A 56,110-nucleotide genomic window follows, 5' to 3' on the forward strand; every position below is an offset into this window, starting at 1 on the left:
TTAGGTCATTATTTTTTTTTGACAGGGAAGAACCAAGAAAATTGGGCTATAAATAAAAAAATATATTTTGAGTGAAAATGGTCAGATGAAAATTTATTTTTAATTTATAAAAAATATGTACAGATAATAAAATAGTTCAAACAATTGGGATCCAAAATATATTTTCAAAATGTTTGCTCTATACAAAATATTTATTCGTGATCAAAATATTTATTCGTGATCATAAATTTTTCCAGATCTTTCATATGAAAAAATGTCTTAACAAAAATTAATCCACACAATTTCCAACAGTTCATACTTTTAATAGATCACAAAAGATCTCAATATATTACTTAATAAACCACTCGAAATTTTATTAAATTGCTCAAATTTTAATAAAAAAAATCCTTGAATCTATTTTGACAGCTGTCTTTAATAATTCATAAAATGGGTTCAAAAATTTGTTTTATTAAAATTACTTTTTAAGATCTTAATATATCACTTAAGATCTTAATAGATCACTCTAATTTTGATAGAAATGTTTTGGAATGATTTCTGAATTTTAAAATTGGCTTTAGATTATTTTGCTTATTAAAATTCTCAAGATCTTGATATATCATTTAAGATCTTAATAGATCACTCTAATTTTGATAGAAATGTTTTTGGATTGGTTTTTGACTTTTAGAATTTGTTTAAGATTTTTTTCTAATAAATTAAATAAATTCTTCTTAAATCACTTCTCAAGAAATTAATAGATTACTAAAGATTTTACAAGATCTTTCAAGTTTTTATTAGTGGCGGAATTAGCTCATGTGTAGCGTTTCCGACTCACACGCCGAAGGTTCGAAGTTCGAATCCCCGGCAAAATATAGAAATTCTGTTAAAAAAAAAATAGTTTGAAATAGAAGTTAAAAATAGTTTGAAATAATGTTAAAAATAGTTTGAAATAGTATTAAAAATAGTTCAATCGTATATAAAAAAAAGGTTTGAGAATAAAAAAAAAAAAAAATTGAATTGAATAGAAGTAATGGAAGTAATGAAGATGTAAGAAGATAGAAGATATAATGATAGATAATAAAAGGAGAAAAAAAAAAGAAGAATGAAGTTATGTTGATGAGTACATAGAATAGGATAGGATATATAAAATAGGAAGAAGAATAGGATTTATATAAGAAAAATAGTATGAACATGAAGATTGTATTGAAATTGAAATATTGTAATGAAATTAAAATATGTTGTATAGGTGGCTAAATGCTCGAGTAAGCGAGGCCAATAAAAAAAAATAAAAAATAAAAAAAAAGTTTTTATTAAGCCTTCAAATTTTATTTAATGTTTTGATGTTTATTTTAATCGATGGTTCTGAATTTTTTAAAATAAGTTCAAAAACTTGTTTTATCAAAATTACTTCTTAAGATCCTATTAGATCATCCTAGATCTTAATAGATCACTCAAATTTTGATACAAATGTCTTTGCAATGGTTTCTGAAATTTTAAAATTGGCTTTAGATTATTTTTATAATTAAAATCACTACTCAAGATCTTATTAGATCACTCAAAATCTTAATATCTCACTCAAATTCTAATAAAAATGTTTTTGGAACCCTAATTGAAATTTGCTTAATATTTCTGTATTATTAAAATCACTACTGAAGATCTTAATAGATCAATTAAGATCTTAATAGATCACTCACTTTCATTAAGCTCGCAAATCTCAATGGTTTTTGAATTTTCAAAATAGGTTCAAAAATTTGTATTATCAAAATTACTTCTTAAAACCTTAATAGAACACTCAAGATCATAATAGATCAAAATTTTAATTGACATATTTTTGGAATGGTATCTGAATTTTTAAAATTGGTTTAAGATTATTTTTCTTATTAAAATTACTATTCAAGATATTAATAGATCACTCAAAATTGTCAAGAGCTTGTTTAATTTATTCAGATCTTAAATAATTTATTTAGATTTTCAATTATAAGAGAACTGTATAATCTACGGAAATTTTGAATGATCTATTCTAATCATGAGTAAATCGATCTAGAATTAATCTTTTTTGATCTTTGGAGATCTACATGGTTTTTGAGTATTTTATTTAGGTCTTGAATGCTTCATTTAGATCTTAAATAATTTATTTGGGTTTTAAGTGATTATTAAAAATTTTAAGTTCCTTAAAAAGATCTTGATCTTGAAGCTTTTCATGAAGTACTCAAAAATAATCTTTGTTAAATAATTGTTGATATAAAAATATTTTATTACACTTTTTATTTAGATTTTATTGATTTGTTTATTTTTCTTTAATGATCTACTTGAATTATAAATTGTCTATTCAATCTTGATGTATTATTAGTTGAGATCTTTATCTATCTATTCGATTAAAATATATATAAAAATGCTATTAGGGTAAGTTATTCTTTTTTTTTCATTTCTTCATGAACAAACAAAATTTAATAATATAATTTATGATCAGATAAACTCTGAAATATAATAAATTTATTTAACTTATTTATATTTAAAATAATATTTAAAGCAGTCAATGCTGGAAAATCACGTTAACATCTACGAAAATAATATGATTATATAATTTGTAAAAAAAATACCAAAACCCCTCAGTATACCCTAAAAAATTAAAATAATTCTTGTTTTAGTTCTAATTATTTTACACGTCGGTAGGTCAAGAAATTAGAAACAAAATAAATTATTCATGAAGATAAAATATATTTTCATATAATAAACGTAACACAAATGTTAATGTTTTCTTTTTTAGTTTTAAATTGTTCACAGATAATTATTTTTAAACGACATATAAAAAGTACTCTAGATATGTTTTGGAAATTATTTCGTCGGTGTCTCTTGTAAAGTGTGTCAGATAATTTTTTGAAAAAAGTTTTAGGAAAGGTATGAATAAATATAATATTTTTAATGTTTTAAATAATGTAACTATATTTTTTTATTCTATTTTTGAATAACTGAGGTTTTGAATTTTTAGACTAAAATAGAGCATTGATATGTAAAAATCAACTTAAAATTAAAACTAAAAAAGTTGCATTTTAAAGACAGACGATATAATTTTTTTAACAAAAAAATATAATATAGTAGAGTAACAAAAAACTTGTTGATAATTAGAAAAAATATGGTCTTACCAAACATTAACATTATTCTTATTATTATTATTAATTACTCAGAATTTTATCCATCTAATTATTATTTTTTAATCAATTTAGAATTTTCTGAGACAACGAGATAGATTTTGAAAAAATGAGACTAATAATTAAATATTAATAATTTATACAAAAATTCTTATATATGCATTATATTATTTTACACTCCTTAATAATTTTTGAAATTTGAGTAAATTAGCAAAAAAAAAACTAATTAAACTTAAATAAAAAAAATATTTCGTGCGATAAAATATTTAATTTTATTGTAATTTCTTTGAACATTTTATCAGTTTTAATTTGTTAATATACATATAGCAAGATCAAGGAAATTAATAAATTTAATTTATAAATTAAATAATAGTTTTTAATATATTTTATTAACTTCCGGAAGGAGAAGTTTATGTTTTCATCAAAAAATCCGATTCGCTAATTTTATGTTTTCTTGACGTTTCAAGCCATTCTGAATCGAATGAGACCAAATTTGGAAAAAGTATGTGTGTGTGCGTGTGCATCAACAGATTTTTGCTGTAAATCGACGTTTACTCAAAAACGCCTAAACCGATTTCAAAAATTTAAAAGCCATTCGATGTATCTCGATGAGGACTAGCGTTTCTCAGTTTTGTGCGACAATCGCCCAAGCCGTTTCTTCGTAAATAGCAGAAAAGTGAAAAGTTTTTCGTCCACGTTTTAGCCCGCAATTCTGAATCGATTTTGAAAATTCAAAAATCGTTCGAAAGATATTGGTTGGGAATCGACCTGATTAGTTTTTCGTAGAGATCGGCGGGGCCGTTTTCTTGTGATAAGGTGTTAAAAAAAATTGTTTTTGTCGATTTTCATTATTATTTTTTTGACGGTAGATACCATAGTCTTCTAGATCAGTCTAAAATATTACGGCCCTACGACAACTCGTTTAGCTTTAAAAATTCGTCAAAGTTTGCAAAAATTAGTATGGTCTTTTTGGCATTTGTCAAAATTAGAACTTTCATCGACGTTTGCTCAAAAACGCCTGAACCGATTTCAGAAATTTAAAAACCATTTGACATACGATAATCTCGATGAGGATTATCGTTTCTCAGTTTTGTGCGATGATCGGCCGAGCCGTTTCTTTGTAATTTAAAAAAAAGTGTTAAACCTTTCGTCCACATTTAAGCTCATACTGCCGAATCGATTTTCAAAAATGAAAAACTGTTCGAAAGATATTAGTTGGGAATGATACTGATTAGTTTTAGGTAAAAATCTACCGAGCCGTTTTCTTGTAATTAACTGTTGAAAAAAAATTTAAGCCGATTTTCATGGAACTTTTTTGGGCGATATATATTATGGTCTTATAAAACTTACTGAAATATTACAGCCTTACGACATGTAGTTTAATTTTAAAAAATCATCAAAGTTTGAGAAAATGAGTAGTTCTTTTGACATTTGTTAAAATTAAAATCAGACTATTACTATATACTTGGTATAACGATAGAGTAATTGGTCTCATTGAACATACTAAACAATTAAAGTCCTAGAAAAAACTGGCTCATAATAATGTATAATAAATCCACTTCGAATACTTTTAACTACTCATAAATTAATTTATCTATCATGAATTAAGTTGATTATTTATACAAATCGGGAAGTTTATGTAACTTGCCTCAAGGCAAAATACCAATACCAACTAGATTTTGGATAAAATTTATATGATTATGTTAATATAGAAAAGTTAAACCTGATTAATGTGAATAAGTGAAATTAGAACAAAATATACAAGTATCAAACATAATTTCAACAAAATCATAAATATATAGGGAAAAAAATTTTGGCACAGTATGTTTATCTGTTGAGTTCAAAAAATACTAAAACAGGGTAAAGCAGATTTATTTTAAAGTAAACCCATATGATAACAAAAAAAATCAAAAATTTCTATTATTTACACCTACAAGTAAGTAATCGTAAATAAATTCAGTAACTCCTTTATCGTATCGATTTCAATGACCACCAACATCTGTCTCGAATCAGTCAGTATAATTACTGATAACAAACACCAAATACAAAAAAAAATTCCTTTACATCTATATAAACCGATCTTTTCCTTTTCTTCGCCGATTATTTTATTATTTCACACACACGAATGATCACACACGTTTTGCTTCGAAGAAGAAACCCATCGAAGAATGGTCTTCATTCAGTCCGGTGCGAACCGTCGAACCGTGCGGTCGTATGGAAAAATATTCGAAAAAAATATTAAAAACGGTTTAAATCGGTTGTTTTGGGAAGGGGATTTTGGAAGGAGGTCTGGTGGTTAGAGCACACATGGGTAAGATTAAAAATTTTTTGTTTGGTTTAAGTAAAATTAGATTTTTAGACATGTACTGAGATGTAAAGTTGAAGCGTGCGGTTGGATGGAAAAATATTATTTTAAATTATAAAAATTTGTATAAGTTGTTAATTGTTGGACAGAAATATATGTCAAAGGTCTAGTGGTTAGAGTACATATGGGTAAGATGCGAAATGTTTAATTTGCTTTGAGTAAAATAACAATATTAGACTACATGTCTCATAACCTTGTTTATTGACTGGTATTGAAGCGTGCGGTTGAATAGGAAAATATTTTTAAATAATATAAAAAATAGTATAAATTGTTGGTTTTTGGGCAGGAATTATTTATAAAGGTCTAGTGGTTAGAGTACACATGGGTAAGGTGAAAAAAATCGATTCATCTAAGCTTAATTTAATATTTTTAGAAGCGGTTTGATTTTTTTGGTAGTTTCTTCTGTCTCTATTAAATTAGTTCTCTCTTAAATGATAGTAATGCAAATTTATATTATTTGTCCATTTTTTTATTTTTTAGTGATTTACTTTTATTTACTTAGTTGTTTAGTTGTATAGCTATATTGTATGTCATTTTCAATTTAGCACATTTTATTAATAACATAAAAATAACCTAAAGTAGTATATATTGATTTTGTTCTGAACTCTAAAGTAAGTAAAGTCAAATCGTGCGGTTGAATGGGAAAATATTTTTAAAAAATATAAAAATTGACATAAATTGTTAGTTTTTGGTCTAGAATTATTTGCGAAGGTTTGGTGGTTAAAGTACATATGGGTATGATACATTTTTATTCATTTGGTTTAAGTAAAATTAATTTTTTAGACAAGTATTGATTATGATTGGTAGGGACGTGCGGTTGAATGAAGAATTTTTTTTTAAAATATAAAAAAATTGTATAAATTGGTGGTTTTTGAACAGGAATGTTTAAAGAAGGTTTGGTGGTTAGAGTATACATGAGTATAATAAAATTTCTTTAATTTGATTTAAGTAAAATTAAATTTTTAGACATGTATTGTTAGACATGAGTTATGAAAATTAGGAACGTGCGGTCGTATGGAAAAATATTTTTAAAAAATATAAAAAACTGTATAAATTCGTAGTTATTGAACAAGAACAATTGAAAAAGGTCTGCTGATTAAAATGCATATATATAAGATTAACAGTTAATAAATTTATTTAATAAAAATTAATAAGTTTGGTATTTTTGGTACTCTCTGACTGTCTTAAATTAGTTATTACTAATTATTTTTATTTGTCTTTTTTTCACCCTTTAATATCTAAAATTATTTTAATAACATAATAAATATGTAGGTACCTTATATTTAAACTATTTACAAAAATTTTGGAATATGAGACAAACAACTCCAAATAAAATTTAATCAAAAAGTGTATGACGAGTACACACTTTCGAACAATTTGTGTAATATTTATTCATTTCTAAATAAATAACTCAAAAATGTTGATAAAAATTGCGAATAATATAAAAACCTAAATATTTTTATCAGAATTATTTAAACTTTTACAACTTGTAAATTATTCAATAACAATAACTAACTTGAATATATTCGATCTCATTTCTTCCATTTAATATTACTTGTTTTATTATTTACTATCAATATAAAAATAAATTCAAAAATCATATATATTGTGGTCTTAACTAGTACCTAGGATAAAAAACTTCTAAAATATCATAAATACACAATTCATTTAAAAAATTACCATAAAAATAATTGTTTCTGTTCATATTTTACTAAAATTTTTATGAGTACCTAAAGTTATGAACAAAGTCAATATTAAATTTTTAATTTAATAACAACAAACTTTATAAATTGAGCAAAACATGATAATCAGATTTTTTGCAATGAATTTTGTACCTTAAAATTTAATTCACTATATTTTCCCAATTTTATAACTTAATTTAATTTCTCTTAATCAATAATGTTTTTAAAAATTTTTTACCCTGCAAATGCTATACTAGTTTCCAAACAAAGATTTCCACACCGACACTATGCAGAAAGTCTGTGGAAAATTCAATTTTGTATTGAAACAAGTATAGTATACTAATTTCCATAACGAGATTTCATCACACGTACCATGTAAAATATCTGGAGGAATAAAGTATTTGTATGGAATTTGGTATAGTTCACACTTTTCAGAGTCAAGTGGAAAAAAGATAAATATAAATAAATCTCAATTAATATTGATTAATTATAAACAAGTATAGTATACTAAATTCCGTAACGAGATTTCATCACACGTACCATGTAAAATATCTGGAGGAATAAAGTTTTTGTATGGAATTTAGTATAGTTCACACTTTTTAGAGTCAAGTGGGAAAAAGACAAATATAAATAAATCTCGATTGTTATTGATTAAGTTAGTTATGTATACGTATCATGCAACTTAAATGCAACTTACAACTAGTTTCTTTAATTTATTTTAATTTTTTTTTTACTTTTTAGAACGAGAAATGAACAAAACGCTTCCAAATGCCCGAAGTTGCATCTCGTCTTCAGATCAGCACTTTTTCCAAATCAGCAGTGAAGAAATCAGCAAAAATTGTCCAAATTTGACTGAAATCATCTATCCTATAACATGGCTCTACATTTTAGGAGCAACTACTACATTTACAGCACTTTTGTATTTGGTATACAAAATCTTGAAACCAATCAATTGGAGAAAGGTAATTACAACAAATCAATCCTTATTATTTTAATTATTCGTGGGAAAATTAACATTTGGCACCAAAATGTAACTCATAACTTCTATATTAATAATTTATTGTTCTATTTATTTTTAGGATTTGACAGCGATTGGTTATGATCATTTAAGAGGTGGTTTGTACAAGGTTAAATATGCAAGAAGGGCGAGGAAAGTTGGAGAAACACTGCCTCCACCGTTTCCCAATGGGTGGTTCGGGATTTTGGAATCTAAAGAGTTAAAAGCTGGTGAAGTTAGGAGTGTCAATTGTTTGGGTAAGTTGAGGTATATTAAATTTTTTGACACCAACAAGTTTTTATAAAATCAACTAGAAATCAATAACGATATTTTTTCACCGGAAAGTCGGCTAATATAAAAATAATGAAATCTAAATCTTTAAAGGCATTATGAATTTTTAACAGATTTTTGTAGATTTTAGCAAAACCTTACAAATATTTGAAGACTTATACAATCTTCGAGGATCTTAATTTTCATTTTTGCATTTGCATTTGTAAATTTATTCTATAAAACTCCTTATAAGTTCTTACAGATCTTTAAAAGCTTTACTGAAATTCAAAAATTTTGCGCAACATTGATACTATTTCAAAATCTTAGGATATCAATAATTTAATATAATTACTTATAAATTTTGAAATTTTTTCCAGAAATTGTTCTTTGAGATCTTTGAGAACTTTGATGGCATTGACTATTTTTTAGAAGTTTTTACATTTTTTAAATTGCTAACAAATCTTGGAATATTATTATAACTTTATATACATTTTTCCAACAACTTATAGATCTTTATAAACATATAAATATATTTTCAAATGTTTAAAAATGTTTGCAAATATTAATGATTTGCTCTAAACATCTTCACAAAGATCTTATTAAATCTTTAAAGATCTGCACAAATTTTTAAAGATCTTAAATAATTTCTAAAAATTTGCACAATTCATTTAAGATATTTACAAATCTTAAAATATATTCATAAAGGATCAAAAAGCTTCACAAAGCTCTGAAGTTATTCACAAAAGTGTAAAAATCTTTACAAATCTCTACAGGTCTTTACATAAATCTAAAGATATTTACAGATCTTTAAATTTTTTAAGAAAGCATAAAAAAACTTTACAAATATGTGAAGTTATTCACAAACGTCTGAAAATTTTCATAAATTTCTAAAGATTTTCATAAATCTTTAAAGATCTTCACAAATCATTGAAAATATTTACAATTAAGCAAATTCTTAAAGGTTTAATGCAAATCTTGAAATAATTTCACAAAGTTCGAAAAAATGTATTGAATTTGTTTCCAGATACCTTCTAACATCTTAAAAGATTTTCACACATTTTTATATATTTAAATAATTATTTAAAAATCATTACAAATCTTTAAAAAATTTAAAAAAAGCTTCACAGAACTTTACAAATTTTAAAATAAATCAAACATTTGTAAAGATCACTACATAGATTTTTACGCAATTTTATGAATATTGAAATATCTTTACACATTAGCAAAGATCTAAAAAACCTTTTCATATTTTTAATAATCTTTAAAATTTTTAAATCATCAACAATTTCAAAACATCTCTAAAAATGTTATCTTAACAAACGTCTAAAAATCTTCACAAATCTCTAAAGACCTTCTCAAAAAATTAAAGATCTTTACAAATCTTTAAATAAAGCTTGTAAAAGCTTCACAAAACTTTGTACATATTCACAAATATCTAAAGATCATCACAAATCTTTATCGATCTTCAAAAATCTCTAATGAGCTTCACAAATATTAAAAGATCTTGACAAATTTTATAACTTTCCTTAGAAGTACTTCAAATATATTCACAAGTTTTAAAATATTATTATGAATCATCAAATATTATCACAAAATTTGATTATCTTGACTGATTTTAAGCAATTTTACAAATCTTTATAACTTTCTTCACAAATTTTTTCTCTAATATCCGAACAAAATTTCTAATATTTTTATAAAACTTGATTAGAAACAAATAATCTTCACAAAACTTTGAATTAGTTTATTAACAAATCTTCATAAAATTTACCAAGCTTCAAATATCTTCATGAATTGATTTTTCTCAAATCTTTTTAAAAAATGAAATTACGTATTCTCATTTTTTTTTCAAGCAATTTTATATACTTTTACAAATAATTTAAAATCTTTACAAACCTTCAAATATTTTTATTATTCTTGAAAGATCTGCACAGATCTTAAAGTGCTCACATTTTGTCCACAGATTTTTAGAAAATTGTATGAATATTTGTGCACGTTTAGAATTCTTTATAGATGCTTAAAATTTTTCGAAAATATTCACAATAATTTTAGGATTGAATGATTTTTTTAAGTTATCATAGAATGGTAATAAATCTTGAAAAAATTCTTAATATTTAAAAAAAAAAATAATCCAAATATTTAGAAACATAACTTTCTTCAATCTTTTATAATTTTTGCACACCTTTGAAAATTAAAAAAAAAAACGAAAAAAATATTTTCATAAGTTTGTAAGTTAGACTAACTTTTATTTTAGGTCAGAATTTTGCAGTAATGCGAACAGCCAAAGGCGAGGCCGCCGTTTTGGACGCCTATTGCCCTCATTTGGGCGCCAACATGGCAATTGGCGGCGTAGTTCGAGACAATTGCCTAGAATGCCCTTTTCATCAATGGCGATTCAGCAGCGAAACCGGAAAATGCTCCGGGGTCCCTTACAGCGTCAAGGGAACAGGTAACTAGTAGTGTATGGCATCGTGCCTTAAAGCAAATTGCTTGAACTTTCCGTATCGTGATAAATATTCGAGAAATTTTAAACATATTATTACAAATACTGTAACTTTCATTATTTTTGCCATCTTGTTATATCTGAGCAAATCAAATGTAAATCATAAATCATAAATCAATTTATCTCCAGAACATTTGACAATCGTCATTTCATTTCGAATTCAATTTCAAAAAAAAAATAGTTGCCTAATTTACACAAAATTGAAAAAGTGCTCCCGCATAGTCACAGTCTAAACGCATTTGCAAATAATTCTGTGCGACATTTTTACTTATACTGTGCTTAGCGTGGCGGCATTTTCACATTTTTCAATAGTTTTCACAAAATTGGAAAATCGCTCCAGTACATAAACAGTCTAAACGCACTTGGGTAAACATTTGTACCAGAGTGGCGCTTAGGCTGTGCTTAGCCTAGGTGATTTTTTGAATTTTTAATCCAAAATCACAAAAATATTTTAAGGCAAATGAAAAAAGATGTAATAATTTTTTATCCTCAAAAGCAATAGTTTTGTCAATACAAGCAGAAAGTTTTTTAGATCATTCAAATCGAACGCTTAGTTCACTCAAAAACTGTCATTTTTGCACATTTTGCTCCGTATCTCTGTAACGGCAGGACCTGCTTTTGCCGAAAACTGATCACCTCTTTTCCCTATAATTACAAATCGAATGTTTCTTAGATCATTCAAATTCGATACTCAGTTCTCTCAAAAACTCGATTTGTATTTTCTACACTCTTTGCTCCATATCTTCATAACGGCTGGACCTGCCTTTGCCAAAAACTAATCAGCACATCTCCCTATTAATAGCGATCGAATGTTTTTTAAACCATTCAAATCGATTGATACGTACGTTCGAAAACGTGAACAAACAATTGTATCAATACATGCACACAGTCACACACACATCCATTTTTTCTAAGGTATGCCTAAATGTTCAGAAACTTCTGAAACGTGAAGATATGCGATAAATTTCAATTTCGATTTTTGGACCATTACAATGACAAACCAAGGGAATTCAATAAAAAAATGTTGTTCCTATGTTTTTTTTCAATAAATATCTTTGTAATTTTGGATTAAAAATTTAAAAAATTACCCAGGCTAAGCACAGTCTAAGCGCCACTCTGGTACAAATGTTTACCCAAGTGCGTTTAGACTGTTTATGTATTGGAGAACTTTTCCAATTCGAATTTTGTGAGAACTATTGAAAAATGTGAAAATGCCGCCAAGCTAAGCACAGTATAAGTAAAAATGTCGCACAGAATTATTTGCAAATGCGTTTAGACTGTGACTATGCGGGAGCACTTTTTCAATTTTGTGTAAATTAGGCAACTATTTTTTTTTTGAAATTGAATTCGAAATGAAATGACGATTGTCAAATGTTCTGGAGATAAATTGATTTATGATTTACATTTGATTTGCTCAGATATAACGAGATAGCAAAAATAATGGAAGATACAGTATTTGTAACAATATATTTGAAAACGTTTAAAATTGCTCGAACATTTCGTTACGGTACGGGAAGTTCCAGCAAAATGCCTTAAGGCACGATGCCATACACCCCTAGTTTTTTGTTCTCGTTGTTCTGGTTCTTGTTTTTCTTTCTTTCTTTTTCTCTTGGTCTTTTGGATCTTGCTCTTGTTTTTTTAGTTCTTGCTTTTGCTTTTCTTGTGTTTGTCTATTTTCTTTCTCTTCTACTTATTATTTATATTTTTATTTTTTTTTCAGTGCCAAAAGCATCAGTAAGGAAATGGGAATGTCGCGAAGTCAACGGAAGTATTTTTGTATGGCATCATGTAGACCCGGAAGTTACTCCGTGGGAAATTCCATCTGTTCCGGAGGTGGAATCCGGAAGTTGGATGTACCGGGGAAGGAACGAGTTTTATATCAATTGTCACATACAGGTAAAAGAGGATAAAAATTATACACGAGTGTAAATTTAGTTTGAAAATTTGCTTCATTTGACTTAAATACATACATTGATTTTTACATAAAGATACAAATTGTATACATCTATACTATTTATATTATACCATTTATTATACTGTACTATACTATTACATCATATTATACTATATACGACTGAATTTCAAGCTTTCGAGAAAGAAATTTGAGGTAAAAATGTTTTATTAGATCTTTTTGAGCAAAATGTGTCAATTCAAATTAATTAGAAAAAAACGGCTCGGCTGATTTATGTACAATCTGAAAAACATGGCACTATCGTATGTTTTTTCTTCAAAAAGTTCAGGATATAAATAATTTTTAAAAATGATTTTAAATTTTTATTAAATTATATCTTTTCTACTTATACACGTGTTAATTTTTGGTGTCAATCGACTCAGAATGACTAGAAAAATTTAGCTAGAACATCAACCTATCTTTTTGAACATACAACTGAATACAACCTACATAGTTTAGTTAAAAGTGAACCTACAGATCTTGCCTGGAATGATACCGCCATACATGCACCTGAACGGTGTATACAGCTTCCTGGGTTTTTAATATATATTTGTATATATATATATATATATATATATATATATATATATATATAAATATGTATGATTCTGAATTTGATGTTGACATATGTATTATAGTCTAGTAATCGGGCATAACTGCAATAAAAACCTGAATTTCTTTCAAAAATTTATTTTAAATTTATACGTTTCGGCTATAATCCTAGCCTTCATTAAGTGGAAACTAAAAATAAAATTCCAAACTAAAACAATTGAATTGGAGTGAAAAGAAAAAAATAAAATAGTAAATAGTACTTACAATTAGTTAATCTTAGTGTTAAATTGGAAAATTTTAATAATCCATGGTATCAGGATATCGTAATGCACTACACTATGTATTATAAACATTAAACTTGTAATTACACAATATTTTTACAAAATACTAATTTAAAAAATCACAATTTGATAGTGTGTTATTCGTAGACTGGTTGAAGACATAATGGAGAAAGGACATTTTAAAAAATATTTTTTTACCAAGATTCTACACATGTGTGGAACGAATTGCGAATCCTTTGCACGTCGTTTTTATTGTTTTGTGAGAAATTTGGAAATACTATCTAAATAAAAGAGATTTGTGTCGCACAGCGTGTTAAGTTCATTCCGTTTATTTGTTGTTTTATTGCTATAAATAGTCAAAAAAGATCCTTCTATAATTCTTTGTTCGAATTGTAGTACAGTCGGGTTAGAAAAGTCCATATTGTGTTTTGAAGTATAAATATGCACCGCAATCATAGTTTTAAATTGTCTCGGATTTTTTAAATTGTTTTTATGTTGTTGTAAACGTTTTATCAAGTTCTGTTGTTTCTCCTATGTAAAATAAATTACAATCTAGACAATTAATTTGATAGACGAGGTTTCTAAGTCGTTCGATATTGAAAGGGGTTTTTGTTCTGGTAAAAATAGTACTAGTCGTTGTACTAAAATTGTTTACAAGTCGGAGTCCAGATTTGTAACAAAGTTTTTTCCAAGGAACATACAATTTTTTAATGTATGGCAAACATATTACACCAGAATGAGTTTCTGAGTCAGGTAAATCATTTTGTACTGTGGAATTGTTGATTTTATTCAAAAGGTATGTTCGTCTGTTACTGGTTACGGAGTTTATAAGTTTTAAGAGATATGAGTTATCTGTTAGAATTTTTGTAATTAAATTGATGTTGTTGTCTCAAAATGTTTTGTCCGATAGAAGTATTGCGTGGTCAGTTAGATTTATTATAGTATCTATATTTTCATTTTGAGTGGATGATAAGAAAAATAATTAAGGTAACGTCCATAGTTGGTTGGTTTTTGGTATATATATATATATATATATATATATATACATATACATATACATCTAATTATCTATCTATTACCTTTTTAGGAGATTCCAGAAAACGGTGCAGACATAGCCCATCTAAATAGCGTCCACGGCCAAAATCTATTCGCCTCCAACGGCCAAACTTCCACCTCAAACTTTTCCCTAATATCAGAAATTTTAAGTAACTTTATTCACACATGGAATGCAGTTTGGGAACCACGTGAAGACGAAGACAAAACCCACAGGGCTGTCATGAACCTTCAACACGCCTTAGGAATAAAGGGTTCCAAATTTAGGATGTTTCAGATGGATGTGAGGGCTGAACAGGTAATAGAAATAATAATAACTAGTGGTGTATGGCATCGTGCCTTAAGGCGAATTGCTGGAACTTCCCGTTCCGTAATGAAATATTCGATAAATTTTAAACGTTTTCCAATATATTATTACAAATACTGTGACTTTCATTATTTTTGCTATCTTGTTTGTTATATCTGAGCAAATCAAATGTAAATCATAAATCAATCAATTTATCTCCAGAATATTAACAATCGACATTTCATTTCGAATTCAATTTCAAAAAAAAAGTTGCCTCATTTGCACAAAATTGAAAAAGTGCTCCCGTATAGTCACAGTCTGAACGCATTTGCAAATAATTCTGTGCGACATTTTTACTTACACTGTGCTTAGCATGGCGGCATTTTCACATTTTTCAATAGTTTTCACAAAATTGAAAAAGCGCTCCTATTCATAAACAGTCTAAACGCACTCGGGTAAACATTTGTACCAGAGTGGCGCTTAGACTGTGCTTAGCCTGGGTAATTTTTTGAATTTTTAACTTCCCGTAGGGTAAGTTATAGTAATCGCAAAAGAATCGAAAATGAAAATTTTTATATATCTTTGCGATTCAGAGGTTTCTGAATATTTTGGCACACCTTAGAAAAAATGGATGTATGTGTGTGTTTATGTGTGTGTGTGCGTGTATGTATGTGTGTGCGGATACAAATTTTCGTCGACGATTTCGGGAACACGAATGAAGCAATTTGAATAATTCAAAAAACATTCTATTCGTATTGATAAGGAGACGTGTTGATTAGTTTTTGGCGGAGGCAGGTCTAGTCGTTCCAAAGATATGGGGCAAAAAGTGCCAAAAACGGTATCTCAGTTTTTAAGAGAACGGAGCGTCCGATTTTAATAATTTAAAACACATTTTACTTGTATTGACAAGATGTAGAATTGATCAAATTTTCATAAGAGCAGGTCTAGCGGTTTCGGAGATCTAACGAAAAAAGTAAAAAAAAATGCCATTTGGCGGTCAAAAATGATCATTAGACATATGCACATCAAATTATCAGATATTTTATAGAAATTTTAACAATAAGTATGAATTTTGTTTACATTCCTATGGGTTCCGTACCAATGTTTATCTGTTAGACAGCGACGCGGCGCTTACGCGCTTTATATTTTGTCTCTATGCATTTAAAGCAGTACGATTGCTTTGAAAAAAAGTTCAGATTTTCCAAAATATGTCAAAATAAGTAAGTAATAAGTAAGTACGTAATAAGTAATCATTTTTGGTACGGGAAGTTCCAGCAATTTGCCTTAAGGCACGATGCCTTAATAGCCTTAAGACAAAATTCCACTTACAGCTAGTTTCATTCCAAAATTACAAAAATATTTTATGGAAAATAGAAAAAGATGCAATAATTTTTTATCCTCAAAAGCAATTGTTTTGTCACGGGAAGTTAATAATAAGAATTTTCATACTATTGACAAAATCCATGCGGTTGCTGTGCAGTCAGGCGTATTTCTTAGGTTGCCATATGGAAAATTGAACCAAGAAACCGCACAAATGTCTAAAAAAACGATGTTAGATAACAGGGTCTTTCTGACCCAGCTTCATAACATACGCGTAACGTTGCAGTTTATGTGTAAAACGCCTGAATGCACAGCAAATACACGACATTTTGACAGTATTCAGTATGATTCAGTAGCATAATGTATGCAATTAAGCTAAACATAAACATGGCCTTTCCATAACATTTGTCTGTTTCTGAGTTGTTATTGACTTGGCTGGTTGTTTTTTTTTGCAGATTGGTCCAGGATACGTCCAACTAAATATAAGTACATCAATTGGACGAATGGTGATTTTGCAAACTGTCACTCCTGTGGAACCTTTGGTGCAAAAAGTGGTGCACAGGATATATTGTCCTTGGTACCTAATTCCTTATGCATCGTTTGTTATGCTTGGAGAATGCATAATGGTAAAAAATTATAATATTTATATATATATATATATATATATATATATTTATATGATTTAGTAGTTAATTTTGATGTTGAAATATGAGTGAGTTCTTGATGTATCGCCCTCAAGAACTCACTCATATTTATATATATATATATATATTTATATATATATATATATATGTTGGTTCGCGATGGACGCCCAAACTACTGAACCGATTTTAAATTTTATTGTCTCATCGTGTGCATATATATCCAACCTAGGTTATAGGAAATTTTGAAAAGTAAATTTAAAATATAAATATATAATTTTTATAAATTTTTAAAAAATTTGACAAAAAATGACCAAAAAAAACACTAAAATGACAAATGTCAAAATTTAAGGAAATTTCGATATATAATTTTTGAAAAAAAAAATTGACATTTCAAAAAATAAAATTCAAAAACATGTACATATATAGAAATATTCAACATTTAAATCCAAATTTGATGAAATGCTATATTCAAAATCACTGTTTATAGTTTTAAATCTAATTAAAAATCAATGCTTAAAAATTTAAATAAATGTTGACATGTAAAAAAATTAAATGTCATTTGTCAATATTTATGAAAATAATTATATAAATAGATTTACGATTTAGATTTAATTGATTAGCTTACCAAATTATTTCGGAAACCAAAACTTCGTCAAAACATTATAGATCAGAGATCACAATAAAAAAGCGGCATATTGAATTTAAAATTAATCATAAACAAAATTTTGACATTTCACAACAAAAATATTAAACGACTTACTTCAATATGAAGCAAATAAATTAATTATTCCAAGTTATGTTATAGGCAATATTGCCTTAAAAAATTATAGATACAAAATATTATTATAAAATAAATATTATCATATTATATTAATTTTCGACCAAGAAGGAAATATTTTGACATTTATAAATTTAGTGCATATTGGATATATGAAATTGACATTCACTATTTTTCAATTAAATGCGAATGTAAAAAATCAAATATTTATATAAAAACATATATTTTAGATAAAGATACTGCGTTGATTTAGACTAAAATTTAATTTATTCTTTAATTAAAAAAAATGACATAAACAAAATTAAAATAAACAAAATTATATCATATTATATTAAATTTTGACCGAAAAAAAAAAATTTTGACAATATAATTAATTTGAAATAAGATGCAAATGTCAAAAATCAGATCTTTATGTAAAAAAATATTCATTCCCACAATATTCCTGTGTTGATTTAGCCAAACTTATGAATTTAACAATTATATAATTATTCATTGATGACTTAAAATAATTATTAATTTATTAACAAATAAATAATATTTGAAAGAAAATTTTATTGACATATATGACATGACAAAATTATAATAAACAAAAAAACTATGATGCGAGTGAATTAATTTTTGAAGTATGAAATGTCAGATAATTTTAAAAAATTTAAAAAGTTTTTAACTATTTGTCAAAGAATCAGAGTCCAAATCTAATAAATATTTGATTTTTGGCATTTTTATTAATTTTTTATCATTTTAGGCAAATTTTTTATGGCAAAACAACGTTTGCCGGGTTAGCTAGTATATCTATTTATTTATATATATATATATATATATATATATATATATATATATAAGATTATATTCGTGCTTAAGGTGACAAAGCCAATCAAACACAATTGAGTTTCTCTGTTAGAAAAGTTATATTTTATTGTTAGTTCTACATTAGACAAAGTTTTAAATACAAAACCTTATATGCCAGTTAGAAAAGAAACGACATTTAATGATATTAATCACAATGTCAGTTCCTAAACACATTTACACTAATATTTACTATTTTAGAGATTATTTTACTTTCACAAAATTTTATTATTTTGTAACATATATTAGATTATCACTTGTTTTGCTATCCTAATATCATAGGAGCTGTATCTATGACAATCATAACGCGCAAATTTTAAACTAAAGAAAATTAGGCATTTTTCTTTACATATATATATTAGGGTGGTCCTAAATATGAACATTTTAAATTTTTCTTTGCTCCCAAGGGCTCAAACGCTTCCAAAATAATAAACAAATATTGTCTAAAAATTTAGGCTCTTAATATTAACATTTAGATAGTCCGCAATTTAATTAAAAGTTTAGTTAACAATTCAATTAAAAATTAGTGCACATATTAAGAAATAACATACTAAAATTTTGTAACTCTAGTATAACGTTTTATATTTTTAAATATTTTCCAAAATACTCATCAAACCGTGGACTTTCAACTATTGCAAGAGTGCATTTTTTACAGAATTGCACATTTATAGCTTTATTTGTTAGAAACATGTGTGATTTAATATTTTTATAATTGAGTACACATACTAGGTAATAACATACTTAAATTTCATAGCTCTAGTATAATATTGTATATTTTTAAAACATTTTTCAAAAGTACTTCTCAAATCATATCCAACGGTCGATTCACAACTAATAAAAATAGAGTATGCAGTTTAGTTATTAAGTAAGTTCTTGCGCCATCTGTGATAGCAGACTTGTAATTTTGATGGACATTTTTTACTGATAATTTGAGCGTCAAAATCATCGATTAAATAAATATTTTTCTGCAAAATTAATTTTGACGCCATGATGAATAAATATTTTGTTAAACAGTCCACATGGATTTAATTAGAGGTTAAGTGTTTTAAAAAAAAAATTAAGTGAGTTCACAAATGCTATCACAGATGGCGCAAGGATATATGGTAATAATAATATACGAAACTTTTAATTGACTTGCGGACTATCTAAATGTTAATATTAAGATCTAAAACTTTCACAGAATTTTATTTTATTACTTTGGAAGCGTTTAAGCTCTTGGGAGCAAAGACATTGGTAAATGTCCATATTAAGGACCACTTTAATATGTACATAATTTATTTATTTATTTATTTTTCTAGTTTGAGCGAGACATAGCAATTTGGAACCACAAAAAATACATGAACAACCCTCACTTTCTAAGGGAAGAAAAATCGATAAAAAGGTACCGTACATGGTATCAACAGTTTTACTCGGACCAGAGCAAAACTTTCAGGGAAGCCACTGAAGAGACACTAGATTGGTAATTAATATATACAATAATTATTTTAAAAATAATTATTGGTATAAGATTAGATTTAAGGCATAGATTTAGGGACCGATTCTGAGATAAAATAGACCAAGATATGGCTAGGACATGCTTCTATACATTATGCTACTGAATCATACTGAATACTGTCAAAATGTCTTGTATTTGCTGTGCATTCAGGTGTTTTACGCATAAACTGCAACGTCATTCGTATGTTATGAAGCTGAGTCAGAAAGACCCTGTTATCTAACATCGTTTTGTGCGGTTTCTGGGTTAGCTTTTCTCTCTAACAACTTAAGAAATACTCCTGACTGCACAGCAACCGCATGGCTTTTGACAATATTAAGTATAGAATTTTTTTTAATAACATGGCCTTGCCATAACATTGGTCTATTGTGCAGAAAAATTGGATTCTTAGACTAAATACAAATTAGTTTAAAATTTTATTTAATAGCCAAGTGCTGAGTGATAAATGTTGAGCATTTATATGACGTACTTATAAATATTTATAAGAATATTTATTTATAATAATATAGTAGTAAGTAACCTTACACCAATTTATTTTTAAGTGTTCCTATCCTTGACAATCTCCATAGATAAATGAATATGAATCAACTATTCAGAAAACGCAGTCATTTTAAAATTACATCAATTTTAATTCTTTCAGCATATCATAGATGTCGCCACCGACCGTAGCACGTAAATTTACCCTTAGGTTCAATTCTCCGATAAGATTTATATAAATGTAAAATATAGAAAAAATAAACCTGATTAATTTGACTGAATGAAATGATAACAAAATATACGCGTGTAAAATATATTTTCAACAAAATCACAAATATGTTGTAAGAAAAAATTAAATTAAATTTTTCATTCAAAAAAGATATTTTTCAATATATAAAATTGGTACTTGAGCGTTTAAAGTACGTGTACTGTATCCAGAGAAATTGTGTTTTAAGATGAATTTGAAGCACACTAACACCATCTGTGATTTGCTGTAATAATTTATACAGAGTAAAGCGTATTTGTTCTAAATTTTACACCTTCATGACAATCTTTTTATCGGCTTTAAAAACTTTTGAAGCTACAAAATTATACAAGAAACGAACGTAGAAATTTAGATTTAAGATTTTAGACTTTTTTATATAATAGTCGTATGAATACGTACTTAAATTGATTTAATCAAATTTTTGTCTTTGCTATTTAAAAAACATCTAATAAAAATGGATATAAAAATACAATACACTACGAAATTTAGTAATTTTTATTTTGGGTATATTAAACATTTTTTAAAGGTTATTTTGACATATTTTTTATCGATTTAACCAATTGGAAAAAACGTTTTATTTTTTCGGTAAAATACTAATGATTGATTAAGAAATGAGTAAACTATTAGAAATAATAATAAATCAATGATAAAATATAAATATAAATTACCTTACTAGTAAATTAAAATACTAAGTATCCTTGTCACCAAAATTTGTTGAAAATTAATAAGAATATCGACAGAAATTTAAACAAAAAATAAAAAATATAGATTTTTCATGCATAAGGTTTGTCTATTATCTTCTTACTCTGACTAAATGTTAGATATTATAATAAAAATAAAAATTTTGTTGGGTATTCAATTTTATCCGATTTTCATTAAAATAAGAGTAAGATTATAATTTGTTATAAAAATGAAAGATGAACTAATTTTTCTTTCATTTTTCATTTTTGAATATCTTTAAAAAATTATATAAAGTGATACAAAGGGTTTTAAATCCAAGAATTCGCATATTTTAAATTTAATCTTTCGAATTTAATTTAAAAGAAAATCTATAATATTTAAAAATAATTACAAAATAAATAAAGCAATAAACAAACACAATGGCAATCATGTTAGTAAAATAACATATTATATTTCTCGGTTACTTTAAATAATCAACTAAATAAATAAATTTTAAAAAAATTGTATTAAGTACACATATTCTAATATAGTCAAATTTTATAAAAAAAAATCTATAATACTTTTAGAAAAAATCTAACAAATAAATTAAACTTAAATACAAAAAACAAGTAAGTATATAGATAAATCTAAATATTTATTTTTAATCCTAATTTTTGCTTAGTTAGTTTGAAAATAATTTAATTTTAGCGAATTACGTCACTAAATAGCATTTAACTATTTAGAAAATAATTTTAAAGGTACAATTGATAATATTTGTGATTAGTAACTATTTAATAAATTAGTTAGTTAGTATAACTATATATTTATTAGTAGGTACTAGTAAAAATCTAATCAAGTTGGAATAATACGACCTATATTTAAGTTCGATAATGTCCATATTAAGGACCACCTTAATATATACATATGTATGAGTGTATGTATGTGTGTATATAATATTTATTTATAAACAGTTTTTATAGAATGTACATATTCTAGTCTGTACTTTTAACATAAGTTTATTTTATTTTAAAAAAACTTACAATTAGGCATTGCTCACGTACAATATATTATATAAGCATTCATAAAATTAATAAAATAAAAATATAAATATAAAAAATAAATTAATAAGTATTATATGTGACAAAAAATGACATACATCAAATTTTCAGGCATCTGTCAAAAGTTACAAAATTTTAAATTTTTCATACAAAATTTAGTGTTTTTCATTGTAGTTTAATAGTTTTGTAAAATTTTCAGTACTTTAATTTAATTTTTTATTTGTTTAATTTTTTTAAATAGTTCTTTAAAGTTTTTAGTTTTTCCAAAATGTGAATATTATTTTTATCAAAAATGGAAACGACAGAAATTTTAGAAAAATTACGAAATACGTTTAAGGAGTCGAAATATGTAGGTGAACCTATACAAGCGTATTTTGTACCCGATGGAGACCCTCATCAAGTAATTAAAAAAAAAATACTAGCAATAAATAAATATTTATGTATTTATCAAATATGAATTTTACACAAATGCCGGGTTTAGTAAAAAATTTATAAAGCAACATAACTTTTTTTTAACTTGAAAAAACGATTTTTTTGAATATTATTTTAAGGGTTTAACGTACAAATCGTCGGACTTGATTTTATCGGAAACATAATGAATTTAATTATGATATTTTTTAATAATAATTTTTATTAGTGTAAAAACTCTTTTATGAAGTATGTATAATTACAAAACCTAGGTAATTATGTGTACATATTTTTTTTTTCTGAAAAACTAATATTTGTAACTATTTACTACCTTTTTGCAAGGTAAGTCAATAATAATTTCAAAACTGATATAAGTACTTTAATTTTTTATCATTTTACATTTCACAAGTAATTAATAATTTCTATATCGATTTTGATCTATTTAAACATTATTATTTGTTGAACTATAAATTTAAAAAAAAATGTTTTTTTGCGAGTTGGCATTCAACTAATACATTAGCCATATACTAAATTACATAATATCTAGCCAATAAATCATAAATAAATAAAAAAAAACTGAAATAATGGCACGATTCAAGTTGACGAACAAAATTTTACGCGCACACTTTAAAGCTCTAAACTAAAAATGATTTAGTAATAATTATGAACTTTTTATGAAATATTTATAGAAATAGAACGTATATAATTACGTGTACCTATTTTTTAAAATTAAAGTGCAAATATTTGTAGCTATTTGTTACCTTTTTGCAAGGTAAGTCAATGATACATCCAAAATTGATTTTTTAGTATTTTTGTTTTTTTTTTACGTTTAAATACTGATTTTTGCATATTTAGTAATATGCATATAGTGTTTAAGAATGTATATTAAATGGGCACTAATGTTCTGAATGTGTATTAAATTTGCACTAATATTTTCACTATTATTATTGAGTCGAGCACAATTTTTCCCTTGACTGGCGTTTAACCGGAATCGCCGGACTCGATTTTATGGGAAAACCAAATAAAGCTAAATTTTGTAAAAATAATATAAATTTTATACTAATAATATAAATCTTTATTTATAGCATTTGAATAGTATAAAAATATTATATTATGAATAAAATCAAATCAAATAATTTGATGTAAATACGTGATTATAACATTTGCGAATTTATATGAATTTAACAGTTTCAATTGCTTTTTTTAAAGTATACTCAGTTAGTGTAGAGCTTTATGATCTAAGAAAATGATTTTAATTATTTATTTTTTCACAAATTTGCTAATATTTGATGTAAATGATTTTATACAATTACATAAAATTGTTACAAAAATTTTGTCTCTAGTTTTTTAATAAATTTTAAAGTTTATCGAGTTTCTGTAGGGCATCATGATGTTAGAAAATAATTTTAATTATTTAGTTTTTTATATATTTGCTACATATTTAATTTAAATTAAACAAACCGTATTAAAGTTACTAGAGTTGCATTAAATATATGCGGAAGCAAGTTTTATATCAAGAAACGATTTTCATGAATAGGTGTATTTATAAATCCGTTTTGAAGTACAACGATTATTGTAAAGCACTAATATCTTAGAAAAACTTTTATATTATTCAATTTTATGCAAATTTTCTGAATATTTCATTCAATTCAGACAAACCATTTGAAGTTACAAACGATTTAATAAATAGATGTAGAGACGAGTTTCATATCAAGGAGAAAATTGTTTAAGTTTTAATAAGGCGTTTTTATAAATCTATTTTAGAGTAAATCAACTTGCTATAGAGCATTATAATGTTAGAAAATTGTATTCTTTATTTAATGCTATATAAATTTGCTAAATATTTCATTTACATTAGAAAAACAGTTTAAGAGTTACAAACTATTAATTAAATAAATGTAGAGATGAGGTTCATATCAAGGAATTTTTTATTAATTTAATCAGATGTACTTATAAATAAATTTTAAGTGTAATAAGTTTTTATATGGCAAATAAATATCAGCAAATAATATAGACAATTTAATTTTGTATAAATTTGTCGAATATTTAATTTATTTTAGACGAACTGTTTGAAATTCACAAGGAATACTGTAAATAAATTTGGTTTCCAGTTTACAATTTTAGTCACTCATAGTATTTTATTAAATCAATGCTGTAGAACATTATAATGTTAGAAAAAGTGTTTTTTATTTAATTTTGTATGAACTCTTCTAAATATTCGATTTATTTTAGATAAATTGTTCAAAAGTTACAAGAGATATAATAAGTACGTTCAGATACCAGTAACCATCAAATGAACGATTTTTGTCAAATAATTGCGTAGGAGTACATTGAAAAATTCAAATTAAAATATATCGAGTTGCTGTAGAGCATCATAACCTTAGACAATATAATACTTTATTCAATTTTGTACAAATTTGCCACATAGTCCAATTAAATCAGACAAATGGTTCAAAAGTTGCAAGAGATATATCAAATAAATGTCGAAGCAAGTTGCATTAACGACATCAATAAATTTTCATAAGGTGTCGAGATAAATCTATTTTGAAGTATACCAAGTTGTCGTAGAGTACTAACTTCTTAGAAAGAGTTATTCATTATACAATTTTAAACAAATTTGCCAAATATTACATTCAAATTAGACAAAGCTTTTGGAAGTTACAAGAGATACAAAGTCGAAGCAAGTTGCATTAACGACATAACATTAATTATAAAAATAAATTAATAAAATACTAGAATAAATTAATTTTAAAGTATACCGAGTTGCTGTAGAGCGTTATAAACTTAAACAATATTATACACAAATCAATTCTCTACAAATTCCTCAAACAATTTGTTACAATCAGACAAACCTTGTAGAAGTTACAACAAATACAATAAATAAATACACAAAACAAGCTACCACTTTTACCCAAGTTTTTCTTAGCCTAATTTCTCACCAAATTCATCTTTTTTCTCAGACCGAATACCCTAGTAAAATGTACGAACGTCGTCACTTTTTGACCAAATTTACCGGATCAGCAGGCCAAGCTGTCGTGACGGAAAAAGACGCACTTTTGTGGACTGATGGAAGGTACCATTTGGCGGCCGAGAAGGCTTTGGACGCCAATTGGACGCTCATGAAAGCAGGTGAAAAAATGAAAAAAAAACATCTAGGGAATGCTATACCGGTACACCGGTATACCGAATTACCAGTAAACCGCTCGATTTTTCTACGGTATTTTTACCGGTTTTTATCTCAAAAATACCGGTATTTTCGGTATTTTCACATAAGCGCTTTTTGATACATAATACACTAAAGTCTAAATTTCTCGGAACAAATTTATCTTTAAATTCCATAATCGCATAAACAGCTATATCTTCAAGTGATTCTATAGGATAAACAAATGTCAGATATTATCTCAACTCGTCATTAAACTGAATATTTATTGCTTTCCAAAGGGCTTCATATCGTGTTACAATAAATAGAATTGGACTGATAGATAATGATGTTTGTTTCATCTTTTGTAAAAATGTAACAGTTTTTTAAGTGACATTTGCCCCAAAATATTTTATATCATACAGATTACCCCTGCGTAATCTTTATTTTTTTCTAACTTTATACATAATAATTATGATAATTACTAAATATTTTTGCTTTTACTACAATTATAAAATATTATTTTTCGAAAACGTTTCGAAGTTTGAAATACTATAGAAGATCACATTGTTTTAAATAACTCAATTATAGTAACTTATTATTATCTCGACAAAGAATCCGATCTTAAATTAGTGTAGAAAAATTATTTTTTTAAAATATTTGAGATTATGCTAATTTAACACATCGGATACAGACAATACAGTTTATTATAATAATGTAATATGATATTTTATGAGTTTTTGGTCTTTCTTACTCATGAGTTTGTTTTTGGTGAAAAGCACTCAATATACTCGATAGTGATAATGAATTAATTAAATTGGATATACTTTTGTTAAATTATTATTTAAAAAAATAAACTTAATGTTTTATTTTATTGTTTTTATCGATTAGTTGAATATACATTTTTTTTATATTTGTACTAGTAACTTTCAATTTGGTTTACGTTTGTTTAAGATAATAAAAATACCGGTAATTTACACCGGTTTTAAAATGAAAAATCACCGAAATACCGGTATTGAAATTTTCCATCGGTATTGCATTCCCTAGGCACAACTAGTGTGAAATTTTCAAAAAATCGAATTTTCAATTTTTCCATATTTCGATAGGTTATACCTTTAAAAATAACATACCAAAATTTTAAATCGATGTGTTAAATAGTTTTTGAGTAACAGCCATTTAAAGAGTATATGTATAGTATATAGTATAACGATTATATAATCTTTAAACGCGTTCTTCTCGAAACAGCATTTTCCGAATTTGCTGCAGCTATTACTCAAAAACAAATGATCCGATCACTATCATTTTTTTTTACATGTTCTATATATAGTTCTCCGTAAAATGAACCATCGATTTTTTGATCGGATCAAAAATCGAATTTTGGCAGTCCAAAACGACCAAAATTTGGGTAAAATTCGACTTTTTTTTAAAAAAAACGCCGTCATTTTGTCATTTTTTGTTTTTTTTCTTTATTGTAGTTCATTTTACAGACAATATTATCTAGTTTAACGAGATTTTTTTTTTAAATTTCATCCACGTAGAAGGCCGGAATCACTGCAGCAGTGAAGGGCATTTTTTTTGTTGCGCCGTTGGAGATCGACGATAACTCAAAAAATATTTAATTTTTTTCTTCAAAAATTTTACTATGTATTCTTAAAACATGTATAAATATATGCCTAAAATTTTGTAATGATTGATAAAGTATGTTTTTTAATATAAATTCCCAAAAATCACCTATTATTTAGGCGGTTACACTAGTTGTGCCTCTTAAATCTTTCACCCTTTTACCCTTTTACACAGGTTTACCAGAAACTCCAAAAATATCCGACTGGTTGTCCAAAAACCTACCAAAAGGATCTAGAGTTGGATTCGATCCAATGATTCTGCGATATCGTGAAGCAGACTTCATCAAACAAAAATTGGCGACTTTTGGTATCCAATTTGTGCCAGTCGATATTAATTTGGTAGACGTCGTCTGGGCCAGTGATAGGCCAGGGGACAACCAAGACAAAATTTGGCCTTTGGAAATGGAATTTGCAGGAAAAAGCAGCAGTGATAAAATTGCAGACATCAGGTGCAAGATGAAGGAGAATGGTGTGGATTTGCTGGTGGTGACTTTGTTGGATGATATAGCATGTAAGTGGTTAAAAAAGGTTAAGTAAAACTTCTTTAGGCCCGACTAGGGTGTAAATCCGTACAAATGGAACGCCCGAACTGTTTGTCATTCGCTCTCGATGATATCATTTCTATACGAGTCGATTGTGATTAGTGGTCGTGTATGTAAATAGAGATCTGTCGTTGTATGCGTACCGGGTATCAACAAGGAAATCGACATAGATAAATAAAAAATTCAAAGTTACATCATAGTACAAATCTTGATTTAATGATAAATACTTGAATCAGAAGAATATTTTACCCTGTTCCTTGAAAATAATAAAACAAATTAAGCATTTGTGCCGTGTACTAAACGTAAGTTTATTGATTAGAAATTATTTCTACATTATTCGTAGTTTCTATGAATCTTTGAAGTTATTGAAATGAAAATTTTTTTTTAGGCAAGACAGATATTACAGATGTTCAAAGAATGAGATTATATTGCCAGGGAAAAAGTAAAAAAATACAAGCAATCAATGAATGTATGTTAATTTTAATTGCATGAAGTTCTTCAAACACAATTGTTACAGGATGAGTTAATTTGCAAAAACAATATTTTTTTAGGCGTTGTTTAACATAATCCACTGTGTGAACGAATATTATAGAATTTATTAATCAGCAATTTCTCTAATGAAAGTTCATTTCTAAATGCTAATTACAATGACAAACCGATCATGTCATATTTGAAGTATGACTTTAATTTCATTATTAACTTCCCGTAGGGTAGTTATAGTAATGGGCCGAAAATCGAAAATGAAAATTTTGCATTTGTCGACGTTTTGAAGGTTTCTGAACATTATGGCATACCTCAGATAAAATGGATGTGTGTGTATGCTTGTGTGTGTGTTTTGTATGTCCGCATTTTTTCGTCCACGTTTTCGGGCGCACCGATCAACCGATTTTAATGGTTTAAAAAACATTCGATCCTTATTAATAGGGAGATGTGCAAATTAGTTTTTGGCAAAGTCAGGCCCGGTCGTTACGGAGATACGGAGCAAAGAGTGCAGAAAATACAAATCGAGTTTTTGAGAGAACGGAGTATCGGATTTGAATGATCTAAAAAACAATCAATTTGTAATGATTGGGGGAAGAGATGATTAGTTTTTGGCAAAGGCAGGTTTCGTCATTTCGAAGATACAGAGCTAAATGTGCAAAAAATTGCAGTTTTTGACTGAACTAAGCGTCCGATTTGAATGATGAAAACTTTCTGCTTGTATTGACAAAACAATTGCTTTTAATATAATATAATATAATAAAAAAATTATTACATCTTTTTTTAATTTTCATATAATTTTTGTAATTATGGATTAAAAAATAAAAAAATTACCCAGGCTAAGCACAGTCTAAGTGCCACTCTGGTACAAATGTTTACCGTTTGTGCGTTTAGACTTTTTAAGTACTGGTGCACTTTTCCAATTTTGTGAAAACTGTTGAAAAATGTGAAAATGCCGCCAAGCCAAGCACAGTATAAGTGAAAATATCGCACAGAATTATTTGCAAATGCGTTTAGACTGTACGGACGCACTTTTTCAATTTTATGTGAATTAGGCAACTATTTTTGTTTGAAATTGAATTCGAAATGAAATGACTAATGTTAATGTTCTGGAGATTGAACTGAATTAAGTTATGATTTACATTTGATTATCTCAGATATTACAAAAGATAGCAAAAATAAGGAATGTTGCAGTATTTGTAATAATATATTTGAAAAAAATTCTTTAGTTTAAAATTTCATCACGATATTTGCCCTAAGGCACGATGCATACACCACTAGTTTTAATAAATATTTCAGTTGTAGTACATGAGTGTTTCTTATAAGAATGTTGTGTATGATATAGCATGTAAGTGGTATTTTTTTACATATTTTTTTTATCCAGGGTTGCTCAACCTTCGAGGTTACGACATCTCCTGTTCGACAGTTTTCTACAGTTTTCTGTTTTTGGCAATGGACAACCTCATTTTGTTCATCAATAAAAAGAAGTTGGATTGCAAAGTCTTAAGTCACTTCAATTGCGAAAATCTCAAAGTCGATATTCGACATTATGAGTGTGCCAAACAGAATTTAGAAGAAATGGTAAGTACAAAAAAATTTTTCTTTAAGTAAAACTTCTTTAGGAACGTTACAGGAGATAAATTAAAATCATCCCGTTGAATTCTGGGACACCTTGTACACATATACCTATTTCTATTATAGATTCCGTGCATTTCTGGTAAAATTTGGATATCCCCAAATTCGAGTTATGGACTTTTTGCAGCAGTTCCAGCAGAAAAAAGATTCACTATGCCAAATCCCATCACTCAAGCGAAATGCATCAAAAACGATGTCGAGGTCGAAGTAAGATTAATAGGCAAAGTGCCACTTACAACTAATTCCCACTAATCTCTAACTTAATTCACTACAATACACTATTACATGCTATACTAGTTTCCAAACAAAGATTTCCACACCGACACTATGCAGAACGTCTGTGGAAAATTCAATTTTGTATTGAAACAAGTATAGTATACTAATTTCCATAACGAGATTTTATCACACGTACCATATAAAATATCTGAAAAAATATGGTTTTTGGTATGGAATTTAGTATAGTTCACACTTTTTAGAGTCAAGTAGGAAAAAAGATAAATATAAATAAATTTATCAATTCTTATTGATTAAGTTGATTATATGTATATACATATCACTTACAACTAGTTTACAATTTTTTTATGAATTTTTAGGGGATGATCAACGCTCACGTCAAGGACGGAGTGGCAGTTTGCAAATTTTTTGCATGGTTATATGAAGAGATGCCAAAAGGATGTTGTACTGAGTATAGTGTTTTATCAAAATTGGATCAGTTCAGAACGTAAGTATATATATATATATATATATATATATATATATATATATATATATATATATATATTATAACTATTCATAATATACGTTTTGACGTTGTATTATGTCAAAATTTAGCACTTGTTTATAAAATTTTTTACACAATTTTACAAAAATAAATACAAGACAACTAGAAGATATAACATAGAAATATCAATATATACCAAAACAACTAAAATTGTTTACAAAATTAATTGAGATGATTGCAATTGTTGTTATATTAGCTTATAGTTTACAATATATATACAAGAGAATAATTCTTCATAGTTCAAAGTCAAAAAATCCAAATCAATACAAAACTATGTATTCGGAACACATTATTAACTCAAATCTTCTTTTAATACTAATAATCATAATGTGCTGCATAAAGTAAAAATATGTGATTCTTGGAAATTTTCTGAATTTGCTTTTGACAGTTAATTTTTTTTTTGTCTAAATAAACGCAACTTTTTATTGCTTATCAATAAATACAAATAAGTTAGATAAAATACAAGAACCACATATAATTATTATTAAACTAAAACATATGTTTATAATATTATTCTTCCATTTTTTGTAGATGTATCTCTAACCTATTTTTTTCTTATCTCATTATATAAGCAAGGGTGAAAGGGGAGTGATGTGGCAAAACGAGTTGTTCATGTTTTGGAGAAACGAATCATAAAACAATATTTCGTCATGAAGTGTTGATTTTTTTTTTGAAAGTACAGATTTTAAAATGGTTTTTTAATTTTTTTACAAAACTAATTTTTAATTAATTGCACATTTATTATACTATATATATAATTTAGATTTTTTTATGTATCGCCCTAAAACAATCTCAAATTAATATATTTCATATTAAAAAGAGGACTGTACTGACTAACAAATTAAACCTAATTATAAGATAAAAAAGTAATAAATAAAGAACTCTACCGACGAGCAAATTAAATATTGACCTAGAAGATGATAAAAAAACTCTACTGACGAGCAAACTAAATAATGACTTCAAAAATAAATATGGAAGTCTACTGACGAGTAGTCTTAATCTTAAATGTCAAATTAAATATAAATTTTGATATTAAGAAGAGGACTCTACTGACGAGCAAACTAAATATTTAATTCAAAAATGAAGATGAGACTTTACTGTGTAAATAAATGCAACTTTGCCTTTTGAGTCATCATCATATTATCAATTATTTCAATAAACAATCTTTCATCTTTTGATGGTAAATTTTTGTTGATTTTGATTAATTTTTTAACTTATTTATTTTATTATGTTTCATTATTATTATTTATATATTTATACCCTTCGTTTTGAATTTTATTGTTTTTGATACTGTGTTTCTGTATGAAGTAATTTTCCATTTCGTTTAATATATAAATTGAAACTTTAAAATTTTAATCGACACTGTTTTAAATTTGTGTTTTATTTTATTTCTTGGTTTTTATAGATTCTTTGAAAATCAGTTAAATAAATAATGCTATTAATCTAGGTGCTATTACTTTGAAATATATGCATACTTTTATATGATATTATTAAAGTTCTCTTTAATTTTCATAAAAACTTTGTTTATATTTTTTTAGGGAGCAAGAAGATTTTATTAGTCTAAGTTTTCCAACGATTAGTGCAAGTGGCCCGAATGCGGCGGTCATCCACTATCAGCCCACTCTCGAAGAAAGCAGACCCTTATCATTCTGTGAAATTTATCTTTGCGATTCTGGAGGACAATATAAGTAATAAACAATAATCTATTATCATAAATAATAATAATAATTTATAATATCCAAAAATTAAACAAAGAACACACTGAACTTGCATGCACATATCCATAACTAAAATAATAGTGTGAAGGATGATATTTTGCTTTAAATATTGTTTATGTAAATTTAGATTTTAAAGTATACTAATTGTTGTATAGTTTTGGTGCTAATTAATTATTTGAAGTTGATTTTTTTGTGACCCACATATATTTCTCTAGTTCGATAATACTGAAGAAACGAATCTTGGTCGCCCACAAAACGCTTTCGGATGCCCGCATTTAAGATTTTTGTTTATTTATTAAAATTTATTAAAAAATTATATCAAACTATTAGAAAATATTATGCAATACTCAATTTTGCACAAATTCTTGATACACATCATTTATATAAAACAAACAGTTCAAAAGTTGTAGACAATACTTTAGAGTGACGTACTACCCCAGCAAGTTATGAGCCATTGAGATTGTAATATTCAATATCGCTTTTTAGGTATACGAAGTTGATGTAGGGCATTATCGTGTTAGACAATTTTATGCAGTATTAAATTTTAAACAAATTTCCCATATACGTTATTCATATTAAACAAATGGTTCAAAAGTTGCAGCCATAAGTTAGAGTGACGTATTGCCTTAGCAAGAAGTGAACCATTAGGATTGTACTATTGAATATCGTTTTTTAGGTATACCGAGTTGCAGTAGGGCATTATGGTGTGAGACAATTTTATGCATTATTTAATTTTGCACAAATTTGCCATGCACATCATATAAATTAAGCAAATAGTTCAAAAGTTGCAGATAATTATTCATATTGATGTACTAACCTGGCAAAATATGAAGCATCAGAATTGTAATATTTGATACCAATTTTTAGGAATACAGAGTTGCTGTAGGGCTTTGTGATGTGTTACAATATTAAACTATGTTTAATTCCGCACAAATTTCTCATACAGCTCATCCATATCAATCGAATGGTTCAAAAGTTACAGACGATGAATAAAATCGATGTAGTACAATTATAACACACTAGGTTTCATTTAGCTTTATTATTGTTCTTTGTAATTAAAATTGGGATTTGTTCTTAACTAAAAAGATTCTAACACTTTTTCAAAAAATAATTATAAAAATTCAAATACTTTAAATAATTTACTACATTTCCTTAGGGAAGCTTATGTTGTTTTTACGATGTTCCAAGTCATTCTGAATCGTTGACCAATGAAATTTAGAAAAGAATTGTTCTCATTTTTGCGAAAAATCCAGAACCAATTTAATGCATAGATCGTAAAAAACATTATTTAGCAATCAAATTTTGGAAAAAAGCAAACTAAACATTTTAAACAAACAAACAAAAAAATTAAACATTTTATCACCACAATTTGAAAAGCTAGAACTTTTGTTTAAATCTTGTCTGTAAAAATAACTATTTACTATATATTTAGAATAATATGTCATATAATTAATTATTATCAAAATGCCACTTACACTAAGTTTATTATTTTTATTTTCAGAGACGGTACAACCGATATAACAAGAACAATACATTTTGGAAATCCGACTCCGGAACAAAAAGAAATGTTTACAAGAGTCCTTAAGGGTCAAATTGCCATCAGGACCTTGGTCCTGCCTAAGGGATGCCCAGTAAGTAATAAATAAATAAAATAACAATCTTAAAATACCTAATCATAAATAAAACTAGTATAAATAGATTGCAAACACTGTTGCTTCACCATTACTTTAATTTTAGTTGTCTCCAATATCCACAGATGGCGCCACCAAATTTAGCACGTAAATTTACCTTTAGGATTAATTCTAAGATAAAAGATCTCTCGTCTCTTCAATTTCTTATTTGATATGACAAAAGTTTTTTTTTCTAGGGTGCTAGATTTGAAGGGTTGTCCCGTCGATATCTCTGGGACGTCGGCCAGGATTTTCTGCACGGCCTTAGTCACGGAATAGGAAGTTGTTTGCAAGTTCACGAATATCCTGGAGGAATTTACAGGACACAAATGGACGACGATCCTGGGATGCTGCCTAATATGTTCTTGACAAATGGTAAGCGATAGTACAGTTATTTAACGCATTTGCTGCTGCGCACGCACATGCTGCGTGAGGTAATAGAAATAGACTTATTTCATATATTTTGGTACAGTTTTCAGATAATAAGACCTGAAATAGGTTTTTGACAAATGGTAAGCGATAGTGAAGTTATTTAACGCATTTGCTGCTGCGCACGCACATGCTGCGTGAGGTAATAGAAATAGACTTATTTCATATATTTTGGTAATGTTTTCAGGTAACTTGTCTAGAAATGATTTTAATTGGTTTTAAACCTATAATTGAAAGTTAGTTACAGGCGTAGGTTTAAGCAATGCAAAGTTGGCAGTGAATGTGTTAAAAATTCAAAATTGTAAATTAATATTAGATTGGTGGGACAATTGGAATTTAAATTACGTAAAATATTGCGGTTTGATCTTCAATTAATATTGGTAGAAGGTTTGATAAAAATTTGGTGTTTTTCAGTAGAAAGTCTCTTGGTATAATTTTCTCGATCAAAAATATTAGGATAATTTGCTGCTGCGCACGCACATGCTGCGTGAGATAATAGAAATGGCAATTGAAACAAGTTTAGAAATAATTTTAGTTAGATTTAAATGTATAAGAATGTTGGGCACAGGGGTAGGTATGGCAGTGAATGTGTCGAAAATTCAAAAAATTTGAATAAAGATTGGATGTGATAGACAACTTGAATGCAATGCTTTTAGGAGTGTTGATAAAAATGCAGAGATTTTCAGCAAAAACTTTCTTGGTATAGATTTCTCGATAAAAAATATTAGGATAATAATTTTCCAATATTTTTTTTATAATTTTAGTTTATTTTTTTTATCTTTTTAGAGCCTGGGTTTTATATGGCAGACGAGTATGGTATGCGAATCGAAGACGTGATGCAAGTAGTGTCTGCCGAAGTTCCAGGCGACTTTTTTGGAGTCGGTGCCATCAAATTCGAAACTATAACCATGGTACCAGTCGATAGGAAGTTGATCGATTTAAAACTGATGACACGAGAAGAGGTAGGAAATTTTTATTATTATAATGATGGAGCAAAATTGTGAAGTTATCTCGAAAACGGTTGCATCAAATTTAAAAATGTTAAAAAACACGTTGAGGAGCAAAGTACAAAACTCGTCGTAGCTAAAAATCTTGAACCAATTTTGGAAACTTATTCGTAGATATCATTTGGGAATCGTGCTAGATACTAAAAGAGCAAAATTGTAAAGCTATTTCGAAAACGGTTACTAAAAATCTTGAACCAATTCTGAAAACTGATTGGCAGATATGATTTGGGAATCATGCTAGGTACTGCCACTTGCCCCTAGTAGTCTTACAGTTTTCTCTTAAATTTGACATAAGGCACATTATTTCCTTATTCCTTATCCTGAATCCTTTCTATCCTATTTTTTTCCTTAGATCGACTGCATAGACAATTACCATCGAGAAGTGAGATTGTCAGTTGGTACAGTTTTGGAAAAATTAAAAGACAGAAAAACTTTCGAGTGGCTCATGAAGGCTACTGATCCTTTGGAATGTGAATGCGAATGAACAAAAAAAAAATAGGAAACTGACAGTAAAAGGAAAAGTCACATGATAATGTAAAAACTGAGTTTAGTGCCAATTAAAAAAAGTTACAGAAAAATAGGCAAAATTGGAAAAATGGGAAAAAATCACAAAACGTGAACGAACAGGATGTCAATGAACAAAAATTAAGAAAAGTGCCAAATAATGGGAAGAAATGGAAAAAAATATGTTACGTATAATAGCTTATATATGTCTTATTTTTGCACGTTTTTTTATTTTTAGTAGCAATACAATTTTGTTTTAAATTTTACATTTTAGTAATAAATATCAATAAGGGACATTTATGGTTTTATTTATTTTTATTAGTGAAAATCTTAACAGTTTGCTAAAATAATGCAAACTACAATAAATAAAATAAATACACAATAAGTATAAAATAAGTTTACATGTTTCAAAAAACAAACAAAAATACAATATCATAATAATTAATCAAATTTAGATAAAAAAAACATTTGTATAATTTGTACATTTGTAATATTTAGTATCTCTTAAATATAAACTAAAATATATATTAAATAAACTAAATAATTTGAATTACCATTTTTCCAAAGTCAATATCATTATTTGATCAACATTTATATAAGAAAAAATTTGTAAGACTTGACTGTTCTCATACAAAATAAATTATCTAGATATAAAAATACCAAAACTCTGAAAACATAAAAGAATACTACGATTACAAAAATATCTCTTGTTTTATTCAATTGACAACTCCGATTACAAAACAAAATCACCATACAAAATCTTAGTCGGTCAAAAAATCCAAAAACAAAAACCAAACCATTCAAAATTCAAGCGAAAAATTCAGAAAGTCGAAAAGATCCCAAAAAAATTCTTAAACAAATTTAAATCAATGGCAAATTCGACGGAACACCAGACACCAATTACAAACAAAAATTAAATATAAATATAAATATAAAAAAAAAGAAAATTTAACACAAAATTTCACATAAAATTCAACATAAAAGCCGACGCTCAATCCAACCAAAAATTATTTGAAAAAATTTAGACAAAAATTGACAAGAGCATCATCAAAAGAAGAAAAATTATTCGTCCAAGACTTTGATCAAAGTGGAACAAGTCAAGGTAAATAAATCGCAATAATCTGCTCCAATGATAAATTTACCAAGATACTTTGTACTTTTCTGGGAATTCTTCCAAAAGTCCTACTTTTTGGCAAACTAACACTGAGGCAACATATATCTTAGTTTGAACAACTTGTGTTAATTAAAATCCACAAAACATCAATGATTATTTCGGATTCTCGTCATTTGAAGGTGCCATCAGGTTTCATCAAATATCATCCTTAAGAAAACTCTGTCTAAGAAACTTCAGTTTTGTCCAAATTTTGGAATCATTTCACACAAGATCTTAGATTCCGATGTAAAATTATAAAGGATTCACCTGCAAATCTTGATGCACATCTAAAAGATCATTTCCCAAATGTTGCCACCATTTGGTTGATGTCTTCTAATGTAACCAAGATATAATAGGAGCCTTTGATGCCGCAAAAGGTGTTGAAGTTTTCCCAGGACTATCGGTTCTACAAACAAATTTGGAGTTCCAGGCATTTTCACAACTCGGTGCATATTCAGAAGATTCTTTTCCATAACTACCGGCTTTTGGTAAAAGTCTTCTGAATTGAAGGAACATAAAAATTGCTGCTTTCGGACAAGTACAAGACTATTTTGATGGTACCCAAGAATTCATTTCAGGGAGCTTCTAAAACTTTACTAGCTCTTGGTGCACGTTCTTCATAATTGATTCTTTCCTGCTGAAAGACCTTGAATGATACCAACAATTAAATTGGTGCTTCAGGACGAGTATTTTAGTTCAAAGCCGAAAGCGCCAAAGATCCTCGAGAACAAGCTTCATCAGCAAAAAAAATTAAAGTTTCTATTACCACCTGCCACAAATATCTGGGAATCTGGAGGGTCTCGAAGGCTTGCAGTTTCTGATCCATTTTGAGAAGCTCTCTCAAAACTTGCTACACATGTAAAAGATTCATTTACCTCGATCTGCAGCTACTGCTAGATGTCTTCAGATGGAACCAAAAACTTAAATACTGGTTTTGAACTAGTGTTTTGGCTCTCTGCAACAGATGCTTTTAATACTTTCTAGAGACTCTTGTTAATTCGATGGAGAATACGGACCAGTATTGGTATCTTACCAGGATCACTTGGTTTTGTATCATGTTTATAGCACCAGAAGATTTCAAGACTTCCAGTACACATATAGAAGATTTTTGTCCTTGGTCTTCGACTTCTGGTAATAATTATCCGATTTGGCCCACGATCAAATTGCTGTTTCTGGACAAAAGCAAGTGTACCAGTGGCTAAAGTCTTTTAGTATTTCCAATGGCTTATCTGGATCTTTGCTGATCAAATGAGAAAAAAACAGGAAACATCGATGTATTTACTGCTACCAGTTGGTGTCTGAATCAATTTTTCTACAATTGATGATGGATGGATGAGTAAAGGATACTGGATGATACTAGGTTTTGCACTATTTTTTTGCTAAAGTTTGTCCTAAAATTTAACAGAGAATAAATATTTGGTTTTTGTATTTTCAGTTTTTAGTAAAACATCTTGTCAAACTGTATTTTATAATTGACAACTTTCAGAATTTATTCAAATAAATTTATTACGATTTTTTAGTAAATTTAAATAATTCAAACAAAACAAATGTATCTATTTAATTTTCTTACCTTGGATAAAATAATTTTGAAACTTAATAAATTTTTTACGTCATGATGTGAAATTAAATTTATACTTGATAATTTTGTATTGATTTTCTAAAATTTTGTCGTTTGTTTAAAACCAAAACAGATTGCTTAAATGGTGCCAAAAATTCTGGAAAAATAAAAGCAATGCATTTTGTTTTACAAATATCTAGTAGGTCCAAAAACAAACGACTAAATTGCATCCAAAATTATATTTTTCTAAATTATCAAATGATTCTTTCGAAAATTTTCCTAATAATCAAAATTTGATAAAATAAAAACATAAAATAATTTATTCAGACATAAAGTGACTCAGAATTTATTAATACTAGATTTTTTTTGGATTTGGGTGTTTTTTTTTGTTGAGTTTCTAACTCGAATATTTTTGTAACTTGACTGTTCATGTGTTATAATGTAATGTTAAAAAGTCGATAAATTTATCATACAAATTACAAAAAAAATGATTTATTACCAAAATAGTGCTCTAAAACTATTAATTCCAATATCAAAATTATCGATCAAGATATCTATCAACAATTAGAACAAAATTCAGATATTTTTGGCACTTGACTGTCATCGAGTAAAACCTTTTGGTAAATTATGAATAAATATATTACGTACATGATAAAAATATAAAATTGGTAAAAATTAGCTTTGAAATATTTTAATTTAAAATTTCCTCGAACATTAAGTAGATCAATTCAATCAATCAATCAATTTATCAATTCTTTATTTTTTGGATTGATAAAAAATATACGGAACTTGACTGTTTTTAACGTTAATATTATGACAAATCATAAATAAATATATATACTAAATAATAATATAAAATTTTCAAAAATTTTCTTTAAAATATTTTTAATTTTAAATTTTTTCGGGCATGATAATATTTCTTAAGTAGATATCCATATATCCATATATAAATTTCCTATTTTTTAAATTTGATAATAAAAACTTTTTGGTATTGACGTTAATATTATGACAAAGCATAGATAAATATATAAATTAAATATTAAAAATATAAAACATATCAAAATTCCTCTTAAGATATTTTCAATTTTAATTTTCTTGAACATCATATTTCATAAGTAGATGTAATTACCCATATATCAATTCTTTATTTTGGATTAATAATAAAAAAAATTTGGTATTGTTTTGAAGTAAGATATTTTGCTAAGATGAAACTAGATATATTATCTGAATGCAAAAAATATAAATACAGTCAAAATTTACTTTGAAATATTTTTAATTCTAAATTTCCTAGGACACCAATATATTTCATAAGTAGATATCATCGCACATATTTTAATTCTTCATTTTTTTATGGATAATAAAAATGTTTTGGTCTTGTTTTGAAGTAAGATATTTTGCAAAGAGGAAGCTAGATGTATTATCTGAATGTGAAAAATATAAATATTACCAAAATAGTACTAAAAATATTTTTAAATTTAAATTTCCTTGAGTAATAACATATTTCTAATCTTAGACAGAAATCGATCAAAAATAAAATACTTGAAGAACTTGACTGTTTTATAAAAGATATTGATAAATCAAAAATAGATTATAAGAATATAAAAAATGCAAATTACTTCAATACTCATCGTAAAATATTTTTAATTTTAAATTTCATTGAATTGTAACATATTTTCTAATATATATTGATATCGACCTATCAATAATCAAATTTTTGTGGAACTTGACTGTTTTTGTATAAGATATTTTGACAAATCATAAAGAAATATATTATATAAATGCAAAAAATATAAATAATGTCAAAATAGTACTAAAAATATTTTTAAATTTAAATTTCCTTGCGTAATAACAAATTTTTTATAATCGTCGACCAATTCAACAAATGATCTAAAATAAAATACTTAGAGAACTTGACTGTTTTTGTATTAGGTATTTTGACAAATCATAAATAATATATTATTCAAATATAAAAAATACAAATTACTTCAAAACTCATCATAAAAAATATTTAATTTTAATTTTTCATAAAAATCAATCAATCAAATGATTATTATTTAAAACTTAGTGACTTGACTATTTTTGTTTAAAATAATTTGATAAATCATAACTAAATGTGTATAATAATAATAGAATTTCTTAAAATAATTTTGATTTCATTGTATTTTAGACTCAAAATTATTTTACTTTTATTTTTTAGACAGATTTTGGTGAATTTTAGAAATTTTCAAAGATTTTAAATTTTTTTTTCTTAATTTTAAACTGGAATTTTAAATACGTGGTCTGTTCAAAAAGTACCCGGAATTACTAATAATTAAATTTCGCGGGTCTGGAGTGTCTGATTGTCAAAATTTTTTTTTTATTGTGTTGGTATACATGCCCCTAAAGTATGATGAAATTTTCAGCTATATTCACTGTTTACTTTGTCTGTGGTAGTCGCTAAGGTTCGACGTGTTTTTCTGAGCTCGGCGATTTTTACAATGGAAGAATTGAAAAGTCAAAGAATTTGTATTAAATTTTGCGTAAAAAATGAAATAAAGTGTTGCAAAGTGCAAAAATTCACCAGATATGGCTCCGTGTGACTTTTTCCTATTCCCAAAGTTGAAGAGACCCATGAAAGGACGGCGGTTTTCCTCGATTGAAGAAATAAAGGCCGAATCGCTGAGAGTGCTCAAGGACATATCAAAAAGTGAATATCAAGGGTGCTTCGAAAATTGGAAAAAACGCTGGCATAAGTGTATTATATCTGGGGGGGACTACTTTGAAGGGGACCACATTAATGTAGACGAATAAATAAATATTTTTTTGAAAAAACGAAAATTCCGGGTACTTTTTGAACAGACCACGTACATAAAAAATATTATTATCGTGACTTTTAAAAAAATTGCATCGGTTTTATTAAAAAAAATGAAATAAATTATAGAAAATTAAGAAATTTATAAACTAAGAATGAAATCAACTTGTTTATAAAATTAAAAGATTGATATTTTTAGTACATTCTTATTATATATTTTATATCTATTTTATAATTAAATTATTAATTTTTATTAAAAATTTAGAAAAATTTGATAAAACTTCAGTTTTTTTTTGTTTAAAGATTTAAAGTTTTATAAATATTTTTAAAGATTTAAAAATATGAGTAATTTCAAAATATGCTACCGAATTTTACATATAATTAACCAACTCAATTATTTCTAGAACTTGACTGTTCTCAAGCAGAATTTTTAAATTTACCCTAAACGTTAAACTTTCAGAAACCTTTAGAACTTGAATTTATGCAAAAAATTTCAAGTTCGATTTTTAGACGATTTTAATAACTTACCTTACTGCAAATTTATCAGGTGTAAGTGGCATTTTGCCTTAAGGTTTTTGAAACTTGACTGTTCTCTTGTATGACATTTTGTCAATACAATATCCAAAATAAAAAAAAGTCCGAATAGCGTTCAAAAAAAATTGGTAAATTGTCAAAAAATGCCACGATTTACTGATTATTTGTCCAATTTTTTTTGGCACTTGACTGTCATTGTGTGAAAATTTTGCTATTATATGATAGATAAATATATTACATAAATATTAAAAATATGAAATTTACTCACAAAACTCTCTTCACAATTATATAAATTTTAACTTTTCTTGAACTTGAATAATTAATAAACAAATATATTAAATATTTATTTTGCAAAAGATAAATGTAATAAAATAATATTAAATTAATAGTCTGAATAGTTTTAATTACATTTTTTCTTAAGTGATAACATTATCATTTAATCAATATTTATTTATAACAAGAAAAATTTTGTAAGACTTGACTGTTCTCATACAAAATAAATTATCTAGATATAAAACATCCAAAACTCTGGAAACATAAAAGAATACTACGATTACAAAAATATATTTTGTTTTATTCAATTGACAACTCCGATTACAAAACAAAATCACAATACAAATCTTAGTCGGTCAAAAAATCCAAAAACAAAAACCAAACCATTCAAAATTCAAGCGAAAAATTCAGAAAGTCGAAAAGATCCCAAAAAAATTCTTAAACAAATTTAAATCAATGGTAAATTCGACAGAACACCAGACACCAATTACAAACAAAAATTAAATATAAATATAAATATAAAAAAAAAGAAAATTTAACACAAAATTTCACATAAAATTCAACATAAAAGCCGACGCTGAATCCAACCGAAAATCATTTGAACAAATTTAGATAAAAATTGACAAGTCCATCATCAGAGAAGAAAAATTATTCGTCCAAGACATTGATCAAAGTGGAACAAGTCAAGGTAAATAAATCGAACCTTTGCAATAATCTGCTCCAATGATAAATTTTCCAAGATACTTTGTACTTTTCCGGGAATCCTTCCAAAAGTCCTACTTTTAGGCAAACTAGCACTGAGCCAACATATATCTTAGTTTGAACAACTTGTGTTTGTTAAAATCCACAAAACGTCAATGATTATTTCGGATTCTCGTCATTTGAAGGTGCCATCAGATTCCATCAAACATCATCCTTTTGGAAACTCTGTCTCAGGAACTTCAGTTTTGCCCAAATTTTGGAATCATTTCACACTAGATCTTAGATACCGATGTGAAATTATAAAGGATTTACCTGCAGATCTTGGTGCACATTTAAAAGATCATTTGCCAAATGTGCCAGCATCTGGTTGATGTCTTCTAATGTAACCAAGATATAATGGGAGCCTTTGATGCCGCAAAAGGTGAGGTGTTGAAGTTTTTCCAGGACTATCAGTTCTACAAACAAATTTGGAGTTCCATGCATTTTCACAACTTGGTGCATATTCAGAAGATTCTTTTCCATGACTAGCGGCTTTTGGTTAAAGTCTTCTGAATTGAAGGAACATAAAAATTGCTGCTTTCGGACATGTACAAGACTATTTTGATGGTACCCAAGAATTCATTTCAGGAAGCTTCCAAAACTTTACTAGCTCTTGGTGCACGTTCTTCATCCTTGATTCTTTCCTGCTGAAAGACCTTGAATGATACCAACAATTAAATTGGTGCTTCAGGACGAGTATTTTAGTTCAAAGCCGAAAGCGCCAAAGATCCTCGAGAACAAGCTTCATCAGCAAAAAAAATTAAAGTTTCTATTACCACCTGCCACAAATATCTGGGAATCTGGAGGGTCTCGAAGGCTTGCAGTTTCTGATCCTTTTTAAGGAACTTCCAACACTTTACCAAAACTTGAGGAACATCTATAAAACCATTTCCGCGGTCTGCAGTTCCTGGTAAAAGCCTTTGGATGAAAATGCTGTTTTAGGAGAAGCCCTATCGACAAAACAAACAAAGCTTCTATTTCCATCTACACGTACTTCACCAAAATGTGGATTTTTTTATTTCGAACTATGCAGTTTCTGATCCATTTTGAGAAGCTCTCTCAAAATTTGCAGCACATGTAAAAGATTCATTTACCTCGGTCTTGCAGCTACTGCTAGATGTCTTCAGATAGAATAGAAAATTTAAATACTGGTTTTGAACAAGTGTTTTGGCTCTCTGCAACAGATGCTTTTAATATTTTCCAGAGACTCTTGCTAATTCGATGGAGAATACTGATCAATATTGGTATCTTACCAGGTACAATTGATTTTGTATCAAGTTTACAGCACCGAAAGATTCCAATACAGAAGATTAACTTCCTTGGTCTTCGACTTCTGGTAATAATTATCCGATTTGGTTCACAATCAAATTGCTGTTTCTGGACAAAAGCAAGTGTACCAGTGGCTAAAGGCTTTTAATATTTCCAATGGCTTATCTGGATTTTTGCTGATCAAATGAGAAAAAAACAGGAAACATCGATGTAATTACTGCTACCAGTTGGTGTCTGAATCAACTTTTGGACAATTGATGATGGATGGATGAGTAAAGGATGCTGGATGACACTAGGTTTTGCACTATTTTTGCTAAAGTTTGTCCTAAAATGTAACAGAGAATAAATATTTGGTTTTTGTATTTGCAGTTTTTAGTAAATCATCTTGTCAAACTGTATTTTATAATTGCAAACTTTCAGAAATTATTTAAATAAATTTATTACGATTTTTTAGTAAATTTAAATAATTTGAACAAAATAAATATATCTATTTAACTTTCTTACCTTGGTTAAAATAATTTTAAAACTTAATAAATTTTTTACGTCGTGATGTGAAATTAAATTTATACTTGATAATTTTGTATTGATTTTCTATAATTTTGTCGTTTGTTTAAAACCAAACCAGATTGCTTAAATGGTGTCAAAATTTCTGGAAAAATAAAAACAATGCGTTTTGTTTTACAAATATCCAGTAGGTCCTAAAACAAATGAATAAATTGCATCCAAAATTAGATTTTGACAAGTTACCAAATTTTTTTTTTCAAAAAATTTCCTAAAAATTCGAATTTTGTTGAAGTAAATTTATAAAATTGTTTAGTGTGTCAGAATTTTGAAATACCAGATTTTTGTTGGATTTAGGTGAAAACTAAAAGTTACTAGAGTTAAATATTGATTAATCGAATTTTTTTGTAACTTGACTGTTCATGTGTTAATATGACGTTAAAAAGTAGATACATTTATCATATGAATTACAAAAAAAAATTTATTACCAAAATAGTGCTCTAAAACTATTAATTCTAATATCCAAAATATATAACAACAATTGGAACAAAATTCAGATATTTTTGGCACTTGACTGTCATCAAGTAAGACCGTTTGGTAAATATTTCGACAAATAAAAGCTAGATATCTTATCTAAATGCAAAAAATTATAAATATGGTCAAAATTTACTTTAAAATATTTTTAAATTTAAATTTTCTTGAATAATAACAAATTTCTTATAATCGATCAAAAACAAGTACTTAAATTAAAATTTCATAGTGATTTTTTTTTCTAATCATTATTCGGAATGCGATTGATTTATTTGTTTGCAAAATTTACAATCGTTTCATCAACAAGATGACGCAATTTTCGAAAACAATGCTAAATAAATTATTCAATGCAAATAAATCAATCAATCGTTGTAATTTTACGATCGAATTCTTTGAAAAATATCGAATTGTAAATATTTTTGTAACACTTGAAGAAAATATAAAATAATAATAAATTTATTTATTTATTTATTTATTTATTTATTTATATCTTGATTTTTTTTGTCCTTGGAACATATTTGCTATTATTTGCAATCAATTCATTGAATTTGAAAATAATTAAACTACTATTATTATTATTAGGAAAAAATTACAATGAATATCATCATTTTATATTTCTAGTAATGCAGTAGTTGAAAATGTTAAATGTAGCTCTGATATTTATAAAAAAAATACAACATTATAGAAGACATTGTTTAATTACTACTAATTTTTTAAAGAAATACGCATCATACAAATAAAAAATACAAAAAATTGTCATTTTTATGATTTTTTAAATTCCCATGATTTCTTTTACTATTATAAATATGAAAAAATATTATTTTTTATGTTCTTTAAAGGAGTGAATGGTAAAGAACGTGTAAATATTTTTACTTCTTATTCGTAATTATTTTGTAGTCATTTTAGAAATGCTAATTGATGACACACATCTAGTATCGAAACGTACTATGGGTGATTAAATAAATAATAAAATAAAAATGTTAAGAAATCAACTAAATTACTTGTATTCCTGAAAAACTGTTCAAGAATATTTAAATGTTTTCATGATGACATTCATCTAAAATATAAAATATAATTTAAATTAAATTAAAAATTAAAATTAAATTAAAATCAAATTAAAGATTAAAAATCATTACACTAGGTATTAGAGAGAATTATATTGTTATTTATATTATTATTTTATTAAATTGGGACCCAAAACTTATGCATGAGCTATTAAAATAATAATAAATCTAATTTTTAAATTTAATTTTAAAAATAACTTAACAAATGCCGATTTATAATTTTTTTTGCTTACTATAAGCAAGTTTTTGATTTTTAATTAATTTTAGCAGTTTTCAATATATCAAAGTAAAAGTTTATTAAATAATTGACTACTTCAAAGTTTGTTTAAATGTTTCTGAATACATATAAATAAATTAAATTATCAGTTTTATTGAAAATTCAAAAAAAAATTAAAAAAACTAGATTTTTATAAAAAAAATTGTATTAAAATTTGATTATTTTTAACTCTTCAATCGTTGAAAACTTTTTGACATTTTTTTTTTAAATAAAAATATATATACTTTTTATTCTACGTTTCAATTTTTTTCTTATATTTATTATTATTATATGTTATATATATATATATATATATATATATAATATTGCTTGATATTTTTTATTATCGATATAAAAATTTTAAACCCAAGAGTCCTAAAATTCTGGAACTTCCAAAGTACTTTTAAGATATTTTAAATACATAATTATCATATCTTATCACCTACTGTTCCTATAATAAAAAAATAATAAAATCTCATTTTTATACATTTATATCTTAACTTCTCAATCTTTTCATCTTTTGATGACATTATCATGATAATTAAAAATGCAGTTGTCGTCGATGTCTTTAGTTTTGATTCGAAAACCAGAAAAACAAGTCTCGATTAAATGACGTTGTCGACATAAATTATTTCGATTTTATGACACCGTTTTGTTCGACAATTCGAAACTGAAACTGCACTTAATAATAAACAGCAATTGATATACTAGTTTCCGAACAAAGATTTCCACACCGACACTATGCAGAATGTCTGTGAAAAATTCAATTTTGTATTGAAACAAGTATAGTATACTAATTTTCGTAACGAGATTTCATCACACGTACCATGTAAAATGTCTGGAGAAATGAAGTATTTGTATGGAATTTAGTATAGTTCATACTTTTTAGAGTCAAGTGGAAAAAAGACATTTATAAATAAATCGCAATTGTTATTGATTTAGTTGATTATGTATATTAAAGTTAAATATTGTATCCAAGTTTGGCACTTGACTGTCATCTCCTATATGCAACAAAATTGCATAGTAACAATTTATACTAATAAAACTGTTAACAATGATTTTTCTCGAGTTGATTCTTTGTTACCAAACAAAGAATTCCATCAAATCATCCTTGGACATTGAAATTAATTTAGAGGTTAACTAATCAATTGATCTCTACTTATTGTTGATCATAATCATGGGTTGATCGGTGATGTCAATTAAATGGAAGTGTAGTTGTCTTAATCTTTTCTTATTAAACAATCAATAAAAGACAAAAACTAGTGGTGTATGGCATCGTGCCTTAAGACAAATTGCTGGAACTTACCGTACCGTAATGAAATATTCGAGAAATTTTAAAAGTTTTCAAATATATTATTACAAATACTGTAACTTTCATTATTTTTCTGGCTATCTTATTGTTATATCTGAGCAAATCAAATGTAAATTATAAATCAATTTATCTCCAGATCATTAACAAAATTTAAAAATATTACATTTATCTATTCTTTGTCATAATATTAACTTTAAGAGCTTTAATCCAAAAAATGAGGAATTAATATATGAATATATGGATTTCTACTTATAAAATATGTTGATGTCCGAGGAAATTTGAAATTAAAAATATTTTAAAGCTAATTTTCACAAAATTTATATCTTTATCATTTACATAATATATTTATTTATAATTCACGAAAAGATCTTACTCGATGACAGTCAAGTGCCAAAAATATCTGAATTTTGTTCCAATTGTTTATAGATATCATGATCGATATTTTTGATATTGGAATTAATAACTTTAGAGCACTATTTTGGTAATAAATATTTTTTTTATAATTTGTATGTTATATTTATCTACCTTTTAATATAATATTATAGCACATGAACAGTCAAGTTACAAAAGTATTCGATTTTTCAATATATAACTCTAGTAACTCGTAGTTTTTACCCAAATCCAAAACAAATTCTAGTATTTCGAAATTCTGAGTCACTTTCTGTCTTATTAAACAATTTTTTAAATTTATTTCAATAAAATTTGTATTTTAGGAAATTTTTTGAAAGAATTATTTGATAATTTGTAAAAATCTAATTTTGGATGCAATTTAGTCGTTTGTTTTTAGACCTACTGGATATTTGTAAAACAAGATGCATTGTTCATATTTTTCCAGAATTTTTGACACCATATAAGCAATCTGGTTTGGTTTTAAACAAACGACAAAATTTTAGAAAATCAATACAAAATTATCAAGTATAAATTCAATTTCATATCATGACGTAAAAAATTTATTAAGTTTTAAAATTATTTTAACCAAGGTAAGATAATTAAATAGATATATTTGTTTTGTTCAAATTATTTAATTTTACTACTAAATCGTAATTTTTTTAAAAATAAATTCTGAAAGTTGGCAATTATAAAATGCAGTTTGACATGATGTTTTACTAAAAACTGCAAATACAAAAACCAAATATTTATTTTTTGTTACATTTTAGGACAAACTTTAGCAAAAATAGTGCAAAGCCTAGTGTCATCCAGCATCCTTTACTCATCCATCCATCATCAATTGTAGAAAAGTTGATTCAGATCAACTGGTTGCAGTAAATACATCGATGTTTACTGTTTTTTTTTTTTCATTTCATAAGCAAAAGTCCAGATAAGCCAATGGAAATACTAAAAGACTTTAGACACTGGTACACTTGCTTTTGTCCAAAAACAGCAATTTGATCGTGGGCCAAATCGGATAATTATTATCAGAAGTCGAAGACCAAGGAAAAAAGTCTTCTGTATGTGCACTGGAAGTCTTGAAATCTTCTGGTGCTATAAACTTGATACAAAACCAATTGTACCTGGTAAGATACCAATATTGATCAGTATTCTCCATCGAATTTGCAAGAGTCTCTGGAAATATTAAAAGCATCTGTTGCAGAGAGCCAAAACACTTGTTCAAAACCAGTATTTAAATTTTCGGTTCCATCTGAAGACATCTAGCAGTAGCTGCAGATCGAGGTAAATGAATCTTTTACATGTGTAGCAAGTTTTGAGAGAGCTTCTCAAAATGGATCAGAAACTGGAAACCTTCGAGACCCTCCAGATTCCCAGATATTTGTGGCAGGTGGTAATAGAAACTTTAATTTTTTTTTGCTGATGAAGCTTGTGCTCGAGGATCTTTGGCGCTTTCGGCTTTGAACTAAAATACTCGTCCTGAAGCACCAATTTAATTGTTGGTATCATTCAAGGTCCTTCAGCAGGAAAGAATCAAGGATGAAGAACGTGCACCAAGAGCTAATAAAGTTTTGGAAGCTCCCTGAAATGAATTCTTGGGTACCATCAAAATAGTCTTGTACTTGTCCGAGGGCAGTAATTTGTGTGTTGGCACTTTCAGAAGACTTTAACCAGAAGCCGCTACTTATGGAAAAGTATCTTCTGAATATGCGCCGAGTTGTGAAAATGCATGGAACTCCAAATTTGTTTGTAGAACTGGGATAGTCCTGGGAAAACTTCAACACCTCACCTTTTGCGGCATCAAAGGCTCCTATTATATCTTGGTTACATTAGAAGACATCAACCAGATGCCGGCACATTTGGCAAATGATCTTTTACATGTGCACCAAGATCTGCAGGTAAATCCTTTATAATTTCACATCGGTATCTAAGATCTAGTGTGAAATGATTCCAAAATTTGGGCAAAACTGAAGTTCCTGAGACAGAGTTTTCATGAGGATAATGTTTGATGAAACCTGATGGCACCTTCAAATGACGAGAATCCGAAATAATCATTGATGTTTTGTGGATTTTAATAAACACAAGTTGTTCAAACTAAGATATACACGTATGTTGCCTCAGTGTTAGTTTGCCAAAAAGTAGGACTTTTGGAAGGATTCCCGGAAAAGTACAAAGTATCTTGGAAAATTTATCATTGGAGCAGATTATTGCAAAGGTTCGATTTATTTACCTTGACTTGTTCCACCTTGATCAATGTCTTGGACGAATCATTTTTGTTCTGTGATGATGGTGTTGTCAATTTTTGTCTAAATTCGTTCAAATGATTTTCGGTTGGATACAGCGTCGGCTTTTTTGTCGAATTTTTTGTCAAATTTTGTGTTAAATTTTCTTTTTTTTTATATTTATATTTATATTTAATTTTCTTTTGTAATTAATGTAAGGTGTTCCGTCGAATTTGCCATTGATTTAAATTTGTTTAAGAATTTTTTTGGGATCTTTTCGAATTTTTCGCTTGAATTTTGAATGGTTTGGTTTTTGTTTTTGGATTTTTTGACCGACTAAGATTTGTATGGTGATTTTGTTTTGTAATCAGAGTTGTCAATTGAATAAAACAAAAGTTATTTTTGTAATCGTAGTATTCTTTTATGTTTTCAGAGTTTTGGATTTTTTATATCTAAATAATTTATTTTGTATGAGAACCGTCAAGTCTTACAGAAATGTTCTTATTATCAATAAATATAGATGATATTATCGCTTTAGAAAAAATGTAATTTAAATTATTCAGACTATTAATTTAATATTATTTTATTACACTCATCCTTTGCAAAATAAATATTTAATATATTTGTTTATTAATTATTCAAATTCAAGAAAAGTTAAAATTTAAATAATTGTGAAGAGATTTTTGATAAATTTCATATTTATAATATTTATGTAATATATTTATCTATCACAGTGCCAAAAAATTTTGAACAAATAATTTGTACCTCGTTCGACATTGTTTTGGCAATTTACCAAATTTTTTGAAAGCTAATTAGTCAAATTTAATTTAAATATTTTGGATAATGTATTGACAAAAATATCATACAAAATAACAATCAAGATACTCGAGTATTTATTGACAGTTGACGTTATTGGAAAGTTCATACAAAAACCTTAAGACAAAATGCCACTTACTCCTAGTAAACTTTTTGTAGGGTAAGTTATAGTAATCGCAAAAAATCGAAATTGAAAATATTTACATTTCTTCACGTTTTGAAGGTTTCTGAACGTTTTGTTATACCTTAGAAAAAATGGAAGTGTGCGTGTTTGTATGGATACAATTTTTCGCCGACGTTTTTGATGGCACGGTTCAACCGATTTGGATGATTTAAAAAACATTCGATTCCCATTGATAAGCAGATGTGCTGATTAGTTTTTGGCAAAGGCAGTTCTAATTGTTTCGGAAATACAGGACCAAAAGCATCAATAGCCCTATATACAATTTTTTAACTTCGGCAGAAAATTCTAATAATAAGACCATTACCCACAATTTATTCCTGATTTTCGATCTCAATGTGGTCGAACAAAATGTCTCAACCTGATTAATATTCAATACAACATATTCGACATGTAAAACACAAGATGTAATAACGTTACGACATTACATAATACACCTTCGTGCGGAATCCGAGTAAATTCCGAACGCGTTTTGTCCTTTCACTTTTGATTTCTTTTTAATTTTATTAAGAAATTTGCATTTAATATAAATATATATATATATATATATATATATATATATATATATATATATATTATATCTTATATATAAAATTCTTCTCTGTACGAGTGAATGATTTGATACTTCTTCTAAACGGTTACTCGGATTTTAATAAATCTTTTTGGAGTTTGTCAAAGGAAAATGTTTATATACGTGTATTATGAATTATAAAACGATAGTAATATTGTAGAAATAAATGGCAAAAATTACAAAAAACTACTAATCATTGTTTGACATTGAAATCATTTGAACGGTCATCTGCTAAAAATGTCAATTCACTTGAAATTTGAATTTAGCTGAAATTACGAGCCTAGATAATATTAGAATATAATATACAAAAAAATGCAGTGTCTACATTATTATTGCCGAAAAGCAGTCGAGATGTGCCAGAAATTAAAATAATATAAAATACAGTCAACAATCAAAGGTTTGGCAGATGCAATTATATAATTCAGTTAAACAAATAACGCAACAAGTCCAAAATTGGATATACATTATTTTTTTAAACTTACATCTTGCATTTTGGTTTACTTTCCTAAATTATTCAACAATACAAAAAATATTTCTACTTATTAAAAAAAATGATTTAGAATTTTGTTTTATGTGTCAAAAATTCATTTGTTTGGCATTGGATATGAAATATTTACCAAGTTGATCTTAGACTGAAAGAACTAGATTTTACAAATTATCTCACCTAAGATTTGAACATAAACAATAATGTTTAATAAATTATCAGTAAGAAAAATGTACTTTAGGAATTATAAATGCCAAAAAGCAACTAATATATCGTACGAGATTATGAAAATTATAGATTAAATTATTGAAGCAATTACGTTGTGTTGTAAAATCAAGTGTGATATTGTTCTTTTACCGCAGATATTATATTATTTTTGCTGTATTTCTTATTCTAAGACCATAAATGAATCACAAAGACAGGACATCGAATAGGATATTAAAAAAATTGTAACTTTTGGATTGTAGACGTGGGTACAGGACAACGCCTGTCGGGTCATCTAGTATATATATATATATATATATATAAAATATATGTAGGTCAATAGATCATTTCCAATTTATCTCATTCATTTGACAAATGCAACAGAGATAAGTATTTATCTCTTATCATTACAAATCGCGCTTATCACTCTTTTTAAAGTGGTTAATGACATTTTAATGTTTTGATAAGGAAAAGAACATGTGGAAGTTTTAGTTTTTTTTTGACGTCATAACAATAAAAAATAAAATGGTACTAGTGATGTATGGCATCGTGCCTTAAGGCAAATTGCTGGAACTTCCCGCACCGTAATATTCGAAAAATTTTAAACGTTTTCAAATATATTATTACAATTACTGTAACTTTCATTATTTTTGCTATCTTGTTATATCTGAGCAAATCAAATGTAAGTCATAAATCAATTTATCTCCAGAACATTAACTATCGTCATTTCATTTCGAATTCAATTCAAAAAAATAGTTGCCTAATTTACACAAAATTGAAAAAGTGCTCCCGTATAGTTACAGTCTAAACGCATCTGCAAATAATTCTGTGCGACATTTTCACTTGTACTGTGCTCAGCTTGGCGGCATTTTCACATTTTTCCATAGTTTTCCACAAAATTGGAAAAGTGCTCCAGTACCTAAACAGTCTAAACGCACTTGGGTAAACATTTGTACCAGAGTGGCGCTTAGACTATGCTTAGTCTGGGTAATTATTTGAATTTTTAATCCAACATTACAAAAATATTTTTTGAAAAAAAAATTAGAAACAATTTTTTTTTTCAAAAGCAATTATTTTGTTGAAACAAGCAGAAAGTTTTTTGGATCATTTAAATCGGAGCCTTAGTTCACTAAAAACTGCAATTTCTTGCACATTTAGCTCTGTATCTCCGAAACCGCTGGTCCTATTTTTTCCAAAAACTAATAACCCGTCATTACGAACTGAATGTTTTTTGAACCATTCAAATCGGTTGATCCGTGCGCCCGAAAACGTGGACGAAAAAATGCGGACATACAAAACACACACACACATCCATTTTTTCTGAGGTATGCCTTGAAAATGTTCAGAAAACTTCAAAACGTCGAGAAATGCAAAAATTTTCATTTTCGATATTCGGCCCATTACTATAACTACCCTACGGGAAGTTAATAAATAAAATGAGCCAATAAAATTTAAAATCGGTTCAGTAGTTTAGGAGTCCATTCCGGATCATGGACATGGACATCGTGACACATAATTTATATTTTATATATGTTTACATCAATTGCAACAAAATTCCATCCATCAATCAATTACAATTACGACTCGTTGCAAATATTTACACAGAATCTATGAATTCCATTCAAAACTCTTTCGCTCGGCGAGGCGACTGATAGCGCTTGTTATTATGACCTGATATCAGGCCGATATCGGGCTTGCGGCGATTGTGGTGACGACAAGGTCCCCGCCGAGAACGGATAGTCCGATTTGAATAATTCAAAAAACATTTTATTTGTATTGACAAGATGAAGAACTGATTAAATTTTTGGGAAGGCAGGTCCAGCGGTTATGGACTATCAATAAAAATAGGTTAAAAAATGTCTTTTGGCGGTCAAAAATGATCATTAGACATATGCACATCAAATTACCAGATATTTTATAGAGATTTTAATAATATGAACAAATTTCATTAACGTTTCTGTGGGTTCAGTACCAATGTTCATCCCTAAGAATACGACGCGCTTTGATATTTAATCTCTAGAAAAGCCATACAGCACAATTGCTTTGAAATAAGTTCAAAATTTTCAAAAAATGTCCTAAAAAAATTCAATTTTTCAGTATGTTTTATAAATAAGTCTATGTAAATCTTGAATAAATGACATAAATTATAACAAACAAAAACAAAATTTCAATAAAATCAAAAATTTTTCAAAATTTCATTTTTGCAGTTTCCATGAAATGTTAATTTTTTTTTTAAATTTTAAATTTTGGTCTGGAAAATTTAAGCAATTTGCCATAAGGCATGATGTCGTGCACATAGTTGTTTAAGTAATTATTTCTTTATTTCAATTTGGTATAATTATTTAAATTTGGTATAATTTTGTTGAATTTGGTATAGTTTACAATTTTATTCTTGACTAGCTTACCCGGCAAACGTTGTTTGTAATGTATATTCTAATCAATTTCTAGAGATATTCCGAGATTTCGAGATTCAGATATTCAGATATTCAGTTATTCAGATATTCAGATATTCAGATATTCAGATATTTAGATATTCAGATATTCAGAGTTCAGATATTCAGATATTCAGATATTCAGATTTCAGATATTCAGATATTCAGATATTCAGATATTCAGATATTCAGATATTCAGACATTCAGATATTCATATATTCAGATATTCGATATTCGATATTCGGATATTCAGATATTCAGATATTCAGATATTCAGATATTCAGATATTCA

General features: G+C 27.0%; 2 protein-coding genes across 2 annotated transcripts; both read left to right on the top strand.

Annotated features, from left to right (window-relative positions):
- Window positions 1–7,921: 7,921 nt before the first annotated feature.
- On the top strand, window positions 7,922–20,113 carry LOC113367652 (cholesterol 7-desaturase-like). Its single transcript, XM_026609239.1, has 7 exons — window positions 7,922–8,134; window positions 8,252–8,426; window positions 10,691–10,885; window positions 12,660–12,835; window positions 14,811–15,074; window positions 16,838–17,008; window positions 19,949–20,113. Exons 1-7 carry the CDS (start codon window positions 7,922–7,924, stop codon window positions 20,111–20,113), a joined length of 1,359 nt encoding a protein of 452 aa, XP_026465024.1.
- Window positions 20,114–22,894: 2,781 nt separating this feature from the next.
- Window positions 22,895–36,517, top strand: LOC113367653 (xaa-Pro aminopeptidase ApepP-like). The gene is made up of 11 exons (XM_026609240.1): window positions 22,895–23,002; window positions 25,971–26,139; window positions 27,947–28,282; window positions 30,178–30,374; window positions 30,495–30,635; window positions 31,022–31,149; window positions 32,748–32,897; window positions 34,429–34,558; window positions 34,795–34,972; window positions 35,813–35,988; window positions 36,386–36,517. Exons 1-11 carry the CDS (start codon window positions 22,895–22,897, stop codon window positions 36,515–36,517), a joined length of 1,845 nt encoding a protein of 614 aa, XP_026465025.1.
- Window positions 36,518–56,110: the final 19,593 nt, after the last annotated feature.

This window comes from Ctenocephalides felis, unplaced genomic scaffold (genome assembly GCF_003426905.1).
Source record: "Ctenocephalides felis isolate EL2017-DRISC unplaced genomic scaffold, ASM342690v1 CF-g0.4_SCAFFOLD_01170, whole genome shotgun sequence".
NCBI lineage: Eukaryota > Metazoa > Arthropoda > Insecta > Siphonaptera > Pulicidae > Ctenocephalides > Ctenocephalides felis.

Coding starts and splice junctions, on each gene's coding strand:
- LOC113367652 (XM_026609239.1), top strand. CDS start 7,922: ATGAACAAAACGCTTCCAAATGCCCGAAGTTGCATCTCGTCTTCAGAT. Junction 8,427..10,690: donor TAGGAGTGTCAATTGTTTGG/GTAAGTTGAGGT, acceptor CTTTTATTTTAG/GTCAGAATTTTGCAGTAATG. Junction 17,009..19,948: donor TGCTTGGAGAATGCATAATG/GTAAAAAATTAT, acceptor TTATTTTTCTAG/TTTGAGCGAGACATAGCAAT.
- LOC113367653 (XM_026609240.1), top strand. CDS start 22,895: ATGGAAACGACAGAAATTTTAGAAAAATTACGAAATACGTTTAAGGAG. Junction 30,375..30,494: donor AACAGAATTTAGAAGAAATG/GTAAGTACAAAA, acceptor TTTCTATTATAG/ATTCCGTGCATTTCTGGTAA. Junction 32,898..34,428: donor GATTCTGGAGGACAATATAA/GTAATAAACAAT, acceptor TTTTATTTTCAG/AGACGGTACAACCGATATAA.